Source organism: Dermacentor andersoni, chromosome 7 (genome assembly GCF_023375885.2).
Source record: "Dermacentor andersoni chromosome 7, qqDerAnde1_hic_scaffold, whole genome shotgun sequence".
Taxonomy (NCBI): domain Eukaryota; kingdom Metazoa; phylum Arthropoda; class Arachnida; order Ixodida; family Ixodidae; genus Dermacentor; species Dermacentor andersoni.
The window spans coordinates 36,077,799-36,149,887 of NC_092820.1; the positions used below are offsets into that span (position 1 = coordinate 36,077,799).

Here is a 72,089-nt window from a genome sequence, read left to right on the forward strand (position 1 = left end):
AGGTCGTGGGATTAATCTCCTACCATGGCAGCCGCATTTCGTTGGGGGCGAACTACGAAAATACCTGAGTACTTTGATTTAGCTCCAAAATAAGAGCCCCTGGTAGTCCAGTTATGCCGGAGTCCCCAACTGCGACGTGCGTCATAAAGAAGTCGTGGTTTTGACACATAGATCCCCATAATTCCGCAATCTTGAACTATATTGCGTTGAGGAAACACACCTAATAACTATACACACTCTCATAGACAATGTTATTTTTAACAACAGATTGCGACGATGGTCTCCTCTCGTCGGTTGGTGTGGCTACAATAGTAGACAAAGGGCTTCCCTACCATCAATTACAGCTTCTAATGGCCTTTGAAGCAGTTGCTGTTGGAGCACTGCTGATCGATATGATGCTGACAATGACTTCCATTTGCATCCTTCCCAATCATGAACTTCAAGGAACAGTTTCAGAGCCCTATGATGAACTTCCCGAAATCTATATAGTCTTGCGAGATGATAATGCACATAGTCCCCTTTGGGGAGATTCTAGCTGTAGTTCTCACTGTAAAATTTTTTCTCCTGTGGACACATCTTTATTAATAACGAGCCAAAATTATTTCGCTTCAAATAAAACATTCTCCTCGATAGACATATGTGTAGTATCGTGTACACTCCTGCCCTACTTGGAGGGGAACGTTCTAAAAAGTCTGTGAGAAGTCTGTTCCCGGAACTGATGAGCCTATGTACCCAATAAAAGAACACCTGCACCTTGATATACAAATTGCTCTGTGCCCCCTTTTGAACACAATGTGGGCAACAATATTCATTTCTTTAGCATGGAAAGACGCTATTTATGTACCCATCTTAAAACAGCGTAAGGACACATCTTCTATTGCAAGTTACCGGACTAAAGCATTAAGAGGCTGCTCGTGTAAGCTATTTGAAAAAATGATCAAACGAGAGGGCGGACAGTAGACTCGTCCACATGCTAGAAGCCAAGTAATCGTTACTGTAAAGATGGAAAGGGCAACGCCTGAACCATCGGCTGTGAGAGGAGATTGCGGAGTTAAATTGGAGCATCGAGCAGCACTGCTCCACACTAGTTAGGCAGCAATGGGACGAGATCTGCAACATGACTGACGGGCAGGTACGCAGAGGCGGCTCTTGGAACCATCTGAAGCACCTATTCGTCGGCGCAAAAAACTAAGCCGTCGCGGAAGGACGCGATGAGCAATCTGCTATATGAGGCATGCAAGGCCGAAACACCGGACGAGCTTGTAGCAAGACTGATGGCCAGGCACCTCCCCGTGGCGCATGCGGCAACTACCGAGGACGCGACCTCCCAATACTCGGGTTGACCTAACGCGGAATTTAATGCCGGCTTCACCACGGAAGAGATAAACAAGCACTCGGAGGCCTCAACAGCCGATCCGAACCGGGGGCGGATAACATCACGAACTGGCCCTCCGCAATCTGGACGAGAGTGGCGTGGAACAGCTCATTGCGATAGTTAGTGAGACGTGGAGTTCAGGCAAAGTTGCCATAGAATGGAAGACGGCCAAAACAGTCTTAATACCAAAACGCGGCAAACCTCTCATCATAGATAATCTGCGCGCAATCTCGCTTACGTCATGCGTGGGTAAGACCATGGAGCGTGCGGGGCTTAACCGTATGAAGCCTCACCATGAAGAGAACGAAATAGATCCTCAGAACATCACTGGCTTTCGTCAGGGGCTGGGGACGCAACACGCTATGAAGCTGGGGAAAAGCCAGATGCTAGACAACACAACAAGAGGAGTCAAGGACATCCTAGGCCTAGACCTAGAAAGGGCCTTTGATAACATACGGCACTCCTTCATTCTCCAACAAATCTCAACACTCGGAGTTGGTCAATGTCTCCATGACTACATCCGTGACTTCCTCAAGGGAAAGCAGGCCTCACTACAAGTCAGGTCTCTGCAGTCGGAGCCAGTCGTACTGGGCGACTGAGGAACCCCGCACTCCTACACTCTTCAATCTGGCCATGATAGGACTGTTCAGGGAACTGAATCGATTCGAGAACCTCCAACATGCCATCTATGCAGATGACGTCACCATGTGGGTGGCAAAGGGTAGCAAAGGACAAATCGAGCACACTTTACAAAATGCGATCCGAACCACTGAGGAGTACCTCAAACCAACAGGCCTGTGGTGCTCGCCGAGCAAGTCTGAGCTTCTGATATACAGACGCAAGAGGCGAAGTCCCTAACTGAAGGGATGGGACACAGGCGCCAAACTATGCGTCCGCCTGTACACCGCTGAAGGCAACACGATTCCGGTGGTCGGTCGCATGAAGATGTTGGGCATCACAGTAGAGGCGAATGGCTCGAACACCATCGCAGTCACGAAGGTCACCACGAAGGCAGAGAACACCACATGCCTACTGAGACGCGTGGCCAACCGGAATTACGGGCTCAAGGAGGGCAACCTGCTTAGACTGGCGCAGGCTTTCGTAATCAGTCACTTCGTGTACATCGCCGCCATAGACAAATGGTTCAAAGTGGAGAGAGACAAGCTTGACACGCTCCAGCGTAAGGTCGCCAAGAGAGCCATGGGTCTACCCATGCACAGGAGCACGGATGCACTGGACGCATTAGGCATGTACAACACACTGAGCGAGATTGCGGAGGCACAGGAACGGGCACAGATCACCAGGCTGTCCGGCACACCTGCGATCGGGTGGATCCTACGTGAGATCGGCGTCGCACCTCGTGAGATAGTGTGTAACAGCCACGGGCTAACACCCGACCAGAGGAAAAAGATCAGGGCAGCCCCTCTGTCCAGGTGTATGAGCCTAGAGCACAACATTGACAGAAGGCTTGCTCGAGCCAAAGCACTGCTCCAACAGGCAGCCGCCTCCGAGAAAGCATGCCGCTTTACGGACGCAGCCAAATATCCTAGACGATAAATAAATAAATGACGAGCCTATGTAGCAGCGTTGGTCAACAAAGATGGCACGGTCATTACCGCGTGCATGGTCCGCACTGACAGTCCTGAGGTGGGCGAGCAGGCAGCCATCAGCCTTGCACTCCTAGAAGACGATAAAAGCTTGGTATACAGTGACCCCAAGAGGGAGATTGTCCTTCGAAACAGGGAGCATATCCGCGACTGTCGGGAGAATAATTTACTCGTCCCCTCACCCCAAACTACATCAAGTGGTGCCTGGAACCCATGGGACCATTGGGGGGGGGGGCGCTCCCCAAGCTAAACAAGACGGCACACGAGTCCACGCGAGACTTAACTCACCGTGCGAGCACGGACTCCCTCTCGGCAGGATCAAAGAGCGAGCTCGACCCCCTCGTCACTTACAACGATCTCACCCAGCATTATAAGTTAGTCAAGAGAACCATGCCGCTACTGCACAAAGCACTCAATAAAGCACAAGAATCCACGTACAGGCGGCTTCAGACGGGCACCTACCCATGCCCAGTCTTCCTGCACAAAATCTTCCTGAACGCGCACCTTCACAATGCGTGTCGCTACTGTAAGAATATATCTAGCCTTGCGCGCATGCTCTAGGGTTGCCCCCTGGCGCCGGGGGCCAGGACCACCAAGGAAGAGTGGGACCAAGCTCTACACAGCTCGGAGTTGAAGCACAGGTCTTGGCTGTCCATCGGGCCCACGACGCGGCAGAGGGGCATGGCCTGACGTGGGTGCGGTCCGCTGCGCACTAATCGAGCGCACCGACAGACCTCAAGGAAGTTATTCGTCCATCCATCCAATAAGTGAGGGCAATTACTTTCTTCAATGAGACCGATTGCTTGACCATCTCGTGTAGATACACGCTTACATCCGGCAAACTTCTGTTTAAAAACAGTTCTTTCTGTCAGTGTTCCTTGATATGCAAAACGCTTGACGCCCCACCTGGCCCCACGGAAGCTTGCGACATCTCTCGGTAATGTGTATTCGAGGCAACATGCTTAGCTTAGTAGAAAGTTATTTACAGAGCTGGCAATGCTCTGTCGGTGCAATTATTCCAGGAAACTGGGTTACAAGAGGCTCGAGCACTCATTTATACCATTGTGATCGTAAAAAATGATTTTGGTGCTATTATTTACTCCACAACCGATGTTTTATTCCGCTTGCGTTGATGACGAGCAGATTGAATTTAAATGAAGTAATCTCGCAATGCGTGAAAGCGCAGTTCAAACTGGCTTGAAAAAGCGTCGACAGAGGCACAGGAGAATTTATTTGAATTACATTTCTTGAAAAGCTCCTCCCTGCTTTCTTTTCGAAAGTGAGGCGCGGTCCAAGACCTCCACTTTGAAGTTCATGTAAATACTTACCAGTGAAAAAAAAAGAGCAAAGCTTTAGGGCATCATTTTAGGCCCGAAGTTAGCCTTCACGCCTGAGAGAGTAACTGGAAATTGAAAACTGATAGACAGGAAGGTCACCCAACATTTAGCCAAGTTGGATAACCGGAACTGGACAAAGGGAAGAAGGAAGGGAAATTATAAAAGTCTACGGTGGATATCGCTGACCTAGCAGAGTTCTCTGCTCTATACCACAACTAGTCACTCAGTCCAGAAGTACCTTAAAAACAAATGCAAGAAAACAATGAAGATTCTTAAACTTCTGTCACAAACAACGTGGGGCTGTGACTGGATGTTCCTCAAACTTCTACAGAAGCCTCATTGGAACACGCCTGCATACGGTGCCATAGAGTGTCAGTGTGCTGGATCCTGAGAATCACCTAGCCATCCGGCTGACCCGTTGTAAGTACTGTATCAGTTAAGGTGACAGTGTTCGTGCAAATCAAGTTGCTGTTGTAAATATAGCGTATGAGCGCCATGCATCAGACATTGCCGTGAGTGGGTTGTGCGTCCTATGCCAGCTAACGCAGTCTGTAATTAATGAGTCTGAAACATTGGAGGTAGCGCGTTTAGCAAACAGAACTTTGCTCTTTTGGAACTTGCTTTTATCAAAAGATAACTTCCACCTTTTGTCACAGTTGTAAGCATCTCATATCAATTATTTTATTATTTGCAGCAGTTCTGACGCCGTCTGGCGTTACCAGTCAAACACGGAGCGCAAGCCGAAAACCGACCAGATTTACAACCTCGACGGTACGTAGGCGATCGTCTTTCGCCTTTACAATAAATATGGGAGAGATGCCCTACGTCGACCGTGGCAGTGGTGCATTTATTGCACATAAAGGTGCGCTTCACTAAAGCCGCCAAGTTGGTTTCCGCAGGAGTCATCTTATCACTCTCCTTAGTAAGCAATTTGTTTAAATTTATACACAGCCTATGTAGCAGAACTTTTGAATCAAATTATACTCACATCAGTGATATAGCGAAGGCACCCTCCTAGGTTATCGAGGCAGAAACCTAGACTATACATTCTACGGAGTATTCAGTTGAGTCATAATTGGACTCGGCGCTTCACCATAGCTGTATAATTTTATTTGTCAAGCAGCATCTGTGCGTTTGTCGTGCTGGCACTATAATTTTTCTCTTAAACCGATTGCACTTTGTTGACAAAGCTAATGCTTAGATACCCACCGTGGTTGCTTAGTGGCTTTGCCATTGCGCTGCTAAGCACAACGTCGAGGAGTAAAATGGCGGTTGCGGCGGCTGCATTTCGATCGAGGCCAAATACAAAAATACCTGCGTACAGTACACCGGGCGCACGTTAAAGAGCCCCAGATGACGAAATCAATCTGAAGGTTTCGGCACGTAATGCCCCACAATTGCAGTTCAATATGTTATGAATCAAATGCACAGAAAGATGTGCACTTAGGGCTGTGTTTCAGATGGCTCTACCGGAAGGTCGGAGCTGTACTACACGGGCGATCACTCAAGTGTACCGTGCTACAGGCAGCCGACGTAACCCGCTACGGCTGACTGCAAAAGTTACGCATATGAATTGGGGCTACTAAAGAAAGTTTATATTGAAGCTCTAGGTTCTAACAAGCCGAGGAACAACTTTATAATTTCTATGAAAATTTCGCGCAATGAGATACAAAATTGGGGGGCAAGTTGCTTAAGCTCTCAAACTATGAATCTACCCAAACTAACATAACAATACGCTTCTCAACAACCTCTAACTCTATGTCCATATTAAAAAGCACAGTACTCAGCGGCCTCCTATAAGTGTATCACTACCTAGCAATTGTAGCGTGTTGGTAACAAGAAAGTCCGCAACATGAAGACACCACTGCTTCCCAAACTAAATACGTTCTCTTTTTGTAAGGGGATTAGCACTGTTTACTTCCGTGAAGCATTTTTCATTCTTCCAGTATCCGTGCCACTTCCTTCACTGCTCTGACTGATATTAGTTGCGATTTTAATGGTGCTCCTCATAAAAGTAATAACGTTCGAAAATGAATCTTGCACGTGCGCAAGAACACCATAGTTCATTAAAATTCAGAGATGCTAAAACTGGAAACTTTATTACCAGTGCTCGTTAAACCGGTATTTATGCTTTCTTTTGCACAGTTAAGTGACATTGCCTCGCAAATTAACCCTTCATTACTTTCCAAGCTAATATGATGAGTGCAACACGACCGTTACATATACGCACTAAGTAATCTTTTAATGTAAACCATTGTTTGGTCAGAATTTGCTACTTTGACAGCAGCTATCCGTCTATATATCCGCCAAACACCTTGATAATTTCACGGTAGTTTAGTATGCATGTTTGGTATGAACTTGGTATGTACCAAAATACGCATAGTATGACAAGAGTGTACGAAGAACATAAATTATTGGTCATGACATGCATATCATGACATGCGTTTAACGTAGGTTATCAAACAGCCGTCTACGTCTTGGTGCTCTCATTGTAGCTTCGTTAACTTGGTAGGCATCAAAATTGTCATAGTATGACAAGAATGTATGAGCAACATCATTGTTAGGGCATAATATGTATATCATGGTATGGGTGTCAGAATGGTCATGAAACGGCCTCCTAAATCTTGGCGCTCTAATGGTTGTTTCTTTAACTTGGTATCTACCCCAATTGGCATAGTATGACAAGACTATGACAAACATAAATGACAAGTCATGACATGAAAATCCCGATATGCGTGTCATGTAGATCATCAAACAGCCGCCTACGTATTGGTGTATGTACCGAAATTGGCATAGTATGCCAAAAGTGTATGAAGAACATGAAAACTTAGTGCCCTTCTACTCTATTAAGAAGGATGGCAAAGGGAGCTGCGTATGTGGGCCCCTAATGAAGAAGTGCACCTCCGCCGTGGGACTGCCCGGCTTGCACAATCTTTCGGATCGGCCCACATATGGGCAGCTCTCAACGCCGCCTGCTTCCCCTCCGCTGCCGGTCTTCGGGATTTTCGTCTACACATGGGCACGATCCTGCGCGAACTAGCGCTTAACAGCTCTGCTCTAAGTCTTTGGTTATAACGTGAGTGAATTTCATGAAATGCTTGTCATGTAGGTCATCAAACATCCGCCTACATCTTGGTGCTCCCACGGTCGTTTCACTAAACCGATTAAAAACGGGGCATTGGATGCGCCGGATTTTTTAATGTTGCCTGATAGTCTATGGATTGCCTACCCAGGGATGTAAAGGACGACAGCAGTTTGAAGTATGAAATACATGTAGCTCCCGTTGTCGGCAACCTTCAGGAGACATTGAGCAAACCTCGGGAGCTGTTATCCAGGAAATCAAGACGAGAATGGGACGTGAATGGGGTGAGAACAAAAGGAGAACAAATTGGCATCGTTGGGAGAGTAAAACGATTTCATCCGGGGAACCAGTCAAAACGTAAGAAAATGCAGTCTCCTGGCTTCAACTCCTTGTACAGGACCGCATTACATAGGCTAGCTACAGCGCAAAGAAGTGAAAAAAATATTGGTTCAGATTGCACCGATAGAGAGCAGGAGTGCCCGATTAAAGGGGTTCACATGCCAGTCTCAAACCGCTGGGCGCTTTGAGAGTAGCCCTTCTCAGCGATGACCTCACCGATCAACATTAGGGCGTCCGGCACGCCGATGATGCCGCCCCTGTCAAAGGACTCGAGGCGGCGCCTAGGTTCGGGTGGTTATAGCCCCACCCCGCCCCAATCGCTGGCCATATTGAATAAAAGTTTTCACTCACTCGCTCCTACTTCTTGCTCATGCCCGCTTGCAACATCACTTAAGCTGTAATTTCTTGTACGCTGAAGTACATAGTGGCGTAGTGCTCATTTCATAGTGGCATATACTCGTGATTCTAGGAGCATCAGCAATTGTTCTTTTCGTAACGAGCTTCTAACAATCTATTGCTTGTAGCCTGTGTTTCCTTAAGAACTTCATATACAGGAGTCCTCAAATGGGATTCAGATAACCGGCTTCTGAAATGCGAGTACGTTGTTGACAGACGCATGTATGAGTCGTAGCAGGCCTACAATTTCTGGACAGTCTTTGAAGAAAAATTTATAATACCTCGTCTGAAATACGTCCTCTCACTTTCTCTTTGTCCTCGTTTACAACGGGCTATGGCTGCTGCTTGTAACAGATGAAAAAGAGCAAGAACACTGTGAAGCATCTGATGTGCCTATTACTAGATGAGGCGCCAGAAAGGTTGGGTCAAGGGCAGCGCGCTGAAAAAACAGACGTGTCCATTTTCGCTTCGTACACTATCTTGTTCGGACCGCGGGATGTGATGGAGCGTAATAATCTTCCGAAGAGGCCAACATGGCAGAATCTTGAGTGGTCAGCTCCCTTATGGCCACGAACTCTTATATGGATTCAAGACCGAGTTTTATAAAGAAAAGTTCACCGCATAGGCAAGCACTGTAATACGGTTCCTCTACCACTAACAGCTTTTGGCTCGACAATAAAAAAAATCCTTTCTTGTGAACTGGCGTTGCAGAGCTGGCAATTAACACTTTTTATGTACTTTGATACCATACAGGTGTATATTCCATTGGTAGCCCTAGTCAGCTGCACCTGGGGCCCACAAGCAGCATCAATCCCACAAAGCCTAGCACAAGCCGCACTGGAATGTTGGAAGCATCAGAAACTTTACTATAGGGAGCAAGGTAAGCCGACATCAAGAAAAGTTTCATTGCTAAACCACTCCGAGACTACATGGAATGCTTACTGGAGTGCAAGTGATAAAATCTCATGCAGTTGTGTCGACGACTGGCTTTTTCGATTGACATCGAGAGACACAGCGCGCTTGCCAAGTCCGTTATCAATGGCGTCGGCTAAGCGCTGCGGCGACTTCCTGGCGATGGCGTGTCCTATACGCAGAATGTGCACTTAAGTTAGAGTTCACTTACCCTGGAGGATTTGATGTTATGTGCAACCAACGACTGTCGTGCTTTCGCGCCGACATGAGATGGCTGAAACACGATCTCCCTTGGATGGCTACCTGCCCCCTCTAAATGTTCAAGGGAAGCGATAGCTCTGATGTCCGAAACAGGAACTGCATCAGCAGTTTTGAGCATTCGGCAAGTGAAGCTGGCGTTAACATGCTTCGTGGCGGCAAGAGAGTGACTCGACACGGAGAGATCAGAAAGCATAGGGTTTCATACAATATACTTGAGAGTACTCGGGTGCTTCCATCGTTGAGCCACCGTCGGAATGACGTGAAGTACATAGATTTGTCTGAATTTGTGTGCCTTCTTTGTCGTAAATTTCAGAGCAATCTATACACATCGAATTGCGGAAGGCGCTGCAGGCACGTACAATGGGTTCTAATGGAAACGAGTGAGCTTGTCGAGGTGGCCCAATGGAAACGCCCCAGGCGTCTCAAGGCACTGGCTTGCCCGCGATAAATAAATGAGGGCGTTACACATCCCTTGTCGATGCATGCGTCTGTGGTGTAATATCTTCAATATACGGCCTGTTTCACTAGAGGCCCTGTGTTCAAGTTCTCCCGCCCGAAAAGTTGATTATTTTTTGTTCAGTTATTTATTGCGCAGCACAGTGTTCAAATTAACCAGTTTACAAAGTCACTACGCCGTTTGAAGCCAGAAGGAGAATGTTTAGGCAAGTCTATGTACCTCCCATAATTCCCATGCTCCCGTAGAAACTAGCGCCAGATTTCCGTCTACTGATTATATTATGAAACTATTGCAAAAAGGAAGGAAACACCAAACGGCGCAATCATGAAGCTACAACAACTCGCCAGATGTTCATTCCTGTTAGCACGCTGCAATATGCGGCGCAGTTGAAGGCTCGTTGCCTGCTTACTCACTACACCTTAAAGAATTCATATAGATAGTGAAGAGAAAGATGTTAATCTAAATCAAGGCTCACAAAATGAAGCAGTGTATCTAAGTTTACTGAGCGAATGTAGCGTGCGCTCAAAAAAGAAAGCTTGCCCTAGAGCGACAAAACCGGTTGTAGGTGGTTGGTCGGGACGCTTGAGAAATGACTCTTCTTCGTTTCCCAGACAGTTAAATTTGTGTGCGTGAGTCCGCCATGAACAATCGCTAAATGACCGGCGTCACCGTTTTGTTGCGCGAGCTTTGAGATTATCGGATTCCGACGAGGCTCATTGTCGTTCACGACGTCGTCCAACGCTAGGTATATCATCATCAGCCTGGTTACGCCCACTGTAGGGCAAAGGCCTCTCCCATACTTCTCCAACAACCCCGGTCATGTACTAATTGCGGCCATGCCGTCCCTGCAAACTTCTTAATCTCATCCGCCCACCTAACTTTCTGCCGCCCGCTGCTACGCTTCCCTTCCCTTGGGATCCAGTCCGTAACCCTTAATGACCATCGGTTATCTTCCCTCCTCATTACATGTCCTGCCCATGCCCATTTCTTTTTCTTGATTTCAACTAAGATGTCATTAACTCGCGTTTGTTCCCTCACCCAATCTGCTCTTTTCTTATCCCTTAACGTTACACCTATCATTCTTCTTTCCATAGCTCGTTGCGTCGTCCTCAATTTGAGTAGAACCCTTTTCGTAAGCCTCCAGGTTTCTGCCCCGTACGTGAGTACTGGTAAGACACAGCTATTATACACTTTTCTCTTGAGGGATAATGGCAACCTGCTGTTCATGATCTGCGAATGCCTGCCAAACGCACCCCAGCCCATTCTTATTCTTCTGATTATTTCACTCTCATGATCTGGATCAGCAGTCACTACCTGTCCTAAGTAGATGTATTCTCTTACCACTTCCAGTGCCTCGCTACCTATCGTAAACTGCTGTTCCCTTCCGAGACTGTTAAACATTACTTTAGTTTTCTGCAGATTAATTTTTAGACCCACTCTTCTGCTTTGCCTCTCCAGGTCAGTGAGCATGCATTGCAATTGCTCCCCTGAGTTACTAAGCAAGGCAATATCATCAGCGAATCGCAAGTTACTAAGGTATTCTCCATTAATTTTTATCCCCAATTCTTCCCAATCCAGGTCTCTGAATACCTCCTGTAAACACGCTGTGAATAGCATTGGAGAGATCGTATCTCCCTGCCTGACGCCTTTCTTTATTGGGATTTTGTTGCTTTCTTTATGGAGGACTACGGTGGCTGTGGAGCCGCTATAGATATTTTTCAGTATTTTTACATACGGCTCGTCTACACCCTGATTCCTTAATGCCTCCATGACTGCTGAGGTTTCGACAGAATCAAACGCTTTCTCATAATCAATGAAAGCTATATATAAGGGTTGGTTATATTCTGCACATTTCTCTATCACCTGATTGATAGTGTGAATATGATCTATTGTTGAGTAGCCTTTACGGAATCCTGCCTGGTCCTTTGCTTGACAGAAGTCTAAGGTGTTCCTGATTCTATTTGCGATTACCTTAGTAAATATTTTGTAGGCAACGGACAGTAAGCTGATCGGTCTATAATTTTTCAAGTCTTTGGCGTCCCCTTTCTTATGGATTAGGATTATGTTAGCCTTCTTCCAAGATTCCGGTACGCTCGACGTCATGAGGCATTGCGTATACAGGGTGGCCAGTTTCTCTAGAACAATCTGCCCACCATCCTTCAACAAATCTGCTGTTACCTGATCCTCCCCAGCTGCCTTCCCCTTTTGCATTTCTCCCAAGGCTTTCTTTACTTCTTCCGGCGTTACCTTTGGGACTTCGAATTCCTCTACACTATTTTCTCTTCCATTATCGTCGTGGGTGCCATTGGTACTGTATAAATCTCTATAGAACTCCTCAGCCACTTGAACTATCTCATCCATATTAGTAATGATATTGCCGGCTTTGTCTCTTAACGCATACATCTGATTCTTGCCAATTCCTAGTTTCTTCTTCACTGTTTTTAAGCTTCCGCCATTCCTGAGAGCATGTTCAATTCTATCCATATTATACTTCCTTATGTCAGCTGTCTTACGCTTGTTGATTAACTTCGAAAGTTCTGCCAGTTCTATTCTAGCTGTAGGGTTAGAGGCTTTCATACATTGGCGTTTCTTGATCAGATCTTTCGTCGCCTGCGATAGTTTACTGGTATCCTGCCTAATCGAGTTACCACCGACTTCCATTGCACACTTCTTAATGATGCCCACAAGATTGTCGTTCATTGCTATATCAAGGCAATGCAAGAGCTTTCCGTAGCACGGGGCTAGCTCGCGGCCACGGTACGGTCCTTCGTCTTCCTCATCAGTCGGTACATACACAGGGATGCGTCTGCTTCATTACAATGCCCCGAGAGCCAAGCGTAGCCATCGTGGCGACTCCGGGCGCGGAGAAGAGCAGGTCTTAATACGATTTCAGGCGGTTGACGTGTACTGTCTCTCGCCCACGACGACACAGGTCTCGTGACACTGTCAGCGGCTCGACGATGTAGTTGACCAGTGAAGAGGCCTCGATGATACGGTATCGACCCTGATAACGCGCCAGGAGTTTGTAAGAAAGGCCGGTAATGTGGGCTGGTATCCAAAGCCACACAAGCGAACCAGGAGCAAAGTCGTGTGGTGGTTGATCAGTACGGTCATGTCTTGTCTTTTGACGTTCTTGAGTCTCACCAGTCAAAGTGCGTGCCAGCTGACGGCTATCTTCAGCATATTTGGCGACTTGGGAAAGCGGAGTATACTCTGTAGCGTCAGGTTGGTACGGCAGTATGGTGTCCAAAGGGCATGAAGGCTCACGACCATACATAAGGACAAAGGGGGAAAAGCCGGTGGTCGCTTGCGTCGCGGTGTTGAATGCGAGCGTAACAAAAGGGGAGTACGGTGTCCCAGTTCGAGTGGTCGGTTGAAATATACATCCGCCACATGTCGCCAAGTGTGTGATTGAACCGCTCGGTCAGTCCATGTGTTTGGGGATGGTACGCGGTCGATTTGCGGTGTATTATCCTGCACTCAGCGAGGAGAGCTTGGACGCCCTCCGACAGGAAGACACGGACCCTATCACTTAGTAGTTCTCGGGGAGCACCGTGGCGAAGAACAAAATTGCGAAGAATGGAAAAACCAACGCCATGGGCTGTCGCTGCTGGCAGAGCTTCAGTCTCAGCGTAGCGAGTAAGGTGAACTACACGGACAATAATCCACTGATATACACACCCGCTGCATGGAAGCGGGCCGTAGAGGGCGATGCCGAAGCGGTCAAACGGACCAGACGGGCATGGGAGCGGCTGCAACGGTCGTGTGAAACGATATGAAGGTGTCTTGCCTTGTTGGCATCTACTACAAGTCTGAATGTACTTTTGTACAACATTGTCCATGCCTCGCTAAAAATAATAACGCTGGCGCAACCTTGTGTAAGTTTTGAGTACGCCGGCATGAGGACTTAGAGGATCAGCGTGAAAAGACACGCAGATGTCAGAGCACATATGACGAGATATAGCAAGGAGCCATTTCCGACCGTCGGGCATGTAGTTGCGGCGATATAGAACGTTGTCCCACATGGAAAAGTGGGTTGCTTGGCGACGCAGTGCTCGTGTCGAAGTGACAGCAGCCGGAGCCGCAAGGTAGCCAAGTAACGTTACAAGTGTTGGGTCCTTGCGCTGCTCTGTGAGTATGTCAGTGATGGTCATGGTGACAGGTTGGACGAGGAAGCTGACAAAGACGCCAAATCAGGCGTCAGTGGGGAGCGAGAAAACGCATTAGTGTCGCAGTGCTTGCGACCAGAGTGGTACATGACGCAAATATTGAATTCTTGTAAGCGAAGCGCCCAACGTCCCTAGCGGCCTAACGGGTCTTTCAAGGAACAAAGCCAACGAAGGGCATGGTGGTCGTAACTACAGTGAAAGTACGACCGCGAAGGTGTGGGCGAAACTTGTTTAGTGCCCAGATGATCTTGAGGCACTCCTGTTCTGTGACGCGCAGTAATTTAATTCTGCTTTCTTTAGAGTACGGCTCGCATACGCGACGATGAATTCATCGTAGCCAGCTTTCCGTTGCGCTGAGACCGCGCCAAGGCGAACTCCGCTGGCGTCAGTGTGAACTTGCGTGGGAGCATCAGGGTCATATTGGCGAAGAATCGGTGGTGAGGTCAATAAGCGGTGCAACTGCTGAAAGGCAGCGTGACATTCAGGTGACCACGCTGCTATGCCGATACTAGCGGAAAGTAAACTTGTCAAGGGCGTCATGATGGATGCGAAATCACGTACGAAGCGACGAAAATAGGAACATGAGCCAATAAAACTTCTGACCAGCTCTTTGCCATCCGGCAAGCCGAAGATGCCGCCCGCGTCCAAGGACTTCGAGCCGCCACCGGAAGCCACCACAACAAAACTGCCGGACCATTCCTTAATAAAATTTCTTCTCTCCCTGAGGGTTTTGATTGACGTGGGCGTTGGGAAGCCTGAAATGGCGGGGTGCTTGTCTGGGTCCGGGAGGACGCCGTCTTTTGAGATAACGTGACTCAAGGTGGTTAGCTTGCTTGCACCGAAACGGCGCTTTTTGAGGGTAAGCAGTAGGACGAGAAAGGTCAGAATGTCATGCAGGCGAGCGAGGTGTGTCGGAAAATTTGTTGAAAAGACGACGATGTCGTCGAGCTAACATAAACAGGTCTTCCATTTGTAGCCGCGAAGGATGGTGTCAGTCATACGCTCAAAAGTAGCAGGCGCGTTGCACAACCCCAAGGGCAATACGTTAAACTCGTGTAGAGTCTCGGGTGTAACGAATGCTGTTTTTGGGCGGTCAGGGTCGGCCATTCGAACTTTCCAGTACCCGGAGCGTAGATCCAAGGAACTGAAATATTCTGCGCCTTGTAAACAGTCTAGAGCGTCATCAATCCGAGGCAGTGGATAAATGTCTTTTCTTGTTATCTTGTTTAGGCATCCGTAGTCAACACAAAAGCGAATGGAGCCATCTTTTTTTACGCACCAATACGACAGGTGAAGACGAAGGACTTTGAGAGGGACGGGTTACTCTACGTTTGAGCATGTCGTCCACTTGCTCTGTGATGATTCGGTGCTCTTCGGTGGAGACACGATACGGGTGCTGTCGCAAGGAGGAGTGGGAACCGGTGTCGATGGTGGGAGAAACGGCGGTGCCCAATCATGGCACTGTTTTTTGTCTTCCTCTCCAGTCGGCACATACACAGGGGCGCGTCTGCTTCATTGCAGGATGAACGTATTCCAAACAGTCTCGATAGTTGCAGGGCACCAATCAATGGCCTAGGTTAGGTTCTGGGCTACTTGCTGCATGCGCAGAGTATTACTTGGTGACCCTTTATTTAACGTTATTGTGTACACATTGCGTCAGTTCTCTTACCGTATTCGAAGTCTGTTTGGTGAACCCTCAGGAAAGGTGCCTGAATTAGGACGACTATGTGTGATTAGGAATATGTGTATTCATAAGAGCGGCCTACGTTGGCGACTTTTGGCGCATTCATAAGTTGTGTAAATTGACTTTTTTGCACGAAGACAAATCGCAGTAGGCGCTTAAGAAAGAACGCGATCTTTATCGCTTGCAAAGCTGAAGCTATGCAGGTTCCGACTATACGAGCACTAGTTTGTTGCATGCATTGTAATGCGCGATGGGGTGACTTAGGATCAGCATCGTTCTCGCAGAGCTTGGACAGTTTCAACGCACGCCTGGCAAGCGAAGTTTCACCTTTCCACTTGCTTCATTTCTTTTCCTATGTCATTACGTGACAAACTGCCTTTTCTTTATTGCTACATACACAAAAATATTACTGAATCAGGAGGGCTTGTGCTTTATTTCCAATTATTTGGAACCATGGTATCAGCAGGTCGCTCAAGTTCCAGAACGGAGATTTCCGTAATCAAGTTTGTCAGCGTATGCTAATGTACTGTAGGTGAGAAAACTAACTAAAGATCTACTGCCGATGAATAAAAACATTTTACGAACGTTTCATTTGAGGAAATCTATATAAAGGTAGCCATAAACATGTTTCAGGTTATGCCACGTTCTAGATAATGCCTCGGACCCCCAGAATATTCCCACATTCCCTAGGCGTGAACATGTCAGACAAGAAACTCGCATACACGATTTCGCCACATGTCCTTCTAGGTAATATTGCCAGAAAATTTATGATATGGACTATATAGACCTGCTCGTAATCGTCACCAACACCGTTCTGTCCTAAGTATAACGACCTCTGTGCAGCCCAGGCACACTCCTGGAAGTCCCGTGAACATCTGGAAGTACAAGGGCGGCCAAGAGGCACGGAGCAGAGAAATCCTTGGTACACACTGGCTTCCCTCTCCCCCATAGTTGTAGGCGGCCTCATCTGTGCTTCGGAAATCACTTGTAAATCGGTGTGGCATCAAGGAACGTTCGCTTTGGGACAAGCACCTGTAGCTTCCTTCGCAGGTTCTGCTCATAAAGCCATCGCTGTGATCGCCAGTATTTGTAGACGTTAGGTCAGGTATTAGACGTGTTTTCTGCGCACATGTAACATTAAGTGTTCGGTTAATGAGCAAGTCGTTATTTGAATATACACTATCTGGAATAGCATGATACTTACTTTGTTTATTCATCTAATACCTTGGTATTGTCTAATACCTTGTCTTGCCAAATAACTATTTTGTTGAATTCTATCTTGTAGCTTGCAGTATATTGTATTAGATCAATGTTATGTGTAGCTTCTGTTTGCCGGGCGCAAACGTTTCAAAAAGGGGACTTGTGCTCATGAGATTCCTCAACTTGCCGAAATTGCCTCAGAAACAACCTTTGTTCAGCCACTGTTAACCACCGCAGACCTTACTGTTCATTTGTTTTGTGTTCTAGAAATCCTCAGAGCACTCGGGTTCACCAGCGCAACACGCAGTACCACCCGACAGAAGGCACATCCACCGTCTACGATCCCTGTTAGAAGGTATTCAGATGTTGGTGTACCACGCCTCGCCTTGCTGGTGATTGAGGAAGCCGTGATGTCTGGTATCGCACACGATACATTTGAACAGCATCCCCGCTTGGTCTCAGGTGCACAGTTTTGCACATGTAAATCTGAGCTGAACAGTCTAAATTGAACTGTCGTCCCCGGTACTTAGGTTTTTCCTGTGACAAGGTCTAACAGAATATTCGCTGCGTGGATAAGGCTGCACGCATGTGTACGATTATGTTCTAATCGCTAAGATGGTTCGTTGATTATACTTGAGGAATTCCTGATGCCATTTTCCAAACGTATAACAGCAACATGTGCATTTGTCAGGTAGAGGGCTCCAAAAAAGCTGCAGAACGCAACATGCGCCAGTGGACACTACCTGGCCATGTGAGGTGTGTTTGTCGCAACTACGAGGCAGGTTGTCCCGGTTTGCTGTTCAACATATCATGTCCGTGTCGCAACGAATGAAATCAGTGGTAATGCTCCTAAAGCCTTGCATTAGTAGCAATGCTTGTTTTCAGAGCTCTTTATTGAAATGAACGATTGTATAGTGAGTCGAACTCGGCTGCACATCTAGTTGTTACCATAGACTTGACGAAAGAAATCCTGCAATATAGTCGTAGTAGTTGGATGGAGTCTAAAAACAGCCGACGCGGATGAAGACAACTGTGCATTATTGTATAACGCTATAATTTAGCGGAGATTATGTCACTCTACGGGCTCCACTCGGTAACGCCTATTGAGTACATCAGCAGAACCCAGTAATGCCCTTCTAAAAATTCGTGTCAAATGCTTGCAGTATTCAGGCGGTTTCCACTATACGATCGCCTTCAAGGTTGTATTCTTGACGCTTTCGTCACACAGTCAAATAATTGATTTACGCCGACACACAGGGTTTCGCACCACTCCAAACACTGCTGGGTGGCCAGGTCACATGATTTCGTGCAGTGCGTGGTATTTCGACAATTTCTTCTGCAGATAAAATAGGCTTTAAAAACCGGGCGCTACGCTCGATCCGCCTTCGACATGACCACGTGTCCGAAGCTGAGCTGAATTTCTTAAAGGAATGAATTGTCCTGCACTTGCCTATTTATTTATTTATTTATTTCGGATACTTTCCTGGCCCGAAGGCATTACAGAAAGGAGTGGTAAGTGAGAAAAAAAAGTACATAATTATACAATAATAGGTAATACAAAACGGCAGAAAATACAGCAGTCTTGAAATTGCCAACGTCAGAAATCGCAGCGATGGAGGGAGGAAGGTCGTTCAAGTCGGCGCTGGTTTTGGGAATAAAAGAACTATGACACATCTTTGTTCTAAAATATGGAACGGCAACTTTAAACATGTGATCGAAACGGGATGAAATGTATGAAGGGCGAGTAATAGGATGATCATTTAATACTGGGTTGTGGTGATACAGCCTGTGGAAAAGACAGTCTAAAACATTTACGGCGCAATGAAAGCTCCGGTAATGTAAGCGTGTTTTTCATGGAAGTAATGCTGGCGTAACGGGAATAGTTAGATAAGATGAAACGTGTTGCGCGATTCTGGATAGATTCTAGAGTGTTTATCAGTGTGATTTGATGGGGATCCCATACGGTGGATGCATATTCTAGCTTTGGTCGCACTAATCTTTTGTAGAGGGTAAGCTTTATCGGCATAGACGCAGCAGAGAAATTTCGACGCAAGTATCCAAGAACCCGGTTAGCGTTATTAGTGACGTGTTTGATGTGCGTATGCCATGATAAGTTACGTGAAATATGGACGCCTAGGTATTTGTATGAGTTGACGGATTCAAGAGAAGTATCGTGAAGTAAGTAAACACGCGTATTGTCAGTGTTAGTGCGGCTCGATACATACATTGTTCTACATTTATTAACGTTTAGTCGCATGAGCCATTTATCGCACCAGTTAGATATGCTTCTAAGATCGTCTTGAAGCTTATCAGAATCAGTGGGGTTAGTTATTTTGCGATAAATGACGCAGTCATCTGCGAAAAGCCTGATAGATGAATGGGAAATGCATTTAGGGAGGTCGTTTATGTAAATCAGGAAAAGCAGGGGTCCCAGTACCGATCCCTGTGGTACACCCGATGTTACGGAAGTGCGAGAGGATGAACATTCATTAGCTGAAACGTAGTGAGTTTGATTAGACAGAGAGCTTTTAATCCAGTTTAGTACATTAGGGTCAATGTTAAGCATGCTAAGTTTAAGAATGAGAAGATCATGTGAAACAGTGTCGAAAGCTTTTGCAAAGTCCAAAAACACGCAGTCTACATCGAAGCCCATATCAGTATGGGTAAATAGTGCCTACTGTAATAGGGTGTGGCATCAAGGAACGTTCGCTTTGGGACAAGCACATGTAGCTTCCTTCGCAGGTTCTGCTCATAAAGCCATCACTGTGATTGCCAGTATTTGTAGACGTTAGGTCAGGTATTAGACGTGTTTTCCGTACATCTGTGCCTATACCACAGATGTACGGGAAAAAACGATGCGGGTTTCTGTGAATGAAAGCTTTGCAGTTTACAAAAAATAGTTTTTTTCAACAGCATGACAGATGAGGACAAAACTTTCTTGCGTGGCATATGACAATCTTCTCTTTCATGAACCTTTCCCTGCCGTTTGAGGTAAACATACTTGTTATATGGCGCATCTTGTGCAAATGACTTGGAATGCGAAAGATGGAGTATATTTTAAGTTCGCGTCTGCCTACCCGATGTGGTTGCTCAGTGGCTATGGTGTTGGGCTGCTGAGCACGAGGTTCCGGGATCGAATCCCGGCCACGGCGGCCGCATTTCGATGGCGGCGAAATGCGAAAACACCCGTGTACTTAGATTTAGGCGCACGTTAAAGAATCGCAGGTGGACGAAATTTCCGGAGTCCTCCACTACGGCGTGCCTCATAATCAAAAAGTGGTTTTGGCACGTAAAACCTCATATATAAAGTTCGCGTCTGCCTAAGCCACAGCCTCAATCTTCCGAAAAGCTTTCACACTTAGTGAGAGAAACTGAAAATAAGCAGCCAATACGAGTGCAATAACTTACTATAAGATCATGCGGTTTTCCCGTCGTTAAATTTTTCAATAAAAGCAACACTAGTATGTAGCCTTTGGTCCATTCATGCATGTTCGATCTTGTTGTATGACAAGCCAACGCGATGGCTGACGCCTAGTAATGTATCGCGGAGAGAATGCTTTATCCAAGCACCAGAAGCGAGCAAGCAAAATCAGGCTTTGTAAGATCAACGACGCTCTTGTCTAGGCATCAAATACCAAGAAATAAAACAATGAAGAACTCCCAATACGCGTACTTGCCTCTTTCGTAGCGTCACGTTGTGCCTTCTGGCTTTTCTTGCTTGCATTTAGAGAAGCACTCCAGACGGAAGCAGTGCTGTTAGGCTTTATTACCATAAAGACTTTACGAAAACTTAGTGCTCCCCTCGGGTTCCTGGCAGGGAATGAGACACAGTGTGCGCCTTTGATTTCAGGGTATGCACACAACACAGAAACTAGAAGCACCGATTCCACACTTCCGGCCTACAGCAGTAGCGGCGGCGGCAATGATGCTGTGGCCAGTACCAGCCACGCGGGCACACAGGAGGCATCAGGCATTCCGGGAAACGATGCTAGGTGAGCCACACTTCTGTAAGAATTCAGTTCAATAGAGCAACTCATTTAGACGGCACGGAACGCCGTCTAAGGCTCAGTTATGCTTGCACTGACGAACTTGTGCGAGGGATTGGAATTCTGATGCCTGAAGCTCCAAGTATCAGCTATGTTTCTCAAAATACGGTACTGGTTTTAACAGGAATCTTTATCTGGGGAGCTGCTACCTAGGTCGTAAATGCGAGAAAAGAAACCATCTTGCTCTGCAATCAGCGCAACAACAATGGTAAACCTTGTGGCGTTTTTTTTTTTAAATGTCATAACATTGAAATAACAGCAATTCCATTTTCGATTTGTTAAGAAAAATCGAGAAACTCAAGTAAGAAACTGGCAACTTATTTGAGTTTTTAAAAAATGTCAGGATTATCCAAACTGCGCCTAATATCACACTAGTCCTCCACTACGGCGTACCACATAATCAGATCTTCGATTTGGCCCATAAAACTTCAAAATTTAATTTTATATTTAAGGAATGAAATTTATATAATGATAAAGTCGTACAATGGCGACGGCATGACGACAATGACAGGCGCGTTCTTAAGTCATGATGATGGTATAACAAGGACGACGTGATGACGACGTGATTACGACGGTAACGCAACCGCATGAAAAAGCGATAATGACGACGACCGCCTCACCAAGGCGGCACGATGACAATACCGTATGACAACGAATGCATGATAGCGTCTGTTGGATGACGACGCAATGACAATGAAGGCACGACAAAGATGGCCTAATCCTGACACAATGGCGACAGCATAACTGCCGCAGAATAACGAAAAAAATGACTTCGACGTTTCGGCGAGGGTGGTATCACGACGATGGCACGACGACAATGGCATTACAACGCTGAACTATTGAATACGGCGGCTGTGGTGAATCGCACCTCGGCATCACCCACGCACTGCCTCTCGCGATCTCCCATTTAGCTAGGTAGTCGCGCCACTTCTGTCTCCGTTTGCAACATGCCGCACCAGACACTGTCCGAACCAGCCAATATATCGCGAAATGAAAACACGTATAGAGCTGCGCTGAAATAAGGCATTAGGATGTATCATAATAGTCGGTGCAACTTTTTGTAAGATAAATGCAGAGTTTACGCTTGTAATGTTGTTATACTCCGGACAAGCACCCAAAACTTCTGGTCGCATTAAGGTCGACGTTGATCGTGAGAAGAATTATGCCTAAATGTTGATTTATATATTTCTACAGGTAACATTTCTGTACTCTTTATGAAAATGATAAATATTTGCTTAATTTTATCTATTTATTTATAAGTACATATTGCGACATAGATACCACAAAACCAGTAGAGTTAATGAGCAAAACGAGAACAAGGTAAAAGCAGGAGCCTACGTTTTTACAAGTCGACTTGTCTACTCCCGCCTTCGCCGTGTTCTTCAGTAGAGTTAAGAATGACTTACAAAGCAACATCACGTGGGTTTAATCGTAGCACATATTTGGCTGAGACGCTTCAACAAAAGTAGCAGAATAAATGCGAATACACACACCTAATTCTGAAACAGCGCCAGGCGCGCTGCCTCTGAAGGGTAGATTTACAATTATATTACCACATAATCTCGCCCAACTGTTGCTACTTTCATATACAAATGTATAACATAGAAGGTAAAAATACTAGCTAAAAATTTTCATTATTTTAATGAAGAAAAACAAGTGTGTGCCACCAAAGCAAGAGAAATAACGAAATATACATGTTATCTATGTTACAGTAAAGCAGATTGCAATCAGTATTGATATGTATAATCGAAGAATGAGATTAAAGAAGCACAAACATCCCTTGGCATATTTCATCGACAGTGCGTTTAAAGATGAACGTATTTAACTTATTAGCGCACGATGTGTTTGATGCAATAGATTATGCACACTTCGGTCGTTTCGTGTGCGGGAGCGGTAAATTGTACGCATGTGTGTCAGTGTTAACCAACTTGCTACTGAGATATCAGAGACATTAAAGTCCGGTAACTTAAACACAATCCCAATGAAGGGAAAGCCACAGTTTGGTTTAAGACGGTTCCTTGTCGTATTGCCTGTTGCGTAAGGTGGACCAATGTATTTTAAAGAGAAAACAAACCGCCAGGCAAGCTCACCCTTTTCCCTCTGGGAGTAGTTTGGCCAATGAAACCATTTCTGGTATTGTTTTTAAGGGTTCTCTTACTACTAAAATTTAGATTACAAGGCTCCGAATCGTTTTAAAAAAAGCAAACTTGCGCTACTTTACACAACAACGATCAAGAAGTGGAAAGTCGCAATATGCTGCGGTACCCTTGACCATTTGTGAACAATTGCAGAAGTACGTCGCGTTCCAGCTACGCTCTCTGAGCAGTCTACCCGTCATCGGACATATTTAAGGCGGAAAGCCTTAGATCTATATCTCAAGGTCGGCTTGCGACTGCACGGAAAATCGCAGTGCTCGTGTCACTGCTCGCTCTTTCGTCGTCGTCTTCTTACACATCGCTCCCACATCGACGCCCCTAATCATACCAAAAATACAGTTAATTATTGCAGAGTTAATTAGGCACTCGAACACACTACTTTTGACAGGAGTGGAACCCACGACATTTTGTGTTAATTATGGTAAATATGACTAAGGCACCGTTGATTAGATTACCCTAAATTAGGGCGCTCGAACCCGCGACCTTTAGTTGGAAAACGAACCAATAAGAAGCAACAATGCATTAGAATGAAAATGTCAATTAATTTGATGGTTTTCTCTTGAGCGTGCAGATTTTCACCTCCACCATCTATGGCGTATGCTAAATAAGGGTCATTTCTCTATGAGGTGCCTAGTGGGCGGCAGCGTATTTTGTTTACCGACAGCAACACTCGTCGTGCTGGAAGTGAAACTCAATATGCCACTTTGGAGCACTCACACAAAACTGTTCCCAACGTGAGGGGTGTGGCTGAACTTTGGCTACGCACGGTGCACGAGCGTTAATTACCGAATAATTGCTCGAAGAGCGAAGCAGCTGTAGTTCTGTATTGCTAAGGGTTAGCGAAGACAGCTCTGCCATTTGCGGGCAACAGAACAAAGCAAGCGCCACTCTTCGGGTGATAAGAGCTACCTGCTTTATTTCAATTGAGCCAGAGAGTGCCACAACAGTGAGCAGAATTCTGGCATCTGGTAATCATATGCTAGTTAGGGCCTACTTAGATTGTATACCTCCTGGGCTTACACGAGAGCAACAATTTTTTCCCAGCAAGATGTGCACTTCACTTTGAGAGGCGCATGAAAGATAGGTAGCGATATCATTCGATAAATGTACTTTTTTTCGTACTAAGTAGAGGTTTAGTTTGGTTAAAGGATTTAGCGGAAAGAGAGCAGGAGTAATCGGGGGACCTCTGCTCGCGTCCAAGAATTTACCCATTAGCGTCAAGCTAGTGGCGGACTCAAACGTCTCGTTTTTTCCAGATATGCGGTATTATTTCACTGGAAATTCCGAATTGACAAAGTTTATTAATTTCCGCTCTTTCTTGGCATTGAGTGCGCATGTGCGCTGATTATACAACACGCAATCGAGAATACACGCCACTTATAGCACATCGAAACATCAGGCACGGCTGAAGAATCAGCAACTAGTACACGCCTCCTGTATTTAGTGTGATGGACGAAGCAACCCCAAGTACAATCCGTGACAATACCCAGGACGCTTCATCTACTTTGAGCGCCTACACAACGTGAGCTTTACCGCTTGTCAATGTTTCGCTGAATATTTGTACTCTTAGACACGACCCTTATAGTAGGCTTGAATATCTGTACATTTGTTCCCACGTAAAACGGGTCTTTTTGACAGGGAGCTAGAGCTTTGAAATCGGACTTTCTTAGATCAAGACGCTTCAATGCATGGGCGGTGCGAAATTATTGCCATTTTCACCACAAAGTCCACTGTTTAGCGCCCAGTATAAGATTTTTCAGAACATGAAGCAAACGTACTTACAGAGGAAAATATTTTTCGTTTATGTATTGATACTGCACTGCACACCAGCCACGGCATGCTATATAGCTGGAAGATCCGGGTGCAATCCCAGGTGGGACTGCCGAATTCTGATGAAAGCACATTGCAAGAAGGCCGCTGTTCCTTTGTATTTACGTGCTTGTTGCAGAATCTATGCGGGTGAAAATTTATGCTCAATTTAATACTATGGCATGCATTTTATCGTGGTTCCTGAGTGAAAAACATCGAAATTAGTCTCACCCTCTGTGAACATTGGCTGTGCCGAACCGTGTTTTCTAGGCAATTTGTCAAATTGTACTACAATACTGTCATTTCCCAATTAAAACAAGAAGGTCTGACAAAGGTGGTAGTGTCCGCACAAGGCTTTTCCTTAAAAAGTAAGCACGGTGCATGAAAAGCCACAACTTGGTTTAAAACGATAGCTCTTCAGTTTGCATGTGTTGATCAGGGCAATAAATGCGCATTAAAACAAAACACACTTTTTTCGTTAGGAGTTTCATGGCCAATGAAAGTATTTGTTTCTGTTTTTAATACTTTTCGACAACCTAACTTAAGATTGCTGGGTTCTAAATCGCTTTTTCTTTCGAAAGAGGGAACTGGGGCGACTTTATACTACAGCGATGAATAAGTGGAATGTCACAGTATTCTACGGTACGCTCTACCATTTGTGAGCAAATGCAGTAGGACGTCGTATTTTAGCTATTTTCTTCCTAAGCATTGCATCAGTCAGGATATTTTTCATGCCCTTCTCACGATAAACTTATCCTTCAAATAATTGTTAGGCTCACGCGAGTGACACAGAAGCAAACTTAAATACCTTGAAAACAAATATTTATGAACTTCATTCTAGTTCATCATTATTTGTTTCGAAGCCATATTCAAAAAATTACTTGGCTAAGAGGCAGAAATCTGCTTGTATTCCTCAAAGCAACACATTGTGCCAAAAATTTCAAATATTACTTGAAATTCGATATATTCCTTCGATATATTCCTTCGAATTTATCGATATATTCGATAAATTCGATACATTCACCACGGCGTGGCCGAATCGCATCAGGGAGGCAGAAATACTAATTATTCTAATATCAGCGCAGGTTTGCATCCCAATTGCAGAAACCCTCTGCACAGTGTCATTGTAATACTTCAACCCGTTTTATTGATGACAAACATGTTCCATGCTTCAAAACATTTTATTCCGAAATTAGTTAGGATTCTGCCACTGTAGGAAGCGGAGGAAACATTTTAAATAGCAAACTACCTAGGACACATATTAAGTACTTCAACAGTTAAACTGACAGTATTCGTGCAAGTCAACGCGCCGTTTCGTGTATCGCGGATGAGTGTTCTGCGCAATGTATTGCCACGGGTGTGCCGTTGGTCCTGTGTCAGCCAGCATAGTCGGTATTTAATGAGAACGAACCGTTGCGAGCAGCGCCTTTACAAAACACGACTTTGCTTTTTCCGATCTTTGCTTTAACAAAACATAACTTCAGCTTTTTTGTCATAGCTAGTAACTGTCTGACCGATATTTTATTGTGGGATTTCCGAGGCCGCCTTGCGTTACCAGACGAACACGCAGCACACGCCGATCACCGACGATACTTACAACGTCGACGGCACGTAGGCGATTGTCCCTCGCCTTTACCACAAACATGGCAGATAGTCCCTATGGGTTACCGTGGTAGCGGTTCATTTATTGCGTGTAAACATGCATTTTACCAGCGCAGTCAAGACGGTTTCCAAATGAGCCAGCCTATAACTGTCCTTACTAATAAATTTATGCTCATCTGAATATTCTTAAAATCATATGTATCCTATACAGTAGAAGTTTGAGAATGAATTTGTTCTTCTGTCGGTGGGCTGGTAAAGCACGCTCCAAGAATTTAAGCGTAGAAGCCGAGACTCTACATTCCATGCAGTGATTAATTTACTCGTAAATGGAACCATCGTTCGACCCTTGGTCGACAATTTTGTTTGCGCAGCAGAATCTCAGTGGTTTTGACCTGCTAACATCGTGATAATGTTTGCCTTAAACCGATAAAGCTGGTTCACAAAGAAATTGCTTTGATGCGAATGCTGTGTGTTATCTGTACTCTGTGCGGCGCTTCAGAATTCTATATCGGAGGGTATTAACGGTGATGTTACGTTTTAGCAGAGTGTGAGAATTGCTCCCCAATAGAATGTTACGAGCAGCAGAGATATCCAGCTGCGGCCGAATGCCGAAGTTACAGCGCGCAATTTGGGCCACCCCAGAACAGTTTATATTGGAGCTCTTGTTCTTTCATACCAAGCAAGCCAAGCCGCAGCATAAAAAAAGCTAAAAAGGTAATAAAAATGCAACACAAGATGAAACAAAATTGTAGGGGTATTTGTTTGCGCTCTGTTGCCATAAATTTTTACCAAATATCCCAAATACACCCTTCTGAAACGTAAGCATTATTCGTATTGAATGAGTAACAATCAGTACCCAAAGATTTCTCATGAGTATGACACTACGTCAAAATTGTAATCCTTTGTTAACGAGAAAATGTGCGCCATGCTGAGACACCGGCCTTCAAAACGGAACGTTCTTTTTTGTAAGGTCATTAGCTTTTCTTGGATACGTAAAAGCATTATTCGTTCTGACAGTATCTACGCAACCTCTTTAGCAGGCCTGACGAACATTGCCACTTTAACGCTGCTACTTATGAAGTGGAGAATGCCAGACCATAAAAAAATGAGTTCTTTAAATTACGCCTATACTATCCCACTGTAATTCATCACGCCGTAGTTCCTGTGGTTGGGAATCCGCGTTGAATGTTTTCCGTAGCGTACGAAGGCATAGTCAATAAGGCATGCGGGTGTACTAATGCCGTAAACAATCTTCGCCAACTCCCCCCCCCCCCCCCGCTCCCTTCATATTGTAAAAAAAGGTGCATCCAAAAATACGCCGTCTCCCTGTAGCTTTAATGCTACTTGCAGTAGCATCGATGGTCATCCTGAGGAGGGTTCCGCCGTAATTTTCGCATTTTAGATATCTCGCGTTTTCGTTTCAGTTTCGCGCAATTTCTGCGCCCTTATAGGGAAAATGTGCACCTAGCTGCAATAATTGCAGCGCTATCCACGGAATCCACACTTTTAACGTGCTTTGAGGCTTTGCGTTGCAAACGTTTAGTGAGATTGCCCCGTGAATTAACACTTCCGCTTTTTTTACCAAGCTAATGTACTGTCTGTATTACGACTCCTACGTATGCGCATTGAGCAATCATTCCAAAAGTTGTCCTATATTCTTTTGATGGCCTACACGGGAACATTGGCGAGAACAGGCGTTCTAGTGCTCGTAATGAGGTGGCAAACCTGTAGTGCTTACAGCCGGTGGCTATAAATTTCCGCTACAGGAGTCAGCAAATAGGGTTCAGGTAACGAGTTTCTGAAACGTACTCTGAAACGAGTTTCTGAAACATATGTATGCGATGACGCACCTATGTGTCAGAGAAGCCCAATAAATTAAGGGCATACGTCAAACCGGTACAAACTAACAATCCTTCTGCTCGTAATAGATGAATAATAAGCAAGAACTTCGTGAAACATCTAATGTGCTTATTACTGGATAACAGAGCAAATACATTGGGTCAAGGGTTTCACGCGCAAGACACCGACATGTCGTTTCTCACTTCGAGCACTGTCGTGCACATGTTATGCCCGCGGCTTCAGACAAAACGTGATAATCATCACAAGAATCGAACACTGCACAATGTTGATAGTGCTCGGCTTCTTCATCACCACGAAGTTCTTGCATGCATTCAAGACATAGCTGGTCGCGGGATCGAATCGTGGCCCCGGCGGCGGCTTTTAGATGGGGGCGAAACGCGAACAGACCCGTGTACTTAGATTTAGGTGCACGTTAAAGAACCCCAGGTGGTCGAAATTTCCGCATTGCCCCACTACGGCGTGCCTCATAATCAGAAAGTGGTTTTGGCACGTAAAACCACATAATTTAATTTTCAAGACATAGTTGAAAAAGAAAACGCACTGCGCACGGAAGCAACCCAGTAAACTTTCTCTACCACTAGAAGCTTCTTGCCTTGCACCATAAGCATGAAATGTTCATTTCCTACGAATTGCCCTTGCACTACGGCGAATGAACAGCTTTACTATACTTTATGTCGTACAGGTGCCTCTCACAATGGCAGCACTAGTTGCCAGCACCTGGGGTCCGTCAGCAGCATCGATAAGGCAACGCCCAGCACATGTCGCACTGGCATGGAGGACGCATCAGCAAATTTTGAAGATGGCGCAACGTAAGTTCACATTTAGAAAAGTTCCATTAAAGAACAAGTCAGAGACGACGGGTGTTTACCAGGTGTAACAATGACTCGGTAATTTCTCCTTGGCGGGGGGGGCTAGCTCTAATGGCTGGAACAGGGTCTTCACAGGCAGTTTTGAGCATTCAGCTGGAGCAGCTGGCATTGACATACTTTATGGTTGCAACAGCGCGACCGAATACCAGTGCCTGCTTTGCGCCCACAACTCTTTCCGCAACCACGAACTACTGAAGCTCGCCCATTTTCCATCCTATTAAAACTCCTGCACGTGTGGTATACTTGCAGGTTTCTAGCCTGCTTACTCACTCTCCACTAGGGCATATGCAAAGATTGTGAAGGAGAGACGCTCATCGGAGCCGAGGCTCATGAAATGAAACAGGGCTTTCCTGTTTTCCTGTAACATTTCGGTAAGAATTACGCTGGCACTGACGCAGTTGCGCGAGGGATAAATGGTGTGACGACTTAAATGACAAATATCAACTGCTGTTCAGACAATATGGTGTCGGCGTAAGCAAAAACCTTTAGCTCAAGATCTAGTACTTAAGTACATTGGAAAAGAGAAATGAATGTGCATGGCAAAACATTGTACTAGTATTGAAGCTTGTGGCATTTAAATAAATGTGATAGCATCGTAACTGAAGCAGTTGCATTTTAGCTTCGTGAAATATTTAAGAAAACGTTGGCTTACACATGTACAAAATTACAATTTTATAACTCAATGAAAACACCGGAACGATTCAAACAACTAAACGAAATAAGACATTTAAAGTGCTCAGAATTCATGTATTACACAGCGCTCTGAAATATTCTGATTTATGGGTAGACCATTGGCCCGTCCTCGGACAACCTCGGCAAACGAATATCAAGAAATTTGTTCGCTTAGGAGGCTCCACGAGATGCAGTTAATAAAACTGCGATATATATTTTTTTTATCTAGTTAGCTTTCCGAGCTTAAGTTAAATTCTAAGCTTCTATTCTTCTTAAATTAAGTGATTTCATAATTCCCCCACTTGCAAGCCTGAATAAATGGTATGATGGATAAGTTGTCGGCATTTAACTGGCTAAATCAAGCAAAATTTTATTGTTTGATAGTTCTAGTTTCGTCATTAAATAATCCAGTCTTGATGCCGGCCAAGCTGGCATGATTACAAACGTACAAGGTAACACGACACACGACTGGAGCCAAACCATAACAATGCATGAGTCATGTAAACAACCACTACAAGAATAAATAAAAGTATACAAGTAAGAAGCCATTAACGCAAGAATAGCGACCAATGTTCATCTTGTGCTTAGCGTAGAGATTTGAACGAGCAACAGGCTGCACAAAAAACACGCTACATACGCGCTCTCTCTCCTCTTCTGCCCGTTGTATTTTTCTTCGCTTACCGGTAGAAAAGATATCGTACCAGCAATGCCTTTCTCAAGGCTTGCAGTGTTCATTATCTTACCGAGAAAAGCAAAACAAAAAACTAACTTCTTCGGTAGCATATTTCATCCATTGTACATGAAAACACTGAAGCATTTGATGTATCTGTGCTTGCTACGTATGGGGGAAATGATTGCGTGTGTGTCGTTGTCACGATACCTTCGGTAGGAGCGGTGTGCAATTCGAATGCGAGTCAAATATTAAATGACTTCATGCAAACATTGCAGGCAATCTTGAGCCTGGAAGTTTCTCATCGTATTCGATATGAAGGACTTAATTAATTCCACCTACACTTGTTAGAATTATAGGGAATAGTTCGCCTTTGCGGCATTTCCATTTCTTAAAGTAGAGCCTCAAATGGCTAATTGCAATGGCTTATACCGGCAAGAAAGCGGCTCTATTGCAGTGAGAGCAAGATGTCATCGTGTTTAGATCTGCTAACTTCATTATCTAACCAACCTTACCAGGCATTTTTTCACAGTTCGAGTAGCAAGAAATACCAAAAGCACGCTTGACCTAATACATTGTGTATAGCCAATGTGAGTTGTGCACGTATGGCAGGGCCACGGTCCGTCGCTTTTCTTTCATTTTTGTCTTCTCGCCACCTGGCTCGCCATGGGCACGCTCGAGTTTTAGGTTGCGACGGACCGTGGCCCTGCCATACGTGCACAACTTATCTCACCGCTTGAAAAAGATTAGGCGTAAACCTGGAGTTAATGCAGTGCTTACTGCCCCGAAAAAACTAAAAAGCCTCTGCCGACGCGTCAATGCTGAAGAGCCGATAAACCAGGAAGTGTGCACGATAAATCACCAGAATAGTTTTGTGGAGTGCACAGAATGCGTGGTGTATTCAATACTCTGAAATGTGGAAAAAGGTATATAGGGCAAACTTCGAGATGCACAAATGAAAGACTAAAGGAACGCGAACTTAGCGTTGAGCAGGCTAACAGGAATCTAGGCCTCCATATCAGGGATTGCCCCTCAAAAGATTGCGCCGCAGAATTCAGACGCTGTAAAGTGCTGAAGAAACACAATGACCAGCTGGTCCGGGAGATAATTGAGGCAGCCGAAATTACCAGACTTCGTCACCAATGCGTTCGCACGCCGTCCTTGTTACTGACAAAAAAAGAACTTGAGCTTTTGCATAGGCAACCACTACCTTGAGTGCAAAAAAGAAAAACTGCATGTTTCACATTATGTGCGATCATGTGACTGCGACACGTGTGGGCAATGGTTATAAGAAGCCGTGTGTCTTTCAGAATAAACGTTGTTGAAATTCAGCGCTTGTGGTGTCTTCTTGTCTCGTCTCTTGTCTCGTCTCTTGTCTACATTTGGAGCTGTTACTAGCAGGATGGAAAACCAACAAGCCCAATCTGCTATTCTAGGCGTTCCCAGACATGTGCTCTCCAGTTGTGCTATATTAGAGGCGAGTAGAAGACCGTCAGTTCCCAAACATTAAAACCATGGCGATTGCGCTTGTTCACGAAATACATCTAAGTGTAAAAAAAAAGAACCGCCAGAAAACATGCAGTTTCGTTAGTCGGCGAATCATGTAGAGCGTCCTCCAGGGGGAGCATTGCCTGAGGATGTCTTAGAAAGCTGGAGTTATGAAGAGTCGACAGCCGCGCAATCGCCGCATCTCGATAGCATTCAAAAACTAGAAAAAGTATTTAATTACACTCGCGTGATGTTTCATGTACATGCTGCTGCCTATACACGATGGGGGAGTTTCCACACAGCTGCTTCCACAGGTGCTCAATTGACGGCAGGCGTTTCGTGTGCCGTGAAACCAAAAACTCCAGCACATGGGGGTAGTACCATTCGTTCCTTCATCGTGCGTGGCTTAGCCGTGTCCGAAGGAGAGATTATTTGGACACTTGATCCCATGCTGAGTACCAGGGCCTTCTATGGCCCCTCGGTGGAGGCACCAGACTTTATTGGCTTGGATTTTGCGTGTGCCCCGAGTGATCCATCCATAAAATTCGGCGTTCGCATTATCCTCTTCCAGTCTTCGAGTGTTCTTTTTTCTTACGTCCATCATTTTTCTCCTAACACATCCACTCTTCTTATTTGTTTGCACAGCTCCCGTATTCATTCTTACATGTTAGGTCCTGCAACGTCCCACCGTTATGCTCCGGGCTGGGTGCCTGTCATGGCAATATGAGCAAAATACAAGGCTATGGTAACCCTATCTTCTTCACCAACCTGAGCGGAACTCTCCGAACAAGTTGCGCACCAGTGGAGGCTTACGAAATCCTTCACTCGACCGAAATATTTTCCGCCGTTTCTATTTAGCGAAGTGCGAAGAAAATAAAAACTAAGCTAGAAAGCTTTCTCGTTTTGTTGCTGGAGATTCTTTGACTGACGCTCTACGTATTAGCGATAACGTGATAAAAATTGTCAGCGCAGACCTCCTGCTCGGGGTTCGTTACCAATAGAAGAACGAAGAATCAACCAGTCTTGTGAAACTGGCAAATATTCTAATCCCCGTCATACTCCACTGATCCACGAGTACCACGCAAGGAGTAATATCTGAGGCCGATCTTGTCGATAATTACCGGAACGGAGCTCTTCGAGGACTGAAAAGAACGGAAGGTGCCTAATGCACAGATCATCATCATCGTCTGTTGAAGCTCTGTGCTCGACACGGAGCATCACACATCCGGTGTGATGCTCTGGTTTGAATAAAAATAAATGCCCACTGTGCTTCGAATACTGACCGTTCCACCTAGCATTCTGTCACAGATCATAGAAGAGAGATACACTTGGAAATTTTAAGACCCTGCATTCCGAACACGCGACGACGAACGAAGCCCCAACGAAGCAGAGAAAGAGAAGGGAACACCTGCTTGCGTGCTGTGGCGCCACGTGTTACGTGGGGGAGAAGGCCCCGCCGCGACGCCGTAACCGTCGCTCCCGGGGGCCTCATTTCCCCGCGCATTGCTTCTCCGCGCAAGCTCTCACCTGCGTCTTAATTACGCCTCAGTAAACGCTATAAACAAACTAATATATAAAGAACGGAAGATAAATAAAAGGCAAATCTTTAGAGGTAGTAAGCTTCGAGACCGTAACCCCACGCTCAGATGCTGAGTCTTACAAACAGGACTAAATCAGCGCCTCGTAGATAGCAGAACTGTGAAATGAGCTCTGTGACATCCGGCTAGTTGAACCGGAATTTCAATTGCCAAGCACAGCGTGACAAAAGAGGTTACGTCCAAATCTCCATAGCTTCCTCGGAAGCGTCCCCATTAGATTCTAGGGCAGTCAGAGAGCAGCAAGATGCCACAGGTCGAAGTGCACCGGCATCGTGTTATCTCGTAAGTGTCGGGCAAACGTCTAAAGGCACATTCTTGCCCGAGAGGAGTTCATAACCCGAAGGATCACGCAAATGCCTTCTATTGGAGATGAATGCGTTTGCATTGAGTACGAAGAAGTGCTTAGGTGGAATGAGATTTTTTTAGGAATCGCCATACCTAATGTTATGTTATATATGAGAGCTTTGTACAGACAACGCAGTAGCATACTTTAGCGGTTTGATTACTGTTCCAGCAAAAACTTGCAGCACGCTTAAGCTTCGCCTTTAGGAGCGGAACGCGATAACATTCGAAGATCCACAAATGCCTTTCACGCTTCCAGGCAGCTGCAGACTATATAACCGTAATATTTACCGAGAAACTCTGGTGCCGAACACTATGAACGAAGGAGAGTGTTCTGGTAAAAGCGCGGCCTCTTGCGTGGGCCGATCCGGAAGATAGTGCACTGCCAGGCCAAAAAAAAAAATTACATACCTTTCTGGTTTCGGTTGCTGTTTCGCACTCATAATACTTAACTCTGATAAGATTCAACAGATAAGGCATGCGGTGCCCATGTTTTGCTTCATGAGATTTTTTTGTGGGCTGACATTCTATAAGTTCCGAGTAAATACATTGTAAAAAATGTAAGGGAAGGTATGATCAACCTCTCTGACAGAAGGATGCTGCAATATAATCCGCATATACAGCCTGCCATAAAGCGAGGTGTGGCATATATACATACATTAATATACGCGTGGGAACTTCCGCGGGAGGGGGCGCCGCCGCCGGACGCCGACACCGCATTTTCTGCGACACGGGACTCTTAACGCCATCGCATTAAAAACGTTCGTCCCGCAAACGAATTGCAATACATGCAGACAACGGGTCCCGTGGTTGAATTGTGATTGCAAAACGACGCGAAAGCAACAAAACAAAGTACCGGGCATACTTGGCCGACTCTCTAGCACGGAAAATTTCATCAGGTGAAAGAGGTAAGTCGCAGAGTTGGCCGACACAATGGCAGGCTGGTGAGCAAGCTGAGGGAAGTACCTAAGGCGAAGCTTTATTGGAATTCATTTTTTTAGTTTAGTCAAGCAGATCATCGAAGGCAACATTGGCTGCGGTACATTTTTCTTTACAATAATTTTTAACCTAGATTTATATTAGGTAGTTGTGTTTAACATGCTCAGCAAGCATCAGCTTTGTCGCAAACAGGTAGAAACACTGTAATCGTTCATTTTCAAGTAAGATATGTTATAAACAGAAGTATTCACGAGACATATCACGAAACGACAAAAGTGTTGCATAAGTTGAGTTACGTAATTACGTCAACAATGTCCAGCTATGCTAGTATTCGATGTCAATGTTTATCGAAGAATGTACATAGAAAGCTTTGGATATACTGAGCAGGTAAATAAATGTCGTTCAGTTTTGAATTTGTAGCATATATTCCTGTGCGAAGGCCTCATGCTGTCACGTATGTCGTCATCGGCAGGTACCAAAAACAAAAATAAAACCAGCATATGGCAGTAGGAAGAAATTCCTTACTGAACTGCGCTCGTACCACTTAATGAGCATCTGTGCGCTTTTATGCGACGTCAGTGAATTGCGTATGTCGACAGCTATCCTTCTAAGAGACGGCTTGTGCTCTTGCGCTGAATCAGTTTGCTGGCGAGACTTTTCACTTTTCCTTATGCAAAAAAGACAAACTTAACTTACTTCATTAAATGAGCGTCGTCTGAGCCATTACCGTGTTAAAGTCACCTGTTGGTGTTCACTATAATTTATTTTCAGCAGGCACCACTACAGCAAATACAAAAAGCACAATGAAGCCTGCACGATGTAGAACAAGCTCAATAACGATAGACGTCTTAAATTCGCTTGATTTGTTATCATTATCCAGTCGTGTTGGCAGTGGCGGAAACTTCTGTGCCGCAACCAGTTTCATGAAGCCGTGGAATCACTATAAATGTAACCTGTCCCCCATGTAATTCAAATGACGGCGAAGATACGGGCGTGAATCCACTCAAGGCGAGAGCACAGGGAAAACTGATTCGACAGCTGACTCGGGCTGTTTCTGCTCGCGGCCCCTTATTTTTTGTGGCTCCATACTTGCAACTATTATAAAGGTGGCGAACTTGATTCTTTGTAATGCATTTTTAGTTAAAGTTTGCGCAACACAAATGTGCGAGAGGCGGATTGGGGCAGTAACGTATATTGTTTAGCGACTGCAGCGCTGGGTGGTGCTGGCGTGAAACGCAATTGACGACTTTAGAGCAATCACACAAAACTGTGCCCAGTGTGCGGGGTATGGCTGAGCTATGGCTATGCACGACGCGTGAGCGTTCGTTATCGAAGAAACGCGGCAAGTGCGAAATAGTTGAAGTTCTGTATTGCTAGGGGTTGGCGAAGACAGCACTGCAATTTCTTGGTAACGGGACAAAGCTTTGCGCTACTCGTAGGGTGATAAGAACTACCTGCTTCATTTCATCTGAGCCACAGTGTGCCACAGCAGTCTGCAGAATTGTAGCAGCAAGTAATCATAAGCCAGTTAGGGCTAATTTAGTTTGTATATACATCCTGCGCTTACACGAGCAACAATTTCTTGCCAGCAAGATGGGCACTTCACTTTGAGAGGAGCATGAAAGAAGGGTAGCGATACCGTCCGATAAATGAACATTTCTGTTTTTGTTATTGTAAGTGAGGGTTAGTTTGGGTAGGACATTCCGCGGAAAGATAGCATGCAAGGTCTATCGGGGCGCCTCTGCAGCGTTAAAAAATTTGCACAGTCGCGTCAAACTAGTGGCAAATTCAAGCGCATCGTTTTTTTCAGCTTTGCGGTACCATTTTAATCGAAATCGCAAAGTGAGAAAAGTTTAATTAGTTTGTTCTTTCTTGGAATTGAGTGCGCATGCGCGGTCATTCAACATTGCGCATCCGCGATTACACGCCAGTTTCACGCCATCGAAACATCAGGCATGGCTGATGAAAGAAGCTATGAATACACGCCTCCCGAGTTTATTATGACAGACGAGGCAACTGCAAGTACAAACTGTGGTGGTATTACAGGCGCTTCATATACTTTGGGCGCCTACACGACGCGAGTTTTACAGCTTGTTAATTTTTCATTCAATACTGTTAGCCTTTGACACGACCCATAATATAGGCATGCATATCTGTTCATTTGTTTCCACCTAAAACGGGTCCATTTGACAGGAAACTTGAGCTTTTCAATCGGAGGTTCTCTTAGATTTAGACGCGTAAGTGCCCGGGTGGTGTGACAGTATTGCCATGTTCAGCGCAAAGTCAGCAGTTTAGCGCTCAGGATAAGATTTCTCAGGACATTAGGCGAACGTACTTAAAGAAGAAAACATTTTTTGTTTATGTGTGATTATTGCACTACACACCCGCCACGGGATGATATAGCTCCAAGTCCCGGATTCAATCTCAGGTGCGACCGCCGTACTTCGATGAAAGGACACTGAAGAAAGGTTGGCGTTTCCATTTATGTGATCGTCACAGAAGCAATGGTGGTGAAAATTTATGTTCAGTCCACTACTGTGGTATGCGTTTTATCAAGTTGTGGCTCTTGCACGAAAAACCCCGGAATTAGTTTGAACCGCAGTAAACACTTGCGGCGCCGCAGCGTAAGTGTTTTCTCAACCACACAATTAAGGCACAGGTCTCATTACACAACAATACTGTGATTTGTCAATTAAGAAGAAACTGTGACCGAGAAGGTACTGCCCGTTTCAAAGGTTTATTTTTTTGGAAACATAAACCCTGTGAATGAAAAGCCACAAGTTGGTTTAACACTATTGCTCTTCAATTTCAATGTGCTGCTTAAGGGCAACAAATGCGTATAAATTAGAAAACACACTTTTGCCGCTTGGAATAGTTTGGGCGATGAAGGTATTTGCTTCTATTTTTATTGTTTTGACAAGTGAAGTTGAGATTACTGGTCTTTAAGTCGTTTTATTTTTCAAAGAACTATATAACTAGGGCGAGATTGTGCCACACAGATAAAGAAGTGAGAAGTTTTGCATTCTCAGGCACCCTTTGCCAATTGTAAACAAATACAGTAGCACGTCGCACTGCAGCTGTTTTTTTTTTTGTTAAACATTGTAACTTTTGTAGGATATTTTTCATGCTCTTCTCACAATAAACCTTATCTTTCAAAGAATTCTGAGATAGCTTCGGGCGAGTGACACAGACGGAAACTTAGCATGGCTTGAAAACAAATCTTTTGGAACACCATTCTAGTTCATCATTATATCAGTCGGTGTAGTCGTTTTGTTCGTAAGTGTTCAAATTAATGTTTGGCTAAGAGACAGAAATCTGTTCGTATTCTTCAGAGCAAGTCATCTGAACGCATAATTTTATATAATACCTAAACTAGGCCATAGTAGTCACAGCCGCCGGATCCATGAGTCGTGATCGTAATTGGCGTGAAAGCACCAAATTCACCACGGCGATGCCGAATCACTTCAGAAAAATGCAATTACCAATTTTTCAAATATTAGGGCAGGTTTTCATCATAATTGCAGAAACCATCTGCACAGGGTCATTCTTATAATTCAACCTTGTTGATTGATGCAATAAATATGTTCCATGCATCAATATTTTATTCCAGAATTATTGTTAGGATTCTCTCACTGTGGTAAATTAAGCAACCATTCTGTACACCGAACTACGTAGGACCCATTGTAAGTACTTTAACAGTTAAACTGACAGTGTTTGTGCAAGTGAAGGTGCCGTTTTGACTGTAGTTGCTGAGTGCTCTGCTCCGTGTAATGCCCCGGGTGTCCCGTTCGTCCTATGCCAGCCAGCATTGTCAGTCGCTGATGCGAACGAAAAATTGCAAGTAACCCGTTTACTTTATGTTTATGTTTTAATAAAACATAAATTGAACCATTTTGTCACAACTACTATTTGTCAGACCAGTAATTTATTAAACGCAGCATTCCTGATGACGCGTGGAAGTACCAGTAAAACCCACAGCCCACGCCGATAACCGACGGGACTTAGAACGTTGAAGGCACGTAGGTGATGGCCATTCGGCACAGGTGGAACATGCGAAGATAGTTCACAACAAACGTACGAGATATCGTCTAGGGTTACCGCGGCAGTGGTACATTTCTTGCGTACAAGGATGCAGTTTTAAAGTGCCGTCAAGACGGTTTCCGTATGAGCCAGCTTATAACAGTCGTTGCCGAGAGATTTGTGTTTATCTGATATATGCAAATTCATACATAAGATATGCAGTAGAAGCTGCTGAATGAATATGTTCTTGTATTGGTGAGCTGGCAAAGGACACTCCTAAATATTGGCAGAAGCCGAGACTGTTCATTCCATGCAGTGGCTAATTAACTCGTAAACGAAATCATCACTTGACTATTGGTATTGGTCTACAAGTTTATTTGCTAAGCAGAATCTCAGTGGGTATGTCCTACTTACGTCGTGATAATGTTTCCCTTAAACTGATCAAACTGGATGGCTAATCAAGCGCTTCAGTGCGAATGCAGAGTAAGATGTGCAATTATGGCGGCATTTGAGATTTATTCACTGGAGGGTCGTAACGGTACTGTCACATTCTCCGCACAGTGCGACGATCGCTCAGCCATAGCATGTTACGAGCAGCAGACGTATCCCGCTGCAGCCCAATGCAGAAGTTACAGCATGCAATTTGGGGCAGCACAAAGCAGTTTATATTTAAGCTTTGGTTCTTTCATACCAAGCAAGCGAAGTAGCAGCCGCCGCATAAACAACCTTCACAATTTAATGAAATGTAACACAAGGAGGCACAAAATTGTTAGGTAGTTCCTCGCGCTCTTATGCCGTAAATCGTTACCAAATAACTCAACTTTAGGCTTCTGTAACATTATTTTCTTGACAGAGCACCAATCACAGTACCCAACAATTTTCAATGCGTGTGCTACTACCCAGAAATTCTTACGATTTGTTAACAAGAAAATCTACGCCATGCCGAAACACCGGCATTCCAAACTGAAGGTTCGCTTTTCTACAGTTAGTAGCATTCTTTGGATACGTGAAGCATTATTTGTTGTGCCAGTATCTTCACAACCTCTTACCGCCGCCTGACAAACGTTGCGACTTCAACAGCGCGACTGATAAAATTCAGAATGCTAGACAATAAAAATGATTGCCTTAAATTACGCCTATGGAATCACACTGCAATTCCTCCGCAGCCAAACATGATGAAACCAAATAATTTAGTTCCGGTGGTTGGGAATCCGCGTTTATTCTTTTCTGTGATGTGCGCAGAGGCTCAGGCATGTTGGCGTAACAATGCCATAAACATTCTTAGCCAATTCCCCCCTCCCCTTCTTATTCTAAATAAAGCTTTATTCAACAATGCAGCCTATCCCTGCTGACCTAATGCTAATTGCAGTAGCGTCGACGGTCATTTTGAGGAAGGCTCGGCCGTAATTTCAGTCTTTTAGGCGTCTCGCGTTTTCTTCTCAGTTTCACGCTATTTCTGCGCAAGTATAGGCAAGATGTGAACCTAGGTACAGCACTTGCAGCGCTATCCGTACAGTCCGCACATTTAACGCTATTTGGCACTTTCCGTTGCACAGTTCAGTGGCATTGCCCCGTGAATTACCACTTCCGCATTACTTTTCCAAGCAAATCTGCTGTCTGCAATGCGACTGTAACATATGCGCATTAAGCAACCTTTTTGAAAGGTGTCCTATACTCTATTGATGTCCTACACAGGAAGCTTGGCGAGGACAGCCGTTTTAGCGTTCGTGATGAGCTGCAAAACACGCACTGCTTACAGCCGGTGCTTCGAAACTTCAGCTAACGGAGTCACCAAATGGGTTCCGGATAACCAGTTTCCGAAAGGCGAGTAGGTTGTTGAATGACGCACCTATCTGTCATAGATAAATAAATTAGGGGCATACGTCAAACAAAAATTTTAAATCTCTCGGTAGAAATGCAACCTCTCAATTTTCTTTGTCGTCTATGGCTGCTGCTCGTAATAGATGAACAACAAGCAAGAACTTCGTGAGCCACCTATTGTGCTTATTACTGGATAACACAGCAATTATATTGGGTCAAGGTTTCCACGCACAAGAAACCGACATGTCGTTTTTCACTTCGAGCACTGTGGTGTTCTGCTCGCGGTTTGAGGTAAAACGCGATAATCTTAAGAAGAACCCAATACTGCACAATCTTGATCATGCTTGGCTTCTTCATCGCGAGGAAGGTCTTGCATGCATTCAAGAAAGTTGCAGAAAAAAAAAACACTGCATACGGAGTCACAACAGTAAAGTTTTCCTACCACTAAAAGCTTCTTGCCTGGCACAATGAGCATGAAATATCGATTTCCCATGAATTGCCATTGCACTACAGCGAATGAACACTTTACTATACGTTTATGCCATACAGGCGTCCCTGACAATGGCATCACAAGTTACCAGTAACTGGGGTGCGTCAGCAGCATCAATAACGTAAGGCCCAGCACAAGCTGCGCTGGCATGGAGGAAGCATCAGACAATTTTGAAGGATGCGCCACGTAAGTTCATATTTAGAGAAGTTCCAATGCAAAGCAACTGGAAGACGACTGGGATTGCTACGCGTGTAACCATCATGCCTTTACTTCGTAATTTTTCCCTGGGAGGCCTAGCTCTGATGGCTGAAAAAGTACTGCATCGGCAGTTTTGAGCATTCGCCCGGAGCAGCCTGCCTTGACGTGCTTCATGGTTGCAGCAGCACGACCGGACAAGCACAGGGTGAGGAAGGAACACCACATGTCACCGTGCACACCCTATGCCGCAACCACGAAACTACACAAGCTCACCCAATTTTCGATCGTGCTAACAGGCTTCAATGTGCGGTACACTTGCAGGTTTGTAACCTGTTTACTCACTATGAATATGCGAATATGATATTTGTTAACAAGAAAATCTACGCCATGCCGAAACACCGGCATTCCAAACTGAAGGTTCGCTTTTATACAGTTAGTAGCATTCTTTGGATGCGTGAAGCATCATTTGTTGTGCCAGTATGGAATACATAAAGATTCTAAAGGAAAGATGCTGATCTAAGGCACATAAAATGAAACAGGATTATGTCCAAGTTTACGAAGGCAATTCAGCATGGGTACGCCTGCAGTAAGCAGAGCGTTTGAAGTTAATCTGAAGTCGACCACTACGGCGTGCCTTATAATCAGAGCATGGTTTCGGCAAGCGCACGGCCCCCCTCTCAGCTGGGGATTTACGATCAGACCAGCTTTCCCTTAGCAGCAAAGGCACCCCGCAAGGTTCGGTTACCCCTCCCATACTGTTTACCTTGGTGACTGGCCTTGTCAAGCAACTACAACGAGTCGACAATATCAACCATACCATCTACGCTGATGGCATCAGCATCTCGGCGTAGCGAGGCAGTGATGGTCAAGTGGATTCAGCTTTCCAAATGGCGATTGACACGGTTGAAGCCTATATTCAAGGAACTGGACTACGCTGTTTGCCGGCTAAATCGGAGCTTATTTACAAGTCCATTCAGCGGGGTCGCTCTCCCAAACGCCAGCCTGATCACCGACCCTGTGACGCCATCACCCTACGCATTCAAGAGGGCACTCCTATCCCACATGTCCCTAATATCCGGGTCCTTGGTCTCACCATCTCTACCAACGGCCACAATGCCTTGGCTCTCGGAAGATCTGTTTCCAATCTTAAAACAACCTACGCCTTATTAAACGTATCTCCAACCAACGAGGGGGACTCTAGAAAAAAGCCTTCCCCACCAAGTGCATTCTTTTCTTATGTCACATTTCCTGCAATGCTGCATACCTCAACTGGTACTGGGCTGAGCAAAACAAGCTCGACACCCTCATTCGAGGGTTCTAGAAGCAAGCACTTAGCCTACCGCATTACACCAGCGCTGAACTATCCAACCAACTGGGAGTGCACAACACCCTTGCCAACTCTTTGAAGCCCAACAACGTTCTCAGCTTGAACGGCTCACCCTTAGTGAAACGGGACGTTTTATTCTATCCACACTTAGCTTCACTTATGATCAGCAAAAGGGACCCAAACGATCTATGCCGACTGACATTCGTAGCTGGATCTACATTGACGCTAACCCTAGAAACATGCACGCTGAATATAACAGGGCCCGGCGCCAAGCTTGGACCGGAGCTATCATAAAAGCCCTTGCTCACGTACCTTGCATCACATTTGTTGATGCAGCCCAATATTCCCATTGTACACGATTTGTGCCATCCTACACCACGACTCCAGCGTCACTACACCCACTGCCGGGTGTGCTGAAGAAGTGGCCATTGTCCTGTCCCCTCTAGATCCCACCTGTCACAACATCGTGTACGATTCTCGCTCAGCCGCCAATAACTTCAGCAAAGGACTATTTTTCCTCAAGCTCTTAGTATCCCCTGCCAGGCACCACACTCTAAAGACAGCATGATTTCCCTGACATGGATTCCGGCCCATACGAGCCCTGTCCAACCACACCTTCCCAATCTCAACCAGGTCACCCACTCCATTGCGAGAGGCCTAGTCAACTGCACCGGAGTCACTGGAGACGGGTTGGATACCACGAACAATCTGACCACTTATAACGGTCTCGTTAAGGCCTTTTACTTCAGTCGCCGAACCTTCCCCCACCTCACCCCAAGTTCAGCCCGGCGCAGCCTACCACCCTGCGTCTGCTACGAACAAACATGTAACCTTCACCCGTCGGCTTCCGCCTTACATTCTCAGACGTTTACACTATCGCCAACTGCCGGTGCTGTGGCACTCACCTGGCTACGCTTTTGCATATGCTGTGGAAGTGCTCACAACAGTACACACACATTAACACCATGACCCTCTCGTCGAGGTTGCGCGAAGCTCTGGAGCTTCGCTCCCAACGACCAAACCTGGGCGACCCAGCACGCCCGTGAGGTGGCGGCGAGGCAAACCCTCGAAGTCCCCTCATGGAGCCTTAGGCCCTGTCATCATAAAGTGCTGGTTTTATACTAAAGGTTTATGCTGCCCCCCCCCCATGCAATTAAGCAGAATAAAATAGTGGGACTTACTCTATTCAACAGTCAGCAACATGCATTTGGTCGCGTCGCATTAGAGTGCAGTGGCAAATTTTTAAACGCTGGCTAAATTTAGCTGGGATCCCCTGCATAAAAGTCAATGCACTTGCCCCGCCGATCCAGTTTTCGACAATCGCCGACTTTGCTGACTGCTGATATTGTGCTTGAGAGTTACATGTTTTGATGGGCGGAACTTCACGCAATAAAGAGTTATATTTTTAATTCCCAGTTTTCATACTTAGTCGGTCTGCAGGGTCACTGCATAGTGACAATATTTTAAAACGAAAATACAAGACGCGCAATGCTTACTTTCACCACTGCCCCTTACCGCATCATGTACGTTAATTTGGTGCGGTGGCGGCAGCCACTTCCTACGTTATCTTCTTCAGCTGGTGGACCTTTCGTCGCACGTCAAATTTGGCGTCCGAGAAAATAAAATAGGATATAGGATGCCGTAGAGCGGCAAAACAGGCCTTGGCAGCTCAATCGGGACGCGTTGACAAATGACGCTACGTTGTTTCCCAGATGGGTGTGCATATCTCCGCCATGAATAATCACTAAATAGCCAGCGTCGCTGTATTTTGCACGAGTTTGAGATGATAGGCGGAACACGTTAAGAAGTGCTCTCGACAGTTTCTGGCGAGATATCAATGACGCAGGCGTTTGAGCACTCCCCATACGTGGGCTGGACCTGAAGACACTGCAATACCGCACGACAACTGTTACATTATGAACAGCTAGCTGCATGCCAAGGTGCCACAAGTTGAAGCCCCAGCCAATATAAATAATAGTGTGCACCTTTGCGCACGCATTCACGGAATATGTATCTTTCAAAGCGCCTGCGTAGGCGAGTCGTCCCGTAATCGCAAGTTCTGTAAGTAAACTTTTTTCCCTCGAACAAAAATTGCAGTAGGCATTTAAGAATGAACGTTCTCTTTCTTCCGTGTAAATACAGGAGTCAGAGGTGCCGACTATATTAGAAGAAAACTGGCGCTGCGTCGTTTCGTTGGACGCATGGGAAAGCGGGATGTGGTGACTATGGATGAGCATCGTTCTCGCAGAGCCAGGAGACCTCGAATGAGGGCCAGGGAAGCGCCGTTTCGTCGTTAATAAGGGTTCACTTGTTTACGAAATTGGTAACTAAAGAGCAGTACAGTACGTATAGAGCAGTGTCTTCCTTATTACACAAAAAATATGTTATTGAAGAAAGGTGACTTGTGCTGGGAGTTACAACTATATGAAACGCATCGTGTGCAAGCGGGCTGGTGAAGTTGGAGCAGAGACAAGATTTGCATTAGCATTGGAACAGTTTGTCAGCGCATGCTTATGTGCTGTAGATGGGTAAAGTTTATTGATAGACCAAATGGTGGTTAATGAAAACATTTTACAAATGGTTCATTTGAAGAAACCTTTATCTATGAAGCAATGACCATGTTTCAGGCCATGCCAGGTTTGAGACGACACCTTGGACACCCAGATCCCGGCGTTACAAAGGCGGCACAACGCCCGTTAGCGAGCTGGCATAGACGGTGGCGCCAGATTTTTCTCTAGGCAATATTGTCACAAACTTTACCACAGCAACTTTTGAGGCCTGCTCGCATCGTCGCCAACACTGTTCTTTCCTAAGTCTCACGACACATGTGAGACCCAGGCATACTCTTCGAAGTCGCATGAACTTTTGCAAAAGGGGGTGGGGGGGGGGTTGGGACCGAGAGACGGCGAGCAGAGAACTCGGTACGGACTAGCTTCCCGATGACCAAGTATTGTAGGTGGACTGATCTATGCTTTGGAAATCAAGGGTAAAAGGAAGTGGCATCAGGGAACCGTCGGTTTTGGACAAGCACTTGTAGTTTACTGGTTTTCCTCGTAAAGCCATTCTTGTGACAAGTATTCGTAGCCGCTAGGTTATTATGCGTGTCTTGACGCACATGCCACAATAAGTGTTTGGTTAATAAGCGAATTCTTATTGGACATTACGCTGTCTATAATGCCATGAGCTCTACCTTGTTTATTGATCTATTACCTTGCTATACCTGTAGTAGCTCCGCCATTCGTCTTTGCAAAATACTTTTTTATTTCGATCTCGTAGCTTTGCGGTACATTGCCTCATATAAACATATCTGTGTACCATATGTTGGAATGTCTACATTGGCGTGTTTACATATATCTGTATTTCATGAGTTGCGTGCCCTTGCCGAAACTTTGGCTTCAGCTGCAATCTTTGTTCGACCCCGGTTACCCACTTGAGGCATACAGTTCATGTGAATATCTGTCTTGTGTTCTAGAATTTCCGAGAGCACCATGGTTCACCAAGGGAACACGCAGTACCTACCGGCTGAAAGCACGTCCACAGTCTTCGGTAAGTCTGAGAAGGTTTTTTACCTGCTGTTATACCACGTCTCGCCTTGAAGGTGATTGATGAATGTAACCTCTGCTAGGGCACATAACCTATTTAAACAGCATCACCGCTGGCTCGGAGCTACATGGTTCTGCGCAATCTGAGCTGAAGATTCCGCATGGTTGCATAGTCACAAAATTCTTCTAATCACTAGGATGGTTCGTATATTATCTTTCAGCAATTCCCTACGCACATTTAACAGACGTATGAAAGCAATATCTGTACTTGTAAAGTAGAGGGTTGCCAAAAAAAAATAAGCTGAATGCAACATGCACCGCAAGACACCTACTGGCCATTTGAGATGTGTTTGCCCCAGCCTCGAAGCAGGTGCTCTTGGTTTACTGTACAAGATATCATGCCCTCGTCGTTAAAAGAGAAATCAGCGGTAAGGCTCCTAAAATCTTGGATTACTAGCAGTGCTTCTTCTTGGGGCTGTTTACTGAAGTGGGAAACTGGGCTGCGCGTCTAGTTACCATAGACTGCACGACAATAGGATCCTGCAAAGTAATCGTAATCATTGGATCGAACGAAGAACAACAGACATGGATGAAGACGACGTAAGACAGGGTATGCACTAAGGACTTCAACTGAAACGCGAAATACAGAGCGCATAACTGAAAGTTAAGTACGCGCTATGGAGTCATCACAATTTACAGGCACGAATATCCTGTTTGACCGCCCTGAGCGATGATGCTCCCCCCATACTGAGATGCTTTTTTTTTTCTCTTCTGGTTATCTTTTAATTGGATGCGAGTAAATACGACGCCACGGTAATAATTACGGCGCAAACTATAGCACACAAACCAGTGTTCGTGTTTCATCTGAGACCGATATTGAGCATACGGTAGAGCATGCAGTATCGCCGCAGTGTGCGCTCATACGCGGTCTATACTTTGGTATTCTGGCTCTTGCTTTCTTTCTTTTTTTAATTTCTCGTTATCAGATACGAGAACCAGAACATAAAAGACAATATGTCAATATAGGGGGAGTGTCCTCCCACACTGCTATGAAACAGTATGTCTGCGCCTTTCAATCGTGGTTATTGAACTGCCACACTATGCCCTTGCCACACGCTCCGCCGTTCGTGTTTCATTTAACGCCAGGAGAACTTGTCATTCCAGGCTGGATTTTTATGTTCGTATGTTCGGCGCCGTTGTAATACTGAGTTGCGGATCTCCAACAAAACCAACACTTCCTCATAAGTGTGATATCGCCTCACTTAAATCAACAAATTATGGTAGGTAGGTACTGGGGCTGTTTCAGTAAAAGAACAACTAGTACGTCACCGACGACCGACTCGCACATCTTCCATCGAGCAAAAAGCCCGATTCCCCAATCGTCCATGATGTAAAAAAAATTTGACCATGACCACAGGCGTGGTTCTATCGTTCTAGAGGCACCCAGATCTGTGAAACGTATGGTGTGTGCTCCGTAAAACCTGTGCGACCTTGTAGCGACTTCATGATAGGGCAAGGTTGAACAGATTCCAAAATTAAATTTTTCGTATACAAGTGGTATCATCGTTTCAATATTAACGGCGCGATACATACATAAAAAAGCACTTTATACCGTTGAATAAGGCTAATTCCTAACGTATATTACGTCACCATACCGGTCTCTCTCGATGATACCTGTTCAGCACCTCTGCTGAACCCTATCATTGGCATGTATAAATACGGGTCAGACGGCTGCAGTAGTCTTGCCGTTGTCGTGATACGATCGTATTCGACGCAATAATGGTGCTGCCGTCGTAACGCACCTAACTATTCGATTTACTCGAACACGGTGGTCCGTTCCGTAAGGCTTCGCGGAACCCCAGAATATGCTCCATAGCAATAGAAAATGCTTCGCATCACCTTTATTCCCACGGTGCATTGTAATTCCACAATTTTTTTTTCTTTGTACAAAAAAAAAACGTTTTACAAATCTGTACACGACCGTGGATCTATGCTTCAATTGACCGTAGGCATCTGAAACTGAGACAACAGCAGGAATGTACAAAGACTACCTTTTTGGGTTTCCCGGAGTGAGAGCTTTGCAGTGGATGAAATATTTTTTTTTCATCATGCTTGATGAGTATGAATTTTACATGGCGAGGCGGCTGACAATTTTCTCGTCAATGAGCGTTTCACCGCCTTTTGGGGTTAACTAATTTGTCTTAAGATGGATTATGCCCTAGCAATTTCGAAGGTAAAACTTGCAGTTTATTTAAGCACTACCTTAGTAAGAGCAAATTATCTTCCGAAAAGTTTTCGCATTTATTGAGCAAAATTGTGAGAATGAGCAGCCAATACAAGTGCCAGGGTGGCATCAAGGCCCTAAAAAAACATGTTGCTTCCCATTCTTATTGCTTCTCAATCAGCACCTCTGGTCTCAAGGCAAACAGACAAGACAGAAACCAGAAGCACTGGTCTCGTACTTGCAGTTTACAGCAGCAGCGGCGGCGGCGATTTAGCAGTGGCCAGTACGAGCTGGACTGGCATAGAGGAAACATCGGACACTTCGGGAAGTGATGCTAGTGGAGCGATCTTTGTAAGAGTTCTTTTATTCCCGAATTCCTCCAAAAATTACGCTTGCACCGGCGCATACGTACGCTGGGTGGAAGTTCCGATGACTTAACTGCCAAATATCAGCTGCAGTTCAGACAATTTGGTGTCGGCGAAAACAAGCAGCTTTAGCTCAGTATCTATTGCCTAAGTACATTGAAAGGGAGGAATTAATGTGCTTGACAACACAGTGTACGAGTATTGAACCTTGTGGCCTTTAAAAAAATGTGATATTATCATAACTCAAGGAATTCCATTTTCAAGTTGTTATATATTTAAGAAAACATTAGGAACTTCTAGAAACAAAATTTTATCTTTATAACTCAGCAACGAAAACTATGCTACGTTTCTATGCTGCACCAAATAACGCAAGTGCACAAAATTCATCTATTACATAGCACTCTCAAATTTGCTATTTTATGAGTAGATCATCGCCAATGCTCGCACAGGTTGTTACGATTTCAAGCAAACTGCAAACAGATATACAAAAAGTTTTCACTTGGGATTCTCCAAGAGATGCAGCTAATAGAACTGCGCTATATTTTTTCCAGTAGGTAACTTTGCAGATTGTATGCTTTTACTGTTTTTGAATTTAGCGATATCATCATTTTTTCCACTTGCATGCCTAAACACAAATTATGATGGATACATTTGCGGACATTTAACTAGTTCAAGCAAACGAAATTCGATTGTTTGATAGTCCTAATTTCTTTATTAAATAAACCGGTCTGGATATCAGCCAAGCAGGAATGATTGGAAACGACGTGTAAGGTAACCCCACGACTTCAACCGAACCATAGCAGTGCATGAGTCTTGTGAACAACCGCAACAAGTAGTAAGTAAGTAAGGAAGTAAGTATACAAGTAAATAGCATATTACCGCAACAATAGCAACCAATTTAAAAAGCGCTACATGAAGGAGAGAAGGCATATACAGTCGGCGCGCACATCTCGGCTCTTCAGCCCGTTTTTTTTTTTTCTTCCCTAAACGAGAGAAAAGGTGTCGTATCAGCAATGCCTTAACTCAATGCTTGCAGCATTCGCTAAGTCATCGAGAAAAAGGTTGTTGGTCACAGAAACAATAGTGAGAGAAATTTATTTATATTGCATCAATGAAGATTGCACTGAGCATTGTAATGCATATTTGCACAACGAGACGATACGAAGCAAAAAAGGGAAACTTCTTCGGCAGCACATTTCATCAATTGTCCATGAAAATACTTAAGTATTTGGCGTATTACTGCTGGCTGTTAATGGGGGATACATCATGTGCGCGTCAGCAGTTCGATGCCTTCGGCAGGGTCGGTGTGCATTTAGAATTTGAGTCGAATTTTAGAAGACTTCGTACAAACACTGCAGGAAAACGTGAATCCGGAACTTTTTATTCGTGTTCGATATGCAGGACCTGAATTAAGACGTATGATGTTCGGCAGGTAGTCAGGCCACCTATGCTTGTTAGAAATCACGCGAATAGTTCCCCTTTGTGCCATTTGCAATTATTAATAAGGCCAAAGCCTTAAGTGCCTCGTTGCAATGGCTCATGCCCGCAAGAAGCGGCAATGAGAGAGAACTTTAATAAAAAGGATGGCCCAGTGGCCTATGCATGGGTGAGGTTCAATGGTAGGGATCATGAAACAAAGAAATCGAAATAGCAAAGTAATAACGAAGGACAAACATCAAAAAACAAAGAAAAAATATCATAAGAAATGGCTCATAAACGTTAAGCAAGCAAAGAAGTAATCGCCAAATATGAACAACGGAAAGAAAGAAACAAAGATAGAAAGAACGAGCGAACGACGGAAAGAGAACAAATGAAAACAAGAACGAAAGGACCTTCGGTTATTGCATTAGGTCGATCTACAGTGCCAAATTTTTACTTCATACTGCGGCTCATTATGTCTTGCAAAAAGTCTGACTCGTCCGATCGTGCAACATTAGTCATTAGCATGCGTGCAACAGGCTTTCGTTTTCAGATGTTGGAAGAGTGGAGCTTGCTGCCGAACTTTTTTACTCTTCTTAGCATACAAACCGTCCTAAAGTATTCACCGACGAATACGATAGCCCATAATGTAATATTGCAGCGCGGGTTTATATGTGTTCTCATTTCGCCATATACTGAGGCAAACATTTTTAGAGACGTGTAGCAAAGGTTGAGCGCGATGGCTTTTATAAATGACGGGTTGAATGATTCAGTGCAATCGCTGGTCCGGCCTGGCTTCCATAAAATACTACACAATTCACGTCGCGCACACAATCAGATTGCAAAACAATCGCAAGCCAAGAAAACCGAACAAAGCAAACCAAACAAGCGCAAGCGAGAGTAGACGCTAATTGACGATAGTACGAAGCGAGCGTTCTGGCTGAGACCAGATGCTAGTAAAAAAGGAGCGGGCGGGCCGGTCCGCATAAAACCTGTTTACCGCGCGTATTCCACTGAAGGAGCAAATCTCATTGGTCTCCACCAATGTCTTTCACGGCTCACGTCTTTCATCTTTCGCTCTTGTGGTCGTTCGTTCGGCTACGACGCCAACGCTCACCGAAGGAACGCGATATCAAGAGCTTGCTATAAAACGCAGATGTATTTTAGAAAGTCTTTTTCAATGCAGAATGTCTCACTTCAGAATGCACATTTTTTTGGACTTTTGATTGAATACTCCTTGTGAGCGTGTTGAACAAGCGGGTGTATTTTTAGTGCTCAGGACGGCTAGCTTTTTAACCAACCATTACTGGCAGACATTTCTACTCACCTGCACCTGTTTCATGTAGGCTTTACGTGATGTATTAAATAAAGGAAGGCTTCTGGGTTGCTTGTAACTCGTACGAAGATAGTTCTTATATTCAAGTTCAGGCATCACAGCCCACCAAAAGTACCAGTGTTCCATTTCTGCTAATCTAGAGCCCAAATGGAGCGCTAAATATTAATGAAGAAACTTAGCGCTTGAGTTGAGCGATTCGCTTACCATTAACCCGCGATTTCGTTTGTGAACCTCTAAATCGGCAAAAAGTGTTTTTGCCGTTCCATAACAAGATCCGGCCATTTTTAGCTGTTTTTTCCGTATACTTGCAGGAATGCTACTGGAACCGGAGGAATTGAACAGCAAGAGTCCTGCGGTGTCAGAGTATGTCATCAATCGCCTGTCAAAAAGTCGAACCACAAATGTGAAAGATGTGGGAAATCTTTAACCAGGGCTTGCAATCTATCTGCACATTACCGAACGCATACCTGGGAGAAACCATACAAATGTGAAATATGTGCGAAATCATTCGCGGACAGGTCAAATTTCCGTAATCATCAACGTATTCACACAGGCGTGAAACCCCATATTTGCCAAGTATGTACTAAACCATTCAAAGACAAAAAGGAACTTAACAGTCATCTCAAATCACACAGTAACGACAGGCCTTTCGTTTGCGACATATGTAGTCTTTCCTATAAGCACATTTCACATCTCCGAAGACACCGCAAAACAATACACGAAGGCGAAATGCCGTACGAGTGCAAGCAATGTGGATTTGGGTTCGCAAAGAAAGAAAACCTCGACGCACATCTTTGCCAGAATAGTACGTGCGAATTCTGTGGAGATTCGTTTAGAGATGCATCTCAACTGATTGCACATGTCGTGATGCATACGGGTGGGCAGTCATAAGAGTAGAACTAGTGCGCAAGAGAAGTAAATCTTCCACGTATTTTGCATATTAAGGTGACCATGAGGCCTTGCAGGAAAGAATAACCGCTGACGTTCTCCCGCAGGAGTGATAAGCTAACCGAACGCATCGTGTGGAGAGACGGCCTTCTTTTGATGTTTAAAACTGCTGAGCGAAATGTAAGGCGGAAAGGATGCCGCTTGATTTTTTCATATTACGAGACAAAACGTCGTCTCGGACAGCATTTAGAATGCTTGATTGTCGAAGCATACTGCAGGTCCAAGCTAGAGCTCACTGTTTGCAGAACTAAGTTTTTCGCGAACGTAGCATTAGCAAACTCATTTCTAGACAAACCTTATTGGGCTGCAAGTTCGTGTTTTGTGTCACTAGAAGGCTGAAATGCTCGTACACGATCATTGACACATCGTTTAGTTGTTCAAGCGGTCGGACAGTGTACTAGTAGACAAGCTTTACATAACCATCCCTTTAATTATTCAGCAGTGTGAATAGAAGGGAACACCTCATCACGAATCCTTTAAAAAGGAGGCACTGTTTTCTTGTCAAGCAAAAAAAAATTCTGCCTATAATTAAGGACCTTAGGCCATGCTGCCTTCCAGAGACAGCTTTTACAATATATAGACATAAACATGCGGAAATTTATTTCCCTCATAAATTGTTCAATGCCCGTAATGTCTTTGTTCTCTCTTTGGCTCTTGTATCCATACGAAAAATTTTTGTTCTTTATCTTGCTGTTGATAACAGTGAGTCTGTATTAGACTATCGAATATTTTACGAATTCGAATATTTTAAGTGTTGTTGTATTGAGGAGGAACCTCTGTCAGTTTTAAAGAGCAGTTTCTTATTCACTCGGAAGTCGTCTCTTTTGACTTGCACTCCACTCTATTTGGAGCTGTACAATTTTTTAGCCTGATGTGACAGACGTATCCCTGCGAGTGAGATAGTTTTTAGTAATATAATTGACACGCCCAGTTGTGTGCCCTGCTGCAAGCGCGTTTCACCTACTACCAAATCTGAGCTTACTGCTCCCTGCATGGCGCAGCTGCATGCATGAGAATATTCTCCATAAATATTGTCGATTCTATCTTTTTTATTATTTACTGTTGTCCAACCTTTCGTTATCAAATTGCACATACTCGCAAAGCGAATGTATTCGTGCATTGTGGAAGGCACGCAAGCCCCAACGATTCGGGTGGAATCTTGCACGAACCATGTGTCAATAGCCGGCGCTACTTAATCGCAAATTGCTTGTTCGATGATCGACTCATGTGCCCGGCACTATCTTTTTGCCCGAATGTAACTTATTTTGTGGGTGCCGGTTCGCCCAACAAAGAGTGTTTCGTGAGTGACGGTTCTTGTTATTGTGTAATTCACCGCATCTAAAACGTCACATCTGGTAGAGATGATTCGTAGTCACCGAATAAACCCTACCAGGCGTGAAAATAACGTGAATGTCGTCATGGACGAGCGAGCTCGCCGCTGGCTACGACTACCGCCCGAGTACTTAACCTCTCCCGAGAAGACAAGGACAATCATGACCCAGAGAACTGCCACAGTGGGAGTGCTCGTGTCACCCGCCACGACGTTTGCTTTAAAAGCCAAGGAAGCCACCGATCATTCGCGGATCACCGTTTGGAGATCTGGAAACCTGGCCGAAAATCTGCTTAAGAACCGCTATGTTTAACAATTGAATCTATGACGAGCTGCGGTTTCGCATTTTTGCAGTGCATTTCTGCAAACATTCACGAGCGTCATGCCTAAGGAGCTGGCCGAAGTTGAATAAGACCGGGATTTTCAGGGCAGAAATTCAGCCACGTCGACAAGCACATGTCCGAGAGGAAAGCGTTCTTCTTCATCTGCGGTTAGAAGCAAGTCGTTGACACCTAATTGATAGGTAAAGCAGCCACGACCATTACAAAAGTCCCAACGGAAGCCACGAGTTGGAAAAGGAGTGAAAAACGCACTCAGCAACATCGGCACCTGGTGTTTTCGCCGAGCTTAAAAATTCACGCTATAGGCTCCGACCAAGTCTCAAAAACCACCGTAAGTTTCACGCGAACTACTAAAGATATTCTCTTCGATGAAGCCAGCCTCAAGTAGCCTTAATTGCTGACGTCGTCTGCGAAGGGGTCCAGCAGCCATTCCCAGTCCCTGAATTGCTGCATCTGAAGCCTGGTGTGAAGGCCTACGTCACTGTCTTCAGCCGTCAGCGTCCCCATTCTCGCCCGCACCTGACGACTACTCGCTCTGCTGTACTGAGAAGCCGTACACATCTATTGCTTATACCCTCAGCGTGAGATGATAGGATGTTTTGCGTTGAACTGTTTGCGTTCACAGCAAGATAAGTGTCTGGGTGAAATTGCTGACTGTTATGCTGCAACTGAATGCAGACGCTGGCGACTGTGCCGATCGCCTTAGCCATGGCACTGCCTCTCATTGCAGCGCCCAGAGTGCACTGGGCCAATACGTGACTGATTTTCGGTCCATATCCGGTAAACTAAACAAAGCAACCTATTGAGGTGCGGTTGCTGTTCGTTGAAGTGTCGAAGGTCCTACGCCGCCAATGCAAAGTCAGTCTCAGCGACGAAGGAAAGACATGCTGCCATTTCGACGACGCTCCGAAGAAAAAAATCCTGCTTCCTAAAGGATACTTGACGACGCCGCGTAAACGTGGGACAGTGCGGCACAGCCATGATGCGACACTGGGAAATAACTAAGTCCATGAACCGCCAATATCGCTGCTCTCGCCGCATAGTCGCCGCTTTAGTGGACACAGGACCTGACTCCTCCGTTATCAATGAATCCTTAACCGAACCGTCGATCAGTTATGACTCCGTGGCAATGACACCAAATCCGGGCAGCCGGAGGTGACCTGACAGGGACGACTCGAACGAGCACATACGTCGAACACAAGACGTGTTAGGACACCCTTGCGTCACAGAATCATCCTTGTTTCGCAGGGTCACAACTCACCCGCCTACGCATGAAGCACCAGCCAAGGACGGGCAGACAACGCTAGTCTTCGACGACGCTTCATCGAATACTAGGTCGGGGACCATTTTTCAGTTTCCACCCCTATAAGCCGACATGTACTGAGTGAAAAGCTGCGTTATGTCGAACTCTACACGAAAATTTAGTGACTGTGCGCGTAGCACTTTCACATAGTGCCAGGCGGCACGCAATCCAGCGGCGCCGCTCATGCCCGTAAGCAGTCCATGTTGTGCACCTTAATCGGTTATACCATGGCTAACCAACTATAATATTGCTTTGCTAATGTTCTTTTGTACGTGCTATTGTTGTTTTCACCGGATACTTTTTCAACATGAGGGAATTGAGACATGTGCTTTTTACCTTCTTCCGGTGAACGCGTTTCACAGCTTAAAAAGCGTTAAGTTATCGCTCGGCGCATCACGTGCTTGCATATATCGGAACGTTCTGGGTCATCCTCACTCATTTTATCTTCTGTGTATGTTGTAGTGGAACCTTGTGTAATCATATTACATGCGTGACGAGAATACTGTAAAACATTGTGTGAGGCACTTCAGCGCATGCGATTAGTCTGGATTCTTGGACTAAACATTTATAAATAACCGACTCGCTTGAGCCGCAGATGAGTTTTCGATGGTTGAGGCATGCGCTCGCTGCTATCATTCTGCCCGAGTGTAACTTGTTTTGTGGGAGCAGTTTCGTACAATAAAGAGTTGCTTTCGTCACTTGCAGTTCTTGCTACTGTGTTTTTCACCGTCACTGCAACGTGATAATATCGCCGATTAAGCTGCGTCTTGTAGGAACTCGTCGACAGTAAAAGAAAATTGTGCGTGGCTCTGCTATCGCAAACACCAAAAACCAGCGGAGCAGGAGGAACTTAAGGCTACAGAAAAATGCATGCAGTCTTCCTCTGTCGGAGGTTTCGGTCGGGACCGCTCGCCATTGCAGGCGCCCGCCGCAGCAGAAGCGATTTGTTGAGACGCCGTATGCGTGGATGTCGTCTGCCAGACGCTGCAAAGACGCGACATGGCGGCAACCGTCACACCTTGGCTCAGATGCATGCGTAAAAACATCTTAGCGGAACCTTATTTCGATAGTGAATGAAAAATCGCTTATCGAAGTGGACGGTATCTGCTTTCATTCGCATTACTTTACTCTCAAATTTACTATTTGTGTCAAATGAAACATGAGCAGCGGGTCCCGTAACTTCAGGTAATGTGGGTGCCGTCGGCTAGTCATCGCCATTGACAGGCTTGCACAGCTTGCACAGGCTTGCACAGGCTTGATTTTTTTTTCTCCGGTTTAAGTTACAGCGAAACAAAACAGAAGAGAAAATATCGCAGTATAGGGCAAGCATCATCGATCATTGAGCTCAAACCAGACGTGACTGCCTCTCAATGCTGATGAATGGCAGAAGGAAAAGCTCTTAGCTGTTCTCGTCTGATTTGGCCCTGACAGCAGAATAATTCAGCCCATTGTGACGAGAGGCAACATGGGGGGAGGAAGACAACAAAGGCAACGAGGTGGTTACGTAGGTTTTCTGCAGTTTCCTACACTACACACGGAGATGCGTAAGCATGTTCATTCTCGTAATAACGCAGGAAACGAGCTTTATCTCGCGTATGTGACTTTAGCTTGCTAGTTGGAGGCGTTCATACCAAGAAAAACATTTTTGAGGCTGCCGTTCACGCGGAATTTCACGTTTAAACATTTTTCTGCGCAACACGTGCTTCCGACGCCCGCAAGTTTATGACAGCTGCCAATTGAAATGCGAAAAATACTACTGCTGAATTATATAACGTCATTTCGAGTCCAAGGCAGAACACCATAGGTTGGAGACTGCCACACGGAAGTTCTTCTTTCCTTGCTAATCAACGTACTCAAAAATAAGAGAAACATACCATTGCTTGCCGATTGGTCCTCACTGGCTTCGATTATATTGTTCAAATATATTACTACAGAACAGTATTTGCAATGACACCCGCCGTGGTTGCTCAGTGGCTATGGTGTTAGACTACTGAGCACAAGGTCGCGGGATTGAATGCCGCCCCCTGGAGGCCACATTTCGATGTGGGCGAAATGCGAAAACACCCGTGTACTTCGATTTAGGTGCACGTTAAAGAACCCCAGGCGGTCGAAATTTCCTTACTCCTCCACTACGGTGTGCCTCATAATCAGAAAGTGGTTTTGGCACGTAAAACCCCATAATTTAATTTTTTTTTGGAATGGCGAAGAGGCGAGCTGGTGTGAAGACGATGACAGCGACGATTAGAGGCTAGCGCGGGCTGTTGCCTCTTGGCGAAGTGCGGCGTATTACGTTGTAAATCTATTCTTTTTGTCTGCGTCTTCCTAGGTAACATATCTGGTGGAGGTGCGGGATATTGAATTAAAGTGTTCAATTACATTAACGGGAAGTTTAATGACCGTTCTGCTGCATATACACGATGCTGCAGTTTCCACACCGTTTTCTCCACAGGGGCTACCAGAAAACTACGAGAAAACTGAAAACGAAGCTAGAATACCTTCTTTTGCTGCAGGCAATTATTTGACTGACACCCTAGACGTTAGCTGTTACGTAATAACAATTGTCAGCGAAGACCACCTGCTCAAGGTTCGTTACATCTAGCAGTACGAAGAGCCAATCAATCTTGCGAAATTGGGAGGTAATTCATAGGTAATTCCAAACAACGTCACACTCCACTGATGTCTGAGTAGCACGCGAGGAGTAATATCTATGGATGATTTTATCGATAATTACTGGAACATAGCTCTTCGAGGACTGAAAACGGTAGGTGACTAATGCACAGAGCATCAGTATCGGGTGTTGAAGCTCTGCTCAACACAGCATACACATCTGATGTGGTGCTCTGGTGGTAATAAAAATCAATTCCCACTGTGCTTATCATACTCAGCTTTCCATTTAGCGTTCTGCCACAGACTATAGAAGTGAGGTATACTTGAAAATTGTAAGGCCCTGCATTCCAAACACGCGACGATGTTTTCAATGTAAAATGTATGACCATGGTTCACACAGCTCCCGTGCCCAGCTCACCTGTGCGGATCGTGGTGTCCAAGCCCACCAGTTCGAGCAATGTGCTGACGCAACCCATTGCAAGAAGCAAACTGCGATGGTGACCACGCCGCATGTTCACGATCATGGACCAACTGGAAATAAAAAAGGAAACAAGATGTCATCTTCTTAAGAGTCAAACCAAATATATTCAGAAAGCCCGTATAAGGAAGGTGTTCAGTATTGTTCACTTGACCGCGGCAAAAAGGGAAAAAATTATCGGTCACACCTTAGGAAAGTGCACAAAAACTTTAATTTCTCCCAGGTACATGCAACGATTTCCTTTTATTAGTACTACTATGTCATTACGGATAACGTATTCAAATTGAGAGGAATAATTCCAAACTTTTATGAACCTACACAAACAATTATTTTACTTCAAGCGTAAGGTGTTTCGAGCTCAAGAGAGGCATTTAAACTCGGAGTAATCAAACTTCTTCCGCTGATATGCCATCGTCTGGAAACACCGGGACGACCATGCTCCATCATTTGATGTTCTGACATTCAATTTTTGGACAAGTCTGCCACTTAACATCTACAATTTAATATATCTCTCGGGACAGTGTCCATGCGAGCAATCCACATTGATTGATTGGTTACAATTTCTTCTCTTCACGTTTAATCTAATTTCATATTATTATCAATTGGATTTTACAGTTGCGTTCAGCGATCAAAATTTCGTGAGAAGGCTCTCGGAGTGATGTAACTGATCGGCTCGTTGAACATGTTCTGGTAACCTGAGGTGCGTACGTATTAGACATAAAAGTGGCCACCTATTGCGATATGTCACTTGTTTCATACTCTCCCAATGATTTAGCAATTTTGAAGCAGCGCTCCTGCTCAACTTGAAATGGAACGTTATTTCATTGCTCGAGAAATGACCACTTAACAGAAGCATTTAATTGCTCTAGCAACACACCTTTCTTCCGCATATCCCTACCTAGGAGCTAACTTCGGCCGATTGGTTGCATTTTGATGCGAAAGCATCAAATGGTCTGTCAATCGAAAATGCACATCATATGAACGCCTCGACGAAGCAGAGAAAGCAAAGGGAACACCTACTTGCCGCTGTTGCGCCCCGTGTTACGTGATGGGAGAATGCCCCGACGCGACGCCACGTCACCGTCGCTCTCGGGTGCGTCCTTACCCCACGTATTGTTTGTCCCCGCAAGCTCTCGCCTGCGTCTTAACTATTCCTCAGTAATCGCTATCAAGAATGTAGGATTGTGTAGTACAGTGCGAAGCAGGACCAAAGGACGCAAGAAAAATGAGGACAAGCACTTGCGTTTTCTTGCGTCCTTTGTCCCTGCTTCGCGCAGTACCACACAATCTAAAATCGAAAACCAACTCAATTACTATATAGAGAACGGAAGATAATTGAAATCAAAACTTTAGAGGTAGTGGGTTTCAAGACTGCGACCCCACACTTAGAAGCAGGGTGTCTTACAAACAGGGCTAAATAAGCGCCTCGTAGATGGCAGACCTGTGCACTGAGCTTTGTGACATGCGGCTCGTTGAACCGGAATTTCCATTGACGAAAGCAGTGACGTCCAAATCGTCATATCTTGCTCAGGAGCGTCCCCATTACATTCTACGGCAGTCAAAGAGCGTAGGAAGACGTCACAGGTTGAAATACACCTGCACTGTGTTAGCTCAGAAGCGTCGGGCAAGCGTCTAAACGCCCTTTCTTGCGGGAGAGCAGTTCATAACGCGAAGGCTCACTCAAAGGCGTTCAATTGGACATTAATGATTTTGCGTTAAGAACTCGCAAAAAGTGCTTAGGTGTTCTCAGATTTTTAAAGAATCGCCACAAATAACGCGATATTATATATTTGAGCTTAGTATAGGCAACGCCATACCATACTTTAGCGCTTTTATTATTGTTCCAGCAAAAACTTGCATGACGTTTAAGCTTCGCCTTTACGAGTGGAACGCAATAAAATTGAAATATCCCTAAATGCTTCTCATGCTTCTCGGCAACTGCAGATTATATAACCGAAATTTTTACCGAGAAACTCTGGTGTCGAACACTACGAACGAAGGAGAGCATTCTGGTAGAAGTGCGACCTCCTGCGCGGGCCGATCCAAGCGATACCACGGAGCCGCACCAAAAAAAAAAAAAAAGAAAAAAAGAAATTGCATGACTTTATGGTTTCAGTTGCTGTTTTGTACATACATTTAAGTGAAAAGATTTACCACAAAAGGCATGCGGCGCAGATGTTTTACTTCATGACCCCTGTTTGTGGGCTGGCATTCTCAAAATTGCGAGGAAATGCCTTGTGAAAAATGAAAGAGAAGGTACGATCAACTTCTGTAATAGAATGATGCAGGAATGTAATCCGCATATGCAGCATACCAAAGAACCAGGCACGACATATAGATATACAGTATTATATGCCTGGGAGCTTTAGCTTGAGGGGATGCCGGTGCCGGACGCCGACACCGCATCTCGTACAACACGGTGCTCTTAACGCTATCGCATTAAAAACGTTCGTTCCACAAACGAATGGCAATACATGCAGAAAACGGGTACCGTGGTTGAATGAGCATTGCAAATATACGCAAACGAAACAATGCAAAGCATCGGGCATACGTCGCCGATACCCTATCACAGAAAATATCACCAAATTAGAAAGTTAAGTCACAGAATAGGCCGACAGTATCACAGGCTGGTGTCCAAAATTGAGGGAGGTATCAAAGGCGAAGGTTATTAGGAAGTCATTTTAGTTCGGTCAAGCAGGTCATCGTAACGGGAACTTTTTGTGCGGTACATCTTTTCTTGGCAATAACGTTTTCACCTAGATTTCTATTAGGTACCTGTATTTAACACGCTTAGCAAGCATCAACTTTGTCGCAAACAATTCGTAACACTGTAATCATTCACTTTCAAGTAACATATGGTATAAACATAAGTATTTAGAGACAGTATCACGCAACGGCAAAAGTGTTGCCTAAGTTGAGTTAATTACGTGAACAATGTCCATTTATGCTTGCATTTGATGTCAATGCTTATTGAAAAATTTACTTAGAACGTTTTGGACATACCAAGCAGGGAAATAAATGCCGTTCCGTTTTGCATTTGGAGCACATATTCCTGTAGGAAGGCCAAACGCTGTTACGTATGTCATCACCGAGAGGTAACGAAAACCAAAAATACAACAAGTATATGGCACTAGCAAGAAATGAATTACTCGACTGTGCTTGTATCACTTAATGAGCATCCGTCGGCTTTCTATGTGACATCAGTGAATTCTCAGGAAAAAGCCTAATGAGCCGCAAGTTTGTCTTTTGTGTAGATAGAAGGTTGAAATGTCCGTACAGTATCCTAGACTGCTCGTCTAGATGGAAAAACAATTTGTGCAAACGTTTTCACGCTCTACTAGGAACAAGCTTTATTGAAGTGTTATCGTAATGACTTTTCATTGTGAGCAAAAGATAACAATAGTCTTTCGGAAGCACTCAAAAAAGAAGGGACAGTATTATTTACTAAAAAGTTTTTCCGTCCATTCATCGAGGTCCCAAAGCCTTGTTTCCTTCGAGAGACAGAACTTGCAGATGTTGTTAAAAAATACCGCCATGTTTTAAGCGCTAGAAAGCTTATTTCGTTTAAATTTTATTCAATGCATTGGCTGTTTATTTTCTTTCTTTGGCTCCTTTATGCATACCGAATATCTTCGTTCTGTACGATAACCTAAGCTGATGACAGTAATGAGAGTGTGTTAGATTCAAATGTTTGGAGATTCACTATACACTATGACATCCCTCTCAGTCAATCAGTCAAGAACTTTATTGACGTCCTAAGGAGTTTTTATGCCGTTGGAGATCCCACGCGGACCCAAACCGTAGGCGCGCCCAAGTCGGGACGGGAACGTGGTGACGCTCCGCCAGTTCTTGGGCCCTCTGGACGGCCTTGAGTTGGAGTTGGAGCTCCGGGCTTTTGAGGGCTTCTTCCCATTAGGGCCCACTGGAAAGAGGGACCTCTGGTAACGCAACACATTGCCGTGGCATGTGCGAGAGTGACAACTAAATTCTGGGCAGTCTGGACAATTTGCCGGGATGTCTGAATTGTAGTGACTTAGTAGGCCTCTTGACGGATACGAGTACGTTTGTAGCATTCGTAACGCGCGTTCAATTTTGGCATGTCCGATATCGCGCGTCCAATATCGCGCGGGCGTGCGCCCGGCGCGTACCCACAATGCTGTGGGTGGACGTTTCTGGGAATCGGTGGGACATTGTAGTTGTCTATAATTTAAATCGGTAGGGTAACCGCGTGCACGAGATAAGAAGATGGGGAGACATTAGCTTCGTTTAGGAACTATCTACCGGCTTTGGAGGAGGATAGGCGGAGTATTTGCTCCATAGTCTCAGCCTCGATCGCTTCTTCGATGTTGTTGTGCATGCCTAGCTGATTAACCTTTGTTGTACTTGCTCTATGGGGAAGGTACAAAACCTGTTTGATGGTCTTGCGCATGAGTGTGTTTAGCTTCGTCTTTTCTATTTTCGTCCAGTTGTGGGCAGAGGCGACGTAAATAATGTGGCTCATAAGGAACGCGTGGTGTACGCGCAGAAGAATATCTTCACAGAGACCCTTCCTGCGCCCCGAGACTCTGTGGATCAGTCTGATCATGTTTTCAGTTTTGGCGGTTAAGTGTTTGATCGTGTGTCCGTGGCATCCGGTGGCTTCGATTAGGAGCCCAAGAATGCGTATGTGGTTGACTCGGCGAATCTGTTGTCCGTCTCTTGTGTGTAGTGCGATCGGGAATTCGTCTAGAGCAGTTAGGTAGCGGGCTCCTTGGCTAGACTTGTGAAATACCAAGACTTCTGATTTCTTGGGGCATAGTTTTATTCCTGTGTCTAGTAGGTGCTCTTTCGTGGCATATAGGGCATGCTGTAATGCCTCATCTATGACTATCAGGGAGCCTCCCGGGCTCCTGATGGTGATTTCATCTGCGTATTGAGCGCAGTTTACGTCGGGAATGCTTCGTAGTTTGTCTGCGAGTTCCTTCATCAGTATGGTAAATAGTAATGGAGAGATGACTGAGCGTCTGCGAAATGAATCCATCTAAGAAAATTTTTAGCAATTCCTGTTTTATTGTGGTGGAACATCTGCCACGTTGAAACGGAACTTTTTATCCATTTGGATGTGGTCCGCTTTTACTTCCGCTGCTCTAGTTGCACCTGTCAAATCTTTTTAGCCTGTTGTGCCAAAGGTATCGGTGCAACCAATGACATGACAATTAAGGTTGGACATGACAAGTTAGCTTCTTCGTATGTTGACGCGCGTACTTGTATATTTTTTTTCCTGTGAACGCGTTTTGCCGGCTAGCAAATGTTAAGTCACCGATCAGCGCATGAGGCGCCGGCATTTATCAGGACATTATCGATCATTTTCGCCAATTCCATATTTTGACTATGTCGTAGACAAGCCATTTCTATTCAGGAATCACGCGTGAGGCGAAGAGAGCTGCGCATTCTGATGAAGGCGAGCACCAGCGATTGGTGCTCGTGACTCCATTGTATGACGTGAACCGGAATGACGCCCACGCAGCATATTCACAATCATGTGCAAACTGAAAAAAAAGCAAGAAGTCAGCGCCCTAAGAGTAAAACAAGATATGTTGATGAAAGCCCTGATAAGGCGCTTCATTAGGTTCACTTGACCACGGGAAAAAAACATCGGTCAAGGTAAAGGAAAATGAAAAAAAAATAGTTCGGAAAAAAATCACGAGATTAGAGCGCGAGAACGCGGCCATGAGAGACAACAATAATATGCTAATGGCTGAGATAGCAGATATTAAGGGCGCTAGGAACTCGCAACCCACCGCTACCGTCAACTTGGAAATTCTGGAAGTCCCGATGGCCGAGGGTAGCGACGGGTCACGACCGCCGAAGAAGAGGGCAATAGCTTGTGATCAGGAGAACGTGTCACATTAAGCTAAATCAGAGGTGCGCGAGATGTTAACCGCTCTCACCGAAAGTGTGAAACAGTTAGGTGATAGGATCACTGAGATGCAAAGCAAGATGACGACCTTAGAAGCAAACACTAACCAACGGTTGGCCAAAATGGAATCCTTTCTCGAGTTTGTTGTGGGCCCGGTAACGTCACCGAACCCACCGATACGTCTTTCTGACCCAACAGCTAGCGACGTAGCCCAATTCTAGCCCAACCTAGGGTCGGCGTTCAGCTCGTAAGAGATGGCTCCGCCCCTTGAGACATTCCGTATTTGGCAATGAAACTGTAGGGGCTTGTCTAGGAAGAGCGCTCCCCTATAGCAATATCTATGCAGTTGTGAAAAGCTGCCCCAGGTTATCTTATTACAGGAAACCCTCTCGCCTGGCATCTCGATGACTGGGTTTCGCTTTGTCGCCGTGCAGTCGGGGGGGGGGGGGGAGGGGGGTATGTACTCTCGTTCGTAAGAAACTCACTCATGTGACATATGATCTCAAATTGGCTGGTAGTAATATTGAGTATATTAAGGTAGAGATCATACCTGGTCGGGTCAACCGAGGCAGCATATATATTCTTAACATATATAGTAGTCCCAACGAGAAAAGGCAGCCATTTAAGACTCTGTTCAGCAAGGCCGTAGACATGGCAGGCTCAAGCCCTTTTATTGTCGCAGGGGATTTTAATGGCCCGCTTCATGTTTGGGGTTATAAATATGATACCAATAAGGGTAAGCATCTCTGGCAGAATGTCATGGGTCTGGACCTGACACTGATCACTGACTTTAACTTTCCAACCAGAATCGGGACATCCACGTGCAGAGACTCCACCGCCGATCTCCACTTCGTCAAGAACGTGACTGAGGCCAAATGGAATAACTTGGCTGAGAACCTTGGTAGTGACCACTATATTTGTGAGGCCCAGCTTCCTATCGTGGGTAAAAATCAGCGCGAATTCTCGTAGAGGGACTGGGACAAATTCCGCAAGCTTCGGGAGGAGAGGCCTCCCTCAGATTCCCGACCTACCATAGAGCAATGGACGGTTCAGGTCCAAGAGGATTTTCGGCGTGCAACCTCTAAGGTCTGCACCGACCTCCCTGTTGAGAAAATGGATAGCAGGTTAGCCCATCTGTTAGAGGCCAAACAGTCCGTTCTCAACAGATGGAAGAGTCAACGACCTAATCGTAGGCTATGCAAAAAGATATCTGAAATTACCAAACACACTGAGGAACATTGTGTAACCCTCTCTAAACAGCAATGAGACGAGGTTTGCAATTCGATAGGCGGCCAAATGCGCAATGGTAAAACTTGGAGCTTGCTTAAACATTTGCTTAACGAGACCAATACTAAGTCTAATCAGAGGCATGTCATTGGTAGAACTATACATGAGGCCGCACGAATGACCTCTGAGGACGATTTAATCCGCACGTTTGCAACAAATATCTCCCAGTCGGCTCAGGGTGGTCTCCTGTACATCTCAATTACCAGGGCCAGGCCAATTCCTACCTGGATGCACAGTTTGGCGTTGAGATTTGTAGGCTTCTACATGGACTCAATAGTAGATCCGCACCAGGGCCGGATGGCATTTCCAACAAGGCGCTGCGAAATCTGAATGAAAAATCAATCGCATACCTCACTGAGGACATTCATTAAATTTGGAGGGATGGAAGCGTCCCATTACCTTGGAAGACTGCTCTCGCAATACTCATCTCCAAACCTGGCAAAACACCTAGCGTTGACAACTTGAGGCCCATCTAGCTTACATCCTGTGTGGGTAAGGTAGCGGAGCATGCGGTCCTAATCGACTCTCCCGGTTCCTCGAGCATAACGATATTTACCCCCATAGTATGATAGGATTCAGACCAGGTCTATCCACACAAGATGCCATGAAACTGATTAAGCATCAAATCATAGACAACGACTCTAGCGACACTTGCGCCGTTTTGGGACTTGATCTTGAGAAGGCCTTCGACAGCGTTCTACATTCGCATATTCTAGCCTCGATATCTCGGCTCAATCTGAGTGAGAGATTTTATAACTATGTTAGATCGTTCCTCTCGTATAGGAAGGCTACCCTCCGGGTGGCCGATCTCGAATCAGAACTGCTGGAACTTGGCCAGAGGGGCACCCCACAGGGGTCAGTCATTTCCCCCTGTTTATTCAATATAGCCATGATTTACCTAAGCAGAAAGCTTCTCGAGATTAAAAGCATCAAACACACTATGTATGCTGACGATATACTATATGGTGCACAGGAGGCAATGACGGTCAGGTTGAGGGAGCGTTATAGGAGGCAATAGACACTATTGAAACCTATCTCGAACCCACCGGCCTCAGATGCTCCCCCTTGAATTGGGAACTTTTGCTGTACAGTCCCAAGAAACGCGGTCCAAGGCCCAAGGGATGGACATCGGTAGAAGACAGAGACATTAACTTATATACAACAAACGGATGCCGTATACCAAGAGTCGATTCAATCAAGGTCTTGGGCATGATCGTTGAGTCAGGGGGTACAAATGGCAAGACTATACGCAAGCTAATTGCTAAAACTGAAAGTGATGCTCCTATAGTTCGGAGGGTATCAAATCGGCATCATGGACTCAAGGAGGATAACCTCATTCGACTAATGCATGCCTTAGTTCTGTGCCACTTTACATACGTGGCAGCCATGCATCGAGGGAAACGGGCAGAGCTGGATAAATTGAATGCACAGCTTACGAAGATTACCAAGCGAGTTCTCGGGTTACCCGTATACGCTTGTACAGAGCGCTTAATGCAGCTTGGCATTCATAACATTCTTGAAGAGATTGCAGTGGCCCAGGAGCGCGCACAGCTAACTCGCCTCACAACAACGAAGGCAGGGAGATCCATCTTGCAGGAACTCGGATATCACCCCGATAGAGTAGCGGAGGAGTTCTTTGACGTTCCTTCGTCGATTCGTGAGAACATTATAGTCGCGCCAATACCTAGTAACAAGCACCCCGATCATAATTGCGGTAGAAGGAGGGCAAGGGCGGCCAACCTTCTTAGGCAAACACAGTGATCAGCGACAGGTCAGCACTGTGGATGCCGTTTCTTGTAAGGGACGTCGGGCGTTCACCATCGTCACTGTTCATGGTCGGCAAGGAATCACCAATGCTGCCTCGGTTCGGACGAGGGACTCCGACATAGCTGAACAAATGGCTATTGCACTACCGCTGCTGGATAGCTCACGGGATGTCATCTATAGTGATTCAAGATCTGCAGTCAGAGCATTTGAAAAAGGCACCGTTTCTAAACAGGCCCTCAGACTTATTGGGGGCACGGCAATCACGCACCATCAGGGTCCGCAACATCAGGGTCAGATAAAGGGTGCTCCTCCCAACCTCAACGAGTCGGCTCACGGGGCTGCGCGTGAACTTCCCACCGCGCTACCCTCGACCAATCGGAAGCCGACTCCCCAGAGAACAGGGACACGCCCGCTACCTACAACGAGATTACTAAACACTACTATCTCAGCCGTAGAACCTACTTTGTTCCTCATCCGCGCCTCAATAGAGCTCAAGCACTAACGCTCCATCCACTACAAATCCGAATCCGTCGCTCATACAAAAAATATATCCGGATACTTACACCAACGCTACCTGCCACAATTGTGGAGATATAGCCACGTTATACCACATGCTCTGGTGGTGTACCCGGTCAAGCTCTATCATCACTAACAGCTCGGCCAGATGGGAGGCGCTTCTCCGCAGCCCTCTTCTGGCTGACCAACTCTGGGCTGTCCAGCAGGCCCACGATGCGGCCGAGAGGCTCGGCCTTCTCGTTCCCACGTGGGAGTGGCCCGCTTCGTGAAGACTCACGATCTGCAGGACTTCTTTAAAGTTTCACCATACCATACCATATCTACTAAGAAAACAGCATCAAATGGATAATCTCGCTATTTTTTTTCTTTTGTACAGCGCATATATTATACAGTCTGTCCAAGACGGCGGCACTAAATGCAACAGTAATGAAAAGCGGAACACTTATTACGCACGACGAGGTCTTCATACCGTGCACGACTGGCACAAGGCGAATCTGCACCAGCAGCTGCTTAGTGATTTACAGCACGTAAACTGCCTAACGCCGAAGCATCGAAAGGCATTTAACGCTTTCCATATAGACCGAAAGATAACTTCTGCTGCTAAACTGTTTATAAAAGAGAAGAAAAAACCTTTTAACTACCGTCAAACGCAATGCCTTCAGTTTGAAGCGTGTAAAGGTGCTTCCCGGAGCGACTAATTTAGTGTTCTCTACATTTCTCGGCTAAGTTGCGAAGCTGCGAGAGACTGAGCTTATCGCAGGTTTCATGCTCCAACAGCGTTTGTGGTTGTATATATTTAGATAGGGTGAATCTAGATATTTCTGCTAGATATTTATTCAAGTCTCGTGTTTTGCTTCTGGTAACTAACCAAAATAATTTAGATTCGAGTTCCGGCAGTAGTGACTGGGAGACTAGGCTAAGATCTATTGAAGAAAAGGTTTTGTTGGCAAGACAGTAGTATGTGGGTTCTTTCTTATTCAGAATGCACGCACCAGAAGAGAAAAGGAATTGTTCAACAAGTCGTCCTCGCGCATCTATACGAGGGTCGCCCCACAGGTAATTGTGTGCATTGAAATCGCCAATAACAATATAAGGTTCTGGTAATTCATCTATGAAGGACTAAAATTCATGTTTAGTTAATTTGTAATGTGGGGGTATGTAGAGCGAGCAAATACTTATCAGTTTGTTTAGCAGAACAACTCGCACCGCCACGGCTTCAAGGGGCGTTCGTAGCTGTAAGGTTTGACAGGCTATACTTTTATGAGTGACAATCGCAACACCACCTGATGATGCCGCGGCATAGTCGCGATCTTTGCGAAACGTAACATACGTTCGGAGAAAGTTTGTGTGTTTGGATTTTAGGTGTTTAGGTGTTTAGGTGTTTGGACTTTTGGATTATGTTTGTGGATGAGTTCTTGTAAATCATCAAGGTTTCTAAGGAGACCTCTGATGTTCCATTGAATGATTTGTGTATCCATATTTAGAGTAAATTGGTGCTGTGTTTACGGAAACGGAAGGGATGCCTTAGATTACAGAGCCCTTTCGAGGCCCTGTGATAGGGGTTTTGCTCTTTCTGAAGCGTTCGAGCGAGTGTCGACGCTCCTTAGGCGTTTGGTGCGCCTTGAGGACAGGTGTAGTGTCCATTGCCTCCTGTGAGACGCCGGACAAGCGCTCTTGCGAGCGAGAGGTTTTCTGAGAGAGTCCTGCCCTGGAAGGCAAGACCCCTGCACCCACCAGCCCGGAGGTCGATGGGGCTACCTGAGGGATTTGGCTGCGCTGGCCGTTGCCAGCGCTGGAAGGGGCCACGGAGGTTGGGGCAGCCTCGGCTGCGCCCACCTTCGGGGTCGATGGCCCCGTCTGCTGGGTTGGCTGAGCAGCGCTTGCTGCAACCACCGCGGGGGCAGATGGCGTAGCTGCCGACTCACTGCTTGTGGGTCGGACAGCCGGCGGAGGCCGTTGTGACGCTGCCCCCTGACGCGCCACATCGGCAAAGGCTTTCTTGGGCAGGTACGATACCCGCCTACGTGCCTCCTTGAAACTTATATTTTCCTTTACTTTAACTGTTACAATTTCCTTTTCTCTCTTCCAGGATGGGCACGACCGCGACTACGCGGCATGTTCCCCATCCCAGTTTACACAGTGGAGAGCATTCTCACAAGCTTCAGATGTGTGTTCGTGGGCACTACATTTAGCACAGGTTTGGCGGCCTCGGCAGCTCTGCGAGCTGTGGCCAGAGCGCTGGCATTTGAAACAACGGAGTGGGTTGGGCACGTACGGCCTAACACGGAGCTTGATGTACCCGGCCTCGATCGACTCGGGCAGGACACTTGAACGAAAGGTACCCGCCGTGGTTGCTCAGTGGCTATGGTGTTAGGCTGCTGAGCACGAGGTCGCGGGATCGAATCCCGGCCACGGCGGCCGCATTTTGATGGGGGCGAAATGCGAAAACACCCGTGTACTTACATTTAGGTGCACGTTAAAGAACCCCAGGCGGTCGAAATTTCCGGAGTCCCCCACTACGGCGTGCCCCATAATCAGAAAGTGGTTTTGGCACGTAAAACCCCATAATTTAATTTTTTTTTAACTAAAGGTGATTATTAAGTGCTTCGTCTGAATCTCTTTCCCACCTCACCTTAGCTTTATTCTTCTAACTTTGATAACATTTTGCTCACTGAAGCCCTCCACGAGTTCCGCTTCAGTCAGCTCAAGCAAATCATCATCTGACACAAGACCACGGGTGGTGTTCATCGTACGGTGCGGGGTTACTGTTATGGGGATTTCCTCAAATGACACTAGTTGCGGTAGTTTCTGATATTGTTTTACATCGCGGAGCTCCAAGAGGAGGTCGCCGCTTGCCAACCTCGACACCTTGTAACCTGGGCCAAAAACATCAGTCAGGGACATTGAAACAAGGAATGGTGAAATGGTTCGCACTGCTTTGTTTGACTTTTCAGAATGAATAACATGAAAGCGGGGAAAATTCTGTATTTGGTGTAAGTTTGGGGAAAGAAGTTTCCATGAAAATGTATAAAACTCAGCAACAGCGCCGACCGCCCACCACGGAGCCCAACGAGGGGACGCGGCAGAGCTTGCATGCAAGTCTGCACGACGCCAGTCATACGCCGCCACTATAACCAAATATGGTGTACCCAAGGTTGGATAACCACACAGGGTTAACCCTTGCCGCCAAGGAGAAAGGAAGTAAATAGAAGAGAGAAGGAGACAGGAAAGGTGGAAAGTAAGGGAAAGACGAAGGTTGTAGGGAGAGAGAGACCGGAAAAGGCGACTGCCGATTTCCTCCATGTGGGTCAGTCTGGAGGTGTCGTCTATGTGAAGCCAAGGCCGAAGAGGTGTGTTGCCTCCGCCGGGAGGCCTTAAAGGTCCAAACACCCGGCATTGGCTCAACTCCCAGGATCCCCTTTTCCCCAGACACGGCTAAGCCGCGCACGGCTACACGCGGGAGGGTCCAACCCTCGTGTGCTCGGGTACGTGGTGTCGCAACACACCAAACCCCTGCTGACGCAGACGCCCCTGCGGGGACCTTCGGCGAGTCGTGTAGAAAAGCTTAGGCGCTTAACCCGCAAATATTATTTTCGATGATCGCCGACTCGGCTCGCCGCTGTCCTTTTGCTTGTGTGTTACTTGTTTTGCAACGCGTCGTCCCGTTTGTAAGCTGCCACGCGAGACAGATTGTCCGCGCCAGCCAATAAATCGTGAAAGCACGTCTAGAGCAGCGCTCAAGTTTCACACTAGGGAGCATCGTATTCATCGGTAATTTTTCTTTCTTCCTCAGAGGTAAAAAAGAATCGCACACTCTATAGTAACGCTCACGTTCACTTAACACTGTATATTCTACCGAACACATTTGCACGTCAAGGAAAATTATAACGACTTGGGGCGCGATCGGAGATAACTTGTTCGATACGCGTTCTGTTCAGTTGCTGCAACGCCACAAAGTTGCAGTATGCAAAATTTGGGACAGCGGGGCGGAGAGAGCAGCG

General features: G+C 45.5%; 1 protein-coding gene and 1 long non-coding RNA gene across 2 annotated transcripts; both read left to right on the forward strand.

The window, feature by feature from the left end:
• The first annotated feature begins 1,632 nt into the window (after window positions 1-1,632).
• Window positions 1,633-1,974, forward strand: LOC126535406 (uncharacterized). The gene has a single exon (XM_050182288.1). The coding sequence runs from the start codon at window positions 1,633-1,635 to the stop codon at window positions 1,972-1,974; it is 342 nt and encodes a 113-aa protein (XP_050038245.1).
• An 18,699-nt stretch (window positions 1,975-20,673) lies between these two features.
• Window positions 20,674-46,265, forward strand: LOC140219243 (uncharacterized). Its single transcript, XR_011895379.1, has 3 exons — window positions 20,674-20,811; window positions 28,975-29,101; window positions 46,199-46,265. It is a non-coding gene; the product is annotated as an uncharacterized lncRNA (long non-coding RNA).
• The last annotated feature ends 25,824 nt before the right edge of the window (window positions 46,266-72,089 follow it).

Excerpts from the sequence above, each read along its gene's own strand:
- LOC126535406 (XM_050182288.1), top strand. The coding sequence starts at position 1,633 with ATGGAGCGTGCGGGGCTTAACCGTATGAAGCCTCACCATGAAGAGAAC.